General features: G+C 39.3%; 1 protein-coding gene and 3 non-coding genes across 4 annotated transcripts; 3 read left to right on the forward strand and 1 right to left on the reverse strand.

Annotated features, from left to right (window-relative positions):
* Positions 1–16,058: 16,058 nt before the first annotated feature.
* Positions 16,059–22,594, forward strand: LOC130965816 (uncharacterized). Its single transcript, XM_057890574.1, has 3 exons — positions 16,059–16,611; positions 18,339–18,590; positions 22,554–22,594. The coding sequence occupies exons 1-3, from the start codon at positions 16,059–16,061 to the stop codon at positions 22,592–22,594; spliced, it is 846 nt and encodes a 281-aa protein (XP_057746557.1).
* A 13,257-nt stretch (positions 22,595–35,851) lies between these two features.
* On the forward strand, positions 35,852–35,955 carry LOC130971364 (small nucleolar RNA R71). The gene has a single exon (XR_009082587.1). It is a non-coding gene; the product is annotated as a small nucleolar RNA R71 (small nucleolar RNA).
* A 10,793-nt stretch (positions 35,956–46,748) lies between these two features.
* Positions 46,749–46,856, forward strand: LOC130971386 (small nucleolar RNA R71). Its single transcript, XR_009082608.1, has one exon. It is a non-coding gene; the product is annotated as a small nucleolar RNA R71 (small nucleolar RNA).
* A 7,053-nt stretch (positions 46,857–53,909) lies between these two features.
* Positions 53,910–54,017, reverse strand: LOC130972516 (small nucleolar RNA R71). Its single transcript, XR_009083678.1, has one exon. It is a non-coding gene; the product is annotated as a small nucleolar RNA R71 (small nucleolar RNA).
* Positions 54,018–72,089: the final 18,072 nt, after the last annotated feature.

Raw genomic sequence — 72,089 nt, forward strand, 5'->3', positions numbered from 1 at the left:
TTCTATTTGGATGACTTGATTGAAATGAATTAAAGAAAAACTCAATTTATATGTGAGTCTCTTCAATATGAACCATCCGTCAATTAGAGGTATGCCCCTAAAAACTACACTTTGCGTATGGCATCGCCACTCCCTTTTGCAGCATCCACTAATTCGGAACTTAATTTGAAAGCCATATTTCGACCCGGACGTTTTCGGGATGCCCCTAATAACCAAAGAATGGCAAGTGCTTTTCCTTGTGTGGATCCTATTTCAATGGGAACTTGATGAGTAGATCCGCCTACGACGAAACGGTGAAGTAGGACTAAAACTCCTGGTAAATCCCTGTGAAAATGAGTTAGTTTACTACTGACAAGTGCGAATAAGATTAAGATTATGTATTAAATTATTTAGAGTTGGACGCTAAGGCTTTCTTTTACTTCTAAAAAAATACAAGAATAGCATGAATAGATAAGGGCATTGTAAACCTGTATAGAGGATTATTACAAGCGGGGCTGTCTATCTTATGTTCTCAAGTAGATAGAAGAGGAAGGGTTCAGTCGTGTGTATGAGAGCTTAGATCGAGCTCTGTTTAAGATAGAATGTCATTTTTCGCCCGCCCCGGAGACTCTTCTTTACAGGCAAGTTATTTCCTCTGACCGGACTTGAATCTACTCGACCTACGAAGTCATTTCCTATACCTATTCTACCTATACATAGGAATACAAGGGAACCCTTTCCAATGTGGTAGCGGGCGCGGATTATCTGGTTCCATTGAGCTTCCAATTCCTGTAGGAGTATCCAATTGCAATTGACATAGCCATAGAAAGCCTATTCACGTCATGCATACCCATAAGAGCCCCCCTGAGACTTGCTTCTTTTAAACGTCTCCCAGTTTACAAGGTGCAATCGCTTGCTTACTCTGGTCTGTGGATCTCCATTTCCTATCTATTTCTTGAATAAGTGATAATCCAGCAGTTCTTACTCAGGGAATTTTTGGACATTAAAGGTTTTTTGAATCATTGTGGTTCTGGTATGAATCTGAGGTTTTGTTTAATTGTTCATAGGGTCTTAACAAGAGAATTCTTATCAATACTAATAATAAAGAAGACGGCACTAAAAAAGTCGCATTCTACAAAAAAATCAAAGAAAAAATGAAGTAAATAGAATATTCAAGAGGCCTGTAAAGATCAAGATAAAGACGAGTGCGCCAACTTGAGATTTTGGCATTATAACCCTGCACAGATCAATTTAAGGATTTATATATTTTTCTTATCTTCAAATAAGATTTGGAATAATAGGATTAAATTAAGAAGTTTAAAACTTTTTATTATTTAAATTTAACATATCCGTTTCCGTTACAACCAGTATTGATACGACATGCGGCTTTTTCCATTCATTCCTTTCTGGATCAGTCGTGGTCTTACAAACCCTACCGAGGTTATGGACGAAACAATTGCTTCATAAAAATGTGTAAAAAATGGAGTCGCACTTAAAAGCCGAGTACTCTACCATTGAGTTAGCAACCCCCTCCCCCCTTCAAAAAAAAAAAAAAATAGGAAAAATAGGATGCGTAAATAAAAAAAAAGATGGACCAACCTTTTCTTTGTCAAGAGTGGTATCCTTTATTCAAATTAAATTAATTCTTTTATTAATTTCTTCGGACAGAAGAAGATTATGTAAACACTTACTCGAAATCTCACTTATCAGATTCCATTGTGTCTTCCACAATGGAATTTGAAGAATTCGCCATGATATATCTGATCCATGCATAATATCATGAAAAATGGATACAAATTTTTGGCTGCTACTTAGTATCGGCAATAGGTCTGAAAAAGTATCTCGCCAATTATGAGTTGGGCGCTTTAACCATTCAGCCATGGATGCTTAGCGGGGATCCTCGTACATGGTGAATAACCAAATTCCAATTGAAGTGAAATCTTTCGGATAAATCAATGCAATTTAGGAGGATTCGATGAAAGGACATCAATTCAAATCCTGGATTTTCGAATTGAGAGAGATATTGAGAGAGATCAAGAATTCTCGCTATTTCTTAGATTCATGGACCCAATTCAATTCAGCGGGATCTTTCATTCACATTTTTTTCCATCAAGAGAGTTTTATCAACACTTCCTTCTTCTACTACTTCCTGAACAAAGTGATATTGTACTCCAATGTATTTTGTTCTTAAATGAAAGGCAGGATTCCTTGCAATATGCAAGGCACTCTAACTGTCAGAATACACAAAAATCTTTTGTTGTTTGTGTCCGAGTTCCTCCATCAACCTTTGAATCCAAATAGCTTTCTTGCATGCTTCTGTAGCTGCTATATATTCAGTTTCTGTAGTAGATAAAGCTACAACAGTCTGTAATTTAGATAGCCAGCTCACAACTCCTCTTGCAAGTATAAACACATATCCTATAGTAGATTTTCATTTATCAAGATCATCTGCAAAGTCTGAATCGACATAGCCATTGACAAAGAATTCCGATCTTCCAAAACATAATACAACATTCGAGGTCCCTTTGATGTATCTCAAGATCCTCTTAATAGCATTCCAATGCTCTTTATCCAGATCTGCCATAAATCGACTTACCACCGCAATTGCTTGAGAAATATTTGGCCTTGTACAGATCATGGCATACATAAGGCTTCCCACCGCTGATGCATACGGTACTCGAGACACTTTCATCTTCTCTGCTTCACTACTAGGGCACATACTTGAGGATAATTTGAAATTCATAGGAAGTGGGGTTGAAATTGGCTTACATTCTTGCATATTGAAGCGTTGTAAGATCTTCTTCAAATAATTTTTTGGCGATAGCCAAATCTTCCTATCCCTTTTGTCTCGGTGGATTTGAATCCCTAAAATCTTGTTTGCTGGTCCCAAGTCTTTCATATCAAACTCCCTAGCTAACTGTGCCTTCAATTATTGGATTTGATCTTTGTTGGGACTTACCACCAATATGTCATCCACATACAACAGTAGAATGATGAAATCATTATCACCAGACCTCTTGTAATAGGTACAATAATTTGAACTAAGTCTGTTGTATCCAAGGCTAATAATGAAAGAATCAAATCTCTTGTACCAACATATTGACGCCTGCTTTAGACCGTACAAAGATTTAGTTAACCTGCAAACCAAGTTTTCTTTTTCTTGTTCTTCAAAACCTTCTGGTTGGAGCATATATATCTCTTCTTCAAGTTCTCCATGAAGAAAAGCTGTCCTTACATCTAATTTCTCTAGATGTAAATCAAATACAGCACACATAGCCAAAACTACTCTAATAGTAGTTAGTCTCACCACTAGAGAAAATATTTTCTTGAAGTGACACCTTCTTTCTGAGCATATCCCTTGATAACCAATCTTGCACGATATCGTTCCACCTGATCATTACTATCTTGTTTGATCTTGTAAACCCATTTGTTACCAATGGCTTTCAACCTGCTGGAAGTTCAACAAGTTTCCAGGTATGGTTCCTATGTAATGCATCAATTTCTTCTTGTATTGCTATCATCCACATAGAAGCATCTGGATTGCGCATAGCCTCCATAAAAGTTGTTGGCTCTTCATCTTCTGTCAAAAGACAATATGCATCATGGTTTGTCAAAACATAATTTGAGTGCCATGATGCTGTTCTTCTTTGTCGAGTGGATCAACGAACTTCTATATCATTGGCCTCTACTTCTTGTTTTTCATGCTATGGTTCTGCTTCAGAAAGATCACCTTCTCTGCATTTTTCATCTATTTGAACAGTGGTTATCTCTTTAACAGTGCTGTCATTTTCTTGTTCTTTTTGCAATTCATCTTCTGCAAATATCACATCTCTACTGACAACTACCTTGCGGGCAGTGGGATCCCACAGGCGATACCCCTTAACTCCGTCAGCATGACCCAAGAATATACATTTTCTAGACTTTGGTTCCAGCTTTATTCTTTCCTGGGAATTGTACATCACGTACACAGGACAACCAAATATATGTAAAGAAGAATAATTAGGTGGCCACATCTCCATTGGTGTCTTCAACCCAATTGCAGTTTGTTGAGTTTGAAAAACTTCAAATTATTGTGATGATCAAACATTATTAAATAGAAATTATTAATTTAATTTTTACTGCAATATTGTTTATTTAATAATTTCTACTTTGCATGCAGATTTTTGGTCATTGGGTATAAAGCAATTTAAAGCCCAAATATGTTAAGAAAATATATTCAGCCTTGCACAAAAATTCTATATGACATATAGCTGAATTATTCATATGTTGATTGGGCCAGGAAATTATTGAGCAAGCCCAATTAATATTTGTTACAAGACCAACAAGGCTTGGTCCGAAATTAGAAGAAGAAAGAAAGTAATGGTGCATGCTTTCCATGGATACCCACTCCCCTCTTCAATGGAATTCAAATTCATTTAACTTGGTTTAATTACATTGGTAACATGAAAGAGAAAGTTAAAATTAATTTGATTGCTTTTATTGTCTCACACGTTACTATGCATAGGGGATGGGTAATGGATTTTAATTGATTTTAATATCACTCATTACTTCCAAAGTTTTCTCTTTCTCTTCTCTCTCTTGTTTTCATATTGTCACTTCCATCATGAAAAGAAAATGGAAGAAGTTATTAGAGGTAGAAGTAGAGAAGCTAGGAAGAAGCAATGGCCAAGGTGATGATGACCCTTGCAAAAAGAAGATCTACAGTATGTTGTGGCTAGGATTTCTGCCCCCAAAGGCAAGATGTGGAGAAGAAGCTTCAGGCTCTCCATATCTAAAAATGATAGCAATCTAATTCGGTCAGAGAAGAAGATCTCTGAAGTGAAGCTCGTTTCTACTTTTTGTTCCTCCATCACAGAAGGTAGCTACTGTAGCTACGTGAAGGAAGAAGCAAAAAAGAAACAAAAGGAGCTGTCAATGATCAAGTATTCATCAAGGGTCAGAAATCCTTCTTGGGGACCAAGTCAAGATGGAAGACTCAGATTGATGAAGCTTGATGAGAAGGGATGAGAGAGAGGTACATGCATATTGGTTTTGGTTTCGGTTTCCCTCTCTCCTCTCACTGTCCGAACCAGTTTTGGTGTTGAAGAAGAAGAAGTTGGCTCGGTTGAACCGTTTCAACCTTGGAAGCTTCTCCTTCTATAATAAGGGTGAACAGCCAAGGCTTAAGACAAGGAGAGAAAGCACAGAGTTCTCATAGCTACCCAAGCTAACAGAAGTTCTTCTCCTTCAATGTGTTCTATTTTGTATTTTCTTTAGTTTTGTCTGTCTGAGTCTCATGGTGAAAAAGGCAAACAGCGTGAGGTTTGTAAGAAAAAGGCAGTGAGAGGAAAAAGGTAGAGTGTATAAAATTAAAGAAAAAGCCATAGGTGTCTTAGAGGTCTTTTGTACATCTATGTGTTGTGTATCATGATTCTGTGAGAATCCCCTTGCAAGTTGGGTTAGCACTTAGCAGTTGAAAGCTTGGTAGGTGACTAAGTCAAGTTCAGGATTGGGGATAGATTCTAGACTTGTCCCGGATAGGAAGGGTAGTTCCTAGGGAAGAATTGGTGTCTGCAATCAGGTTTGATTATAGTGAAATTCCATCACTGTTGTGATGGAGACTGGACGTAGGCTGCATTGCACTTAGCAGCTGAACCATGATACATCTTGGCATGATTATTTCTTTCTCTTCTACTCCATTACTGTTTCTGTTGCATAGGAGACAAAATTGAAAAATATCTCTTCACCAGTCACGAGATAAAAAGAAAATGTCTCTTAACCAGTGACGAGACAAAAAGCAAAAATATCTCCTAAAGCTTTCTTAAAAGAGTAGAAAGTGTTCTCAGCAAAAAGGGGCTAAGATTCAACCCCTTTTCTCTTAGCCACTGATAACCATCAAAGTTGATGGTGACCGATTTATCACATAACAGGTGGTTTTAACAGCTTCTGCCCAAAAAAACTTGGCTAAACCTGCAGTTTGCAACATAGCTGGTGCTCTTTCTAGGAGAGTCCTATTCATTCGCTCTGCTACACCATTTTGCTGAGGCGTATATGCAACTGTGAATTGCCGTTAAATATCTGCTTGCTTGCAAAATATTAGAAAATCACCGTCGACATATTTTCCCCCATTATCTGTCCTTAAACACTTGACCTTCTTTTCGGATTCAAGTTTTAACTTTGCTTTGAACTCTTTAAACATCGCAAACATGTCTGACTTCTTCTTGATTGGGTACAACCATAGCCTCCTAGAGTAATCATCAATAAGTGATACAAGATATTTTGCTCTTCCTAGGGACATCTGTGGTGATTTCCATACATCAGAATGAATCAACTCTAATATGTGTTTTCTCCAAGCAGTTGATCTACCAAACTTCAATCTATGTTGCCTGCTTGTAATGCAGTGCTTACAAAATGGTAAGTTTACCGATTTGAGCCCGAAAATGAGATTATGTTCTACAAGAATCTTCAAGCCTCGTTCTGACATGTGGCCCAGTTTGCAATGCCATATCATCGTCATTTCTTCTTGGTTTGCTGAAGCAACTGATGCCTCTGCCTCTTGCAAAGTATCTCGCACAAGCATGTATAGATTTGTTGTAATCTTTTCTACTTTTATTACCACAAGAGCTCCTTTAACAAATTTCAAGATCCCATCTTCAATATGGGTCTTGCAACCAAGTTCATCCAATTACCCAATCGACAACAAATTCTTCTTCAAACCTTTCACGTGTTTTACCCCTTGAAGTGAATGAATAGAACCATCAAACATTTTTATTTTGACAGTACCCATTCCAACAATTTCTAAGGCATGATCGTTTCCCATAAACATCTATCCTTTCAAGACATGTTCATATGTACAAAACCAATCACGATGAGGAGTCATGTGCCAGGTTGCTTCTGAATCAACAATCCAAACATCAGTGAGCTGTTTGCTGCCTTTAGAACCAATTGTTGCTTCGCCATACAGGATTTTTCCATCATCAAAGGTGCTCGCAACACATCCTTAAGAACTTGATCCTTCTGGAACCTCCTCTATACTCTTCTTATTCCAACAATTTTTCTTGAAGTGCCCTCTCTTACCACAATTGTATCATTTGACCTGCTTCTTACTTTGTGACTTTGGTCTACTTTGACTCCCACTGGAACCACGCTCCATTGATCTCCCTCTTGTCATCAACAAAGCCTCTGCTTGTTTTGAGTTCTCTAATCTATCTTCCTTATTCTTACGCCTAGATTCTTCTTCGAGAACCGCAGCAGCCATGCCATCAAAAGAAAGATAATCAGTCAAAATATTATTAGTTAAGTTAATGATAAGCTGATCATATGAATATGCTAGAATTTGAAGTAAGAGCTCTGCATGTTCATTTTCTGCTATGGTATATTCCAATGATAAAATTTGGGAAAATAACGTATTTAGATTGTTGATGTGATCTGTTGCCGATGTGGACTCACTCATTTGAAGAGTATAAAGTCTTCTCTTCAAGAATATCTTGTTGTGAAGTGACTTGACTTCATATAATTTGGAGAGAGCATTCCAAATTTCTTTTGCTGTCTTTTTCTCTGCTACACTTGATAAAATTGAGTCAGTTAGTGCCAAGTGTAAGTTTGCAACAACATTGTTGTCCATCTCTTTTCATTTTTCATCGGTAATTCCGGTGGGTCTACCTCCAATTGCTGTCACGCAATTGCCTTTTCTCATAATGGCTTTTATTTTCAATTTCCATACGAAAAAATTACTCCACTGAATTTTAGAATTTCACACTTTACTGCCATTTTTTTAGACGGTAACTCACAGCAAAAAAATATATTAATCAGTAACCTTTGGCTCTGATACCACTGTTAGGCACCAGACAAATGACATAGCAAAATATAAAGATAAAAAAAATTTGTATAAAATATGAAAACAATTGAATAACTTTATTTGAGAATTACAACCTCTCTCTATCACAAGGAGACTACAATAACACTCTCTCTTGACAAAAGGAGAACACACTTCTCTCTATATATATAGGAGAAAAATACTCAAAGAAATATTATGTTATTCTATCTGGATGACTTGATTGAAATGAATTAAAGAAAAACTCAATTTATAGCTGACTCTTTTCAATATGAACCATTCGTTAATTAGAGGTATATAATTCTTCTCTTTTTCAACCATTAAAATTCTAAGGTTATAAACTAGGATTGTTTATTACCTTTCATTTTATTTAATTATTATTTATTTATTTATTTTCTAAAATTAGCTTTACTAATTTTCACAAAAACAAAAAATAGATAAAGATAAACATATCACAATTTGGCAAAACTCAGAAATCAGATAGATACACAATTTATATAGAAATTCTTATAAGTCATTTTACATTCCTTTTTCATTAGAAACTTATCAGAAAATACACATTCAAAACCACTTGAAACTCATTAAAAATTCAATAGTGACAAATTACTCCATTTCATTGGCATATGGAGAATGAAGTCATGAACTAAAATGGATTGATGCTAAATATTCTTTTGTACAAAATCATTCAAATAATTTCCACCAGCAGCAAAAAATTGAAGAAAAAATTTTGAATTAACAGATGCATCTAATAGGTAAAAAAGTTTATTTATAAATAATAAAAAAATTTCATCAGCTTGATTTCAAATTTTAATGAAAAATAAACAAACAAAATGTTATCCATATTCTGGATTTCCAAGTTCTCCGAGTTTATCAATTGATGCAACAACTATTACTTTTTAATTGCAAGCGGAGTTGAGATATTGTCTTTTGGGTGTTGTTATATATATGTATATATACGTATAGACTTCTCCTTTTATATGTTTCACTTTTGTCCCTCTTAGAGGCTTTTTGGAGAAATAGGAGTTTACTTTATGTATTTTGGATTATCTGGGTTGTATATATATGTATATGAGATTCTTCGGCCGGCCTTAACTTTGCAGGTTGAGCCCGAAGTTCGATATTCTGTATCTTTGACACTCCGATCTTACTATATGTATATGTCCTTACTTTTCTTCGTACGTAAGTTTCTGTTACATGAGTGTTGCACTTTTAATTTTCATGATTTTGTTTAAACTTTCCTTCAAGGTTCCTCGACTATTAAATTCCTACAACTACTATTTTATATATAATTTTATTTTAGGGGTTGTAATACCACACCACCTCTATTTTACAACTTAAGCGTAAAGTTCTGTGTAGTAGGGTGTTACATTCCTCATCGTGTTTTCTTGAAATGATAATGAAAGAGCTTGCTTTAGTGTTTTATATGCTAGTCCATGGTTCCGATCCAGCCGGTTCGGCCCGTTTGGCCTAATTTTGGGCAAAAACCTTTAAAATTAGTGTCAAAATTTATCTTTTAATTATTTCTACTCCATTAAACTATAAAATTTAATTTCTTAATTTTTTAATAATAATTAATTTATTGGATAATTATTTATTAACTATTCGGGATTTACAGAATGACCTTCTCCTTTTTTTAACATGAAAAACTTACATACAAACAAGACTTCTTAACCTAACTATTTACATTCTAAAACAAACTAAACTCCAAAATTAACAAGATTTTTAACTTCTAAAAGCTATTTTAACTATTCAAAATAAAAATCTACCAAATCTTGCTAACAACTAAGGGAAATATTTACAAGAATGATAAAAAGAGGTGAAGTTTGGAAGGTTTTTCCAAGGTGGGGTATCTTCCACCTAACACTTTTATTTAAGGTCCTTAAGTTGGACATTTTGGTAAGCTCTTTGTCAAGGAGACTTATGTTTGAACTTATCCTTTATCCTCCACCAATGCTTGGACCTCCAATGATCTTCAAGATTTCCAAGTAAATGCACCAAGCTTTGATGAAAGTTAAACCAAGCTTCGAGCTCCCAAAATTGATCCACATGATGTATACTGGGATCCCAAACCTTGTTTGTACACCAGTTTTCTTGTTGATTCATGTGATTCCATCCGGGTGGCAAGCATTTAGAACTCTCACTAAAGAACCCAAACATCCTCCTAGATCCACTGAATTTGGCATTTCGCCAACCATGGAAACCGAACCTTGGGGGTTTAACCTTAATGAGCCTTGCATTATGCTTCCAATCACTACCTAACTCCCTCTTACTCTCCAATCCAAAAAGAGTCCTAAGTTGACTATCCATTTCAAGCAAACCATATTCAAGTGGGATAATAAAGCTTAAGAAATGTGAGTTCTACTCCCTTTTTCTCCTCTTGTATGATCTCCACCTCTAGACAAGCTTTCTCAAGCTCATTTCCTTGTTCAACTTCTTCTAACTCCTCAACCACTTCTTTCGATTCCTTGATCTCAACTTCCTCGACTTGTTGTAACTTATGCTTTAACTCTTCTTCTTTCGGTTGAGGTTCCAAGCTTTTTTCCACTCCACGTGCTTCAATTAAAGTTGGTTCTTCACTTTTATCTGTGGAAGATTTTAAATTGTTGGAAGAGTGTATTGAGGCTAAGTGCGATAGAGCTTCAGCCAAGGTAGCCATGATGTTTTCTTGCCTCTTTTGATACTCTTCTTGCTCTTGAAGGAACAATTGGAGTGCTTTCTCCTTTGGGGGTTGTGGGAAAAAAAAGGGCTCATCAATTGGGAGAAGATCTTCATATGTAGAAGGTAGTTGATATTGGTAAGAATATTGCAGTGGTGTGTATGGAAGTATGTGTTCAAGAGGGGTTTGATAGTATTGGTGTTGGAAAGGTGGTGGTTCTAAATGTGGCTCATATGGTTGTTCATGATGCACATAGGGTTTGTGGCATGGTAGATATGGAATTGGATTATATGAAGGTGTTTGGTGGTAGAATGGGGCTTGAAAATTTTGTGGTTGAGGCCTTGAGGGCTCTATTGAGGGTATGGTTCATAGGCATATGGTGGTGAGGGTTCATAACAATGAGGATCACCATATCTATTGAATTGGTGCGTACCATAGGGAGGATTGTGCTCATAGTAAAGTGGAGGAGGTTGTTGTCATGAAGGTTGTGCATAAGCATGCAGCTCCTCCCTCAATTAATTTTCTGTCCCATAGTGTGAATCGACATTGAAGTTACCATTCCCTACAACATAGTAATAACCAAACTCCAAGCCAAAATGGTGAGAATTCATAGAAAAGAGAGAAAATAAAAATAAAAGATATCAAGAAACAAAAGAAAACCAACTCCTAACTACTAACAAAAACAAGCAAACAATCAAAAAGCAAGCTATTTACATATTAACATATTTACAATAGCCAATAACAAGCACACAATTGCAACTCCCCGGCAAAGTTACCAAAAACTTGATGGAAGGGCCAAATGTCGGTCTAGAATTCTCTAAAAAAGAATTGCTTCGTCGATAGTATAGTTCCAAACCAAAAAAGACCCTCGATCAAAGTTTAATTTATTTTTCACAACACAAACTAATAAAAACCGAGAGTATTAAACCTCGGCTCGTTTCTCAAAAGAATTGCAGTGAGGTATGCATACCATTAGCTATGAGGGAAAAGTGGGTTGTGATAGCAATTGACTTATAATTAAATGGCAAGAAAGTAAATGACAATTAACTAATAAAGTAAAGGAAATTCAAATGATGAAAAGGGTTTTAGCAAGGGTTGAGAGTCAAGGTTTCCTATTCTAGTCATTGACCACAAACATGGTAATTGTGAAGAGTTAATCCCACTTTAGTCAACCCTAACATCAAGGATAAGTCAAATAGACATAATTGATCTTAATTCACAAATCCTAACCAACTCATTAATTAGCTTAGTAAAAGACTAGCGTTAGTGAAAATAAAATCAACTAACAACTCTAAATCACCAATCAATATGAGACATCAATGACTCAAGGTCACCTAAGTCCTCAATCCTAAGTCAAGAGTGTGAAAAACTACCCTAAAACTAAAAGAGGCATTTTATCAAACACTTGGCATGTATAAAAGAAAAAAATATGGTAAATTGCATGAATAATAAAATCTATAACTACCAATTGCAGGAAAACAATAATAACAACTCAATTAAGCAACAATAAATATAAAAACACCAAAATGCATTAAAAGGAATCAAAATTAACAAGGGTTCATAAACATGAAAGTAACAAACTAGAGAAATAAACAAGTAATAAAAAGAGAATTAAGATACTAGACTAAGAAATTGTAAATAAAACTAAATCAAAGTAAGATCAAAACTTAAATTTAGGGAGAAAACTAAATCTAAAACCCTAAATTCTAGAGAGAAGAGAAAGCTTCTCTCTCTAGAAATCTAATCTAAAACATCACAAAAGCCTATCCTAATTGCTCTCCCCTTCATCCTCCTTGAGTTTGGCTTGAAATACTTTAGAAATGAGTTAGATTGAATCCAACAAAGCCCTGAAATTGTGACCCACGTGTTCACTTAAGTGAAATCATGTGCTGGTAGACATGCATAGCATGAATTCGCAAATTTCCAAAATATGCGTACGCACAACTTGATATTCATGAGTACGCATGAAGTGTGTGTACGCATGACCCTGAAATGCTCCAAAACTTCATTTCTTCATAATTCTCCACTTTGCATGCTTTTTCTTCACTTGTTCAAGTCATCCTTGCCTTCTAAGCCTGAATCACTTCAAAAAACACATCAATATATCGAATGAGATTAAAGTGAATTAAATTAGTAATTTAAGGGCCTAAAAAGCATGTTTTTAATCTTAAACACATTTTAGGAGGAGTTCACAAAACTATGCTATTTCAGTGAATAAGTGCAGGATAAGTTGCTAAAATCTACTCATTTCAATACAAAATAAATCATCAAATTATGTTTATCAATGATAAGTTATTCCAAAGACTCTTCACTTGTAACTATCAAAAAATCTATCATAAACCTATCGATAACATTTGTCATTAAATCCGACGGTATTAAACACATTTTTTGTAGTGGTTGGGTTTGATCTGAATTCAGTTGATTTGTGTAAAAAGTAGTACATATATAAAAGAGTCGAGTAGATGTGGATTGACCAATGAAATTCTTAGAAAATTGAATGCATGAACCAAAATGATGATTAATCATTTCCCTTTTACATGTTTTCATATGCACTATCTTGTTTTGTTCCTTTTTTTTTTCAAAGATAAGATCATATTTTACTCTTTAGGGCTTTTAGTTATGCGTAATGCATTTAAATCTTTCTGCTATTAGCTAATTAGATTTTCTTTTCCTTTTCATTACTGATAGTATGTTCTATGGACTGGCTTTTTATGCCCTTTATCAATTTATCTTGGGTTGATAAGAACTAAAGATTATGAGCTAAGAATAGATGTTGGCGAGGTGATGAGAAACCTAGAACGAAGGATGGCGAGGCACACGAATGGTGACAGAACCATGGTGACAACATCCAAACTGCAGAACCAGCGGGGGAAAGAGAGGAGGAAAGCAACAAAAACAGGACAAACGCGAGGGAGAGTGTTGAGCAATCTCTAACGAGTAGTCTATGGTAGTGGTTAGAGAAGGAGGAGTGGCCGAGTGGAGTGATTGGTGGGTATGTGTGGGTGAGAGAAGGATAGTGCCAAAAATAATAATGGGTGAAATTAGGATTCACTTAAACACTGAAATTAACACACATATTTATTATTTATTTATTTAATTATTAATGTGTAAATTTACGAATCTATGGATCGTTTCGCAAATATAGACAAGATATTTGTGATTCGATCTTTTAAGTGTGTGGATCGAATCCTATTCAATCCGATCATTTTGCAAATTGGATATTCACAATTTGTGGATCAGATGCAAATAAATACTGAGGATCTACAGACACAATCCAATCCATGAACTACTGGTGGAACATCTAAATATGCGTTAATGGTAGGACATCCAAAAATTCAGAGTAGAATTTTATTTATAAGTAATTCTAAAAACTAAAAATTATAATTACATCCCAGTAGAAGTTATTTTCTTCTAAACTAAATATATCTATCTAATTATTTGTTGAATCAAATGTTTTGGTAGACATTCTTGAACATTTATATCTTCAATATAAGAGCACGTATCGCTTCCAATTTCTTTCAATTGTTGTGTATGTGCTGACCATGTAAAGCACATGGTAATAGTTTTTTGCACTTAAAACTTGACCAATGGAAGTCCAAATAACTTACCTTCCTTTTTATTTGTCAAAATCCAAATCATCAACGAGTTTATTTTCATCAAACATATTTATGCTTCGACAGAGTATTGCATTTCATTAAAAACAATAACAACTTACCAAAAATAATATTTTTAATATAACAAATATCTTAAAGTATTTATGTTGTTTTATTAAATATAATATTATTAAGTACTTTTTATGAACTTAGATTCAACAATTTTTTTTCTTTTATTTTTCAATTTGTCAAACCCATTTAACAAGTTGACACAAATCGAAAAGTTCTTGATCCACCAATTTTGGTAATGTACCGTAAGGTTCTGCGTGAGGATAATGGGAATCCTGTGGTTCAAAGAGATCAAAGAGACTAACGCACAATACACATGCGGCTATTACGATCATCGCCAGACTGGTTGACCAAATGGTTACCCGGTTAGGGCATTACAATGTGAAGATGTAGTAACACACAACACCAATGAAACAATACCATATATGCATATATCCTCTTCTTTGGTTTTTAGGGATGCAAGATTGGGTTATCATTTTGTATTTCATTTCTATGTAATACTTATATATTGTATTATTAAAATATTATCAACGCCTAATGTGAGGGTGTCAGCCACGTGTTGTCATGAGCTACTAATGGATGTTGTATGTAGGGATGAAAGTGAGTCGAGCTGAGTTGAGTTAGACCAAGCTCAAGCTTGGCTCACAAAAATTAAGCATGGCTCATGACTCAACTTATTAACAATCAAGCCTATTTTTTAAGCTCAAGCTCGGCTCACCGAATGCTCCTGGGCCGACTCGAGCTCATGGGCTGGCTTAAATAGTAGAAACATAATCTATAATTATATATCAATAAATTATAACTTATATATTAAAAAATATTAATTTTATATATCGTGTATCTATTAATTATGATTTTTTATTTATGTCATACATCAAAATCATATAATAAATAATTATAAATTTTAAGTAAGAATATTAATATATATAAAATTTGTTACGGCTTGGCCCAAACACCACGCGGGCCGACCCGACCCGTAGGCCACCCGACCTGAACGGTCGGGTGCGAGGCGCTCAACCACCAACCCGGACACGCGTCCTTAACAGCTTTCTACTACAGCTGTATGGGGAAGTTTCGAGGAAGGTGGGTCTACCCTTGTGGGACCCACTTTTGACACGGTATATAAAGGGAGGGTCCTACTCCTCCCCCAAGGTACGTCACACATATCACTCTACCCCCATTTCTCGCCTGCATCACGACTGACTAGAGCGTCAGAGTGTCTTTGCAGGTGACAGCCCCTCTCTACGCGAAGAACTCAGGATGTCGGCTACTCCATATCTGGCCCCGCAACCCGGAACCAGGCCATACTCCTACCCATCAACCCGAAGACCCATCCGAATCGTCTGGTACCCGACAAACCGAACATTGGCGCCGTCTGTGGGGACCGAATGTAAATGGATGTCGTAGCAAGTGCTGTGGACCAGGGCGACAGGGCCAATCTGAGGGTGCAGCCTCCGTGGCTTCCTCCCGGGGATGCACGAGATCCCCTCTTCGACGACCCGAGCTACCTTCACGAGCCCAAGAAAGATTCCCCTTCGAGGAAACTGGTAGTGTTAGCGCTAGGATAATGCAGGAACTGCGCCATAGGGTACAGAACCTGGAGTGCCAGCTGGCAGATCAGGAGCACCGTCAACAAACTTCTGATCCCAACTATTTCCCGTCTCCCGAGAACCGGGGAAGAACTTCTCAAAGAAGCCGCTCCCAGCACACTCCCACCACCCCAAGATCGGGATCTGAAAGTAGCCGGGAAGACCAAGAACACCCGAGAAGACAGCATGACCCCTTCATCTACGCCCGATTTAGAGGGACTTGCGCCGCTGGGTGAGATCGTGAAGACGACGGAGAAAGAACGAGAAGAACGCGACGACCTGTGATCACGGGAGCAACCTCTTTCCACCATTCCATCCTCGAGGTTCGGCTACCAAAGCACTTTGATAAGCCAACGGACATGAGGTACGATGGAACTCAAGACCCACAGGAGCATCTAACGGCCTTCGAGGCCAGAATGAATTTGGAGGGGGTAGGTGACGAGGTCAGGTGTCGCGCTTTCCCAGTCACCCTGGTGGGACCCGCAATACGGTGGTTTAATAGGCTCCCGCAAGGTTCTATTGCTAGGTTCTCAGACATCAACCGCACCTTCTTGGCCCAATTCACTACCCAAATCGCGAAGGCAAAACACCCGATCAACTTACTCGGGGTGACACAAAGGCCCGTCGAGCCGACCAGAAAATACTTGGACCGGTTCAACGATGAGTGTTTGGAGATCGACGGCCTAACCGACTCGGTGGCTAGTTTGTGTTTGACGAATGGACTTTTAAATGAGGATTTCAGGAAGCATCTCACCTTGAAGCCGGTTTGGACGATGCAGGAGATCCAAAGCGTAGCCAAGGAATATATCAACGATGAAGAAGTCAGTCAAGTCGTGGCTGCCAAGAAGCGGCAGCCCTCCTACCATCAACCTCGACAGCACGGTGGCAGAGAAAGGAAGAAGGAGCGCACTGGTGCACGAAATTGTGATCATCAATGGCTCCATCAACATGGTACGCTCAATTGCAATCTCAACTCTTTATCACAACTTCGCACAACTAACCAGCAAGTGCACTGGGTCGTCCAAGTAATAAACCTTACGCGAGTAAGGGTCGATCCCACGGAGATTGTTGGTATGAAGCAAGCTATGGTCACCTTGTAAATCTCAATCAGGCAGATTCAAATGGTCATGAATGATATATGAATAAAGCATAAAGATAGAGATACTTATGTAATTCATTGGTGAGAATTTCAGATAAGCGTATGGAGATGCTTTGTCCCTTCCGTCTTTCTGCTTTCCTACTGTCTTCATCCAATCCTTCTTACTCCTTTCTATGGCAAGCTGTATGTTGGGCATCACCGTTGTCAGTGGCTACAGTCCCGTCCTCTCAGTGAAAATGTTCAACGTGCTCTGTCATAGCACGGCTAATCATCTGTCGGTTCTCAATCAGGTTGGAATAGAATCCATTGATTCTTTTGCGTCTGTCAGTAACGCCCAGCCTTCAGGAGTTTGAAGCTCGTCACAGTCATTCAATCATTGAATCCTACTCAGAATACCACAGACAAGGTTTAGACCTTCCGGATTCTCTTGAATTCCGCCATCAATCCTAGCTTATACCATGAAGATTCCGATTAAGGAATCCAAGAGATAAACATTCAAGCCTTATTTGCTTGTAGAACGGAAGTGGTTGTCAGGCATGCGTTCATAAGTGAGAATGATGATGAGCATCACATAATCATCACATTCATCATGTTCTTGAGTGCAAATGAATATCTTAGAACAAGAATAGGATGAATTGAATAGAAGAACAATAGTAATTGCATTAATACTCGAGGTACAGCAGAGCTCCACACCTTAATCTATGGTGTGTAGAAACTCCACCGTTGAAAATACATAAGAACAAGGTCTAGGCATGGCCGAATGGCCAGCCCCCATGATCTAAGAACTAGACGTCCAAAGATGATCCTAAGATCTAAAATGATCAAAAGATGAAAATACAATAGCAAAAGGTCCTATTTGTAGAGAACTAGTAGCCTATGGTTTACAGAAATGAGTAAATGACATAAAAATCCACTTCCGGGCCTACTTGGTGTGTGCTTGGGCTGAGCATTGAAGCTTTCATGTGTAGAGACTTTTCTTGGAGTTAAACGCCAGCTTTTATGCCAGTTTGGGCGTTTAACTCCCATTCTTGTGCCAGTTCCGGCGTTTAATGCCGGGCAGTTTTGAGCTAATTTGGAACGCCGGTTTGGGCCATCAAATCTTGGGCAAAGTATGGACTATTATACATTGCTGGAAAGCCCAGGATGTCTAGTTTCCAACGCAGTTAAGAGCGCACCATTTGGGTTTCTGTAGCTCCAAAAAATCCACTTCGAGTGCAGGGAGGTCAGAATCCAACAGTATCTGCAGTCCTTTTTAGCCTCTGAATCAGATTTTTGCTCAGGTCCCTTAATTTCAGCCAGAAAATACCTGAAATCACAGAAAAACACACAAACTCATAGTAAAGTCCAGAAAAATGAATTTTAACTAAAAACTAATAAAAATATAATAAAAACTAACTAAAAATACTAAAAACAATGCCAAAAAGCGTATAAATTATCTGCTCATCACGCACCAGGGATGGCGGTCTAGGCAAGATATCCAGGCCGTTTACTCGAGTCGGAAAGTTCACCAATTACACCCCTCTCACTATCCCCATTGTAGAAGTTTATCAGCAGATAGCCGAGAAGGGAATCTTGTCGAAGCCCCGACCTCTAAAGGACCGAACCGGGGGGAACAAGAGCCTCTATTGTGATTATTATAAGGGCTATGGACATAAGACACAGGATTGCTTCGACCTGAAGGACGCGCTAGAGCAGGCGAGCCGGGACGGAAAGCTAGCCGAGTTCTCCCACCTTATCAAAGAGCCGAGGAGACGTAAACGAGACCGAGATGGGGGAGGACAAAAGCCGCACGGTAAAGCGACTGGTGGACGAAATTGTGATCCATGTTCTAATTATTTTGAGATGAAGGCTTCTAAGTGGCAACAGCTGAATTCACAACTCCGTTCAACTAACCAGCAAGTGTACTGGGTCGTCCAAGTAATAAACCTTACGTGAGTAAGGGTCGAATCGACAGAGATTGTAGGTATGAAGCAAGCTATGGTCACCTTGTAAATCTCAGTCAGGCAGATTAAAATTGTATATGGGTTCGAAAATTAATGATAAGAAGAAATAATAAAAGGGATAGAATACTTATGTAGATTCATTGGTAGGAATTTCAGTTAAGTATATGAAGATGCTGTATGGCTCAAGGACGCCTGCCCTCCTACTGCTTCTACTCAATCCTTCTTAATCCTTTCCATGGCAAGCTGTGTATAGGGGTTCACCATCAGCGGTGGCTACTTTCAATCCTCTCGGGAAAATGGTCCTCTGCGGCTGTCACTCGCATGGCTAATCGTCTGGAGGCATCACCCATGGTTGATGGCTACATCCCATCCTCGCAGTGAAAACTACGCTCACGCACTCTGTCACAGCACGGCTAATCACTGGTTGGTTCCTGCGCCTACTGGAATAGAATCCCTTGATTCTTTTGCGTTTGTCACTAACGCCCAGCACTTGCAAGTCTGAAGCACGTCACAGTCATTCATTACCGGAATCCTACTCGGAATACCACAGACAAGGTTAGACTTTCCGGATTCCCAGGATCCTACTCGGAATACCACAGACAAGGTGAGACTTTCCGGATCCTCATAAATGCCGCCATCTATCTAGCTTATACCACGAAGATTCTGTTGGGGAATCTAAGAGATACACATTCAAGCTCGGTTGCATGTAGAACGGAAGTGGTTGTCAATCACGCGCGTTCATAAGTGAGAATGATAATGAGGGTTATTTACTCATCACATTCATCACGTTCTTGGGTGCGAATGAATATCTTGGAATAAGAATAAGAGAGATTTGAATAAAAGAAAATAGAATTGAATTAATACTTAAGGTACAGCAGAGCTCCACACCCTTAATCTATGGTGTGCAGAAACTCCACCGTTGAAAATACATAAGTAAAAGGTTCAGGCATGGCCGAATGGCCAGCCCCCAAAACGTGATCAATAGCCTCTTAGGATGAAGAATAAAACAAAACTGAGACCAAAGTTGTACGTGGTCAAAAGACATCTAATACAATAGTTAAATGTTCTATTTATAATAAACTAGCTCCTAGGGTTTACATGAGTAAGTAATTGATGCATAAATCCACTTCCGGGGCCCACTTGGTGTATGTTTGGGCTGAGCTTGATCAATCCACGAGCTGAGGCTTCTCTTGGAGTTGAACTCCGAGTTATGACGTGTTTTGGGCGTTCAACTCCGGATCATGACGTTTTTCTGGCGTTTAACTCCAGACAGCAGCATGAACTTGGCGTTCAACGCAAAGTTACGTCGTCTATTTCCGAATAAAGTATGGACTATTATATATAGCTGGAAAGCCCTGAATGTCTACTTTCCAACGCCGTTGAGAGCGCGCCAATTGGAGTTCTGTAGCTCCAGAAAATCTATTTCGAGTGCAGGGAGGTCAGATTCCAACAGCATCAGCAGTCCTTTTGTCAGCCTTTTTCAGAGTTTTGCTCAAATCCCTCAATTTCAGTCAGAATTTACCTGAAATCACAGAAAAACACACAAACTCATAGTAAAGTCCAGAAATGTGAATTTAACATAAAAACTAATGAAAACATCCCTAAAAGTAGCCTGAACTTGCTAAAAACTACCTAAAAACAATGCCAAAAAGCGTATAAATTATCCGCTCATCACAACACCTGATGGTTTCAGTGGCTAAGAGAAGGGGGGGGGGGTTGAATCTTAGCCCCCTTTTTTGATGCTAACACTTGCTGATCTTCAGAAGAGACTTTTCTGTTTTTGCTCGTCACTGGACACGAGCAACTCGGTTTTGTCTCGTCCTTTGCTACGAGACTTTTTGTTTTGTCTCGTCACTTGGCACGAGATAATTCTGGCTTTTGCTCGTGTGTGGTAGAAAACAGAAATGGAGTAGAAAGAGAGGAAGATTGCACCCAGATATATCCTGGTTCGGCTGCTAAGTGCAGTGCAGCCTACATCCAGTCTCCATCACAAATATGATGGAATTTCACTATAAACAATCTGTTACAACTTGTAAAGTGCTAACCCAACTTACAAGGGGATTCCCACAGAATCATGATACACAACATAGATGAACAAAGGACCTCTAAGACATCTATGGCTTTTTCTTTTAATTTTGCACTCTCTGCCTTTTTCCGCTCTATGGCTTTTTCATTACAAACCTCACTGTTTGCCTTTTACCATGAGACTCAAGACATGACAAAATTAAACAGAAAAATTACAAAACAGAGAACATTGAAGGAGAAGAGAAAAACTGTTAGCTCAGGTAGCTCTGAGAACTCTATGCCTTGCACTCTCAAATTTTCTCCTTGCTTCAAACAGTGGTTGTTCCCCCTTTTTAAAAAGAGGAAAGCCTCCACACTTGAAGCCAAAACCGAACCAACTTTCTTCCTCCTTCAACAATCACAGAACCGGTTCGGCCATTCAGAGAGAGAAGAGATAACCATGCATTAACCAACATGCAATTACCTCTAGTCCTTTTTTGATCATCACCCTTCATCAATCCGGGCTCTCCATTCTTGGCTTCCTCTCCAAGATGGATTTCTGGCCCTTGATGCCTCATGATGATGATGACTTCATCTGCTTCCATCTCTGCCTTCAACCATCACTTCGCCACTCTAGCTACTCCCTGTGGTGGTTGATCAGAATCGAAGACAAGCCATGCTTCAAGAATCTCTCCTCTTGGCCGAATCTTCTTCTTTCCTTTTTTGAGCATGAAAGGCTCAAGATAGCTTCACCAAATCTAACCACATTTGGTAAGCATCTTAGCCACAGCTCATCTTTCTTTTGGTATGTTTTCTTGCCATCATTAGCTTGATGGTCTTGATGCATGCAACTCTTTCCTTTTCTTCGTTGAAGAGCACGGCGTCCATGGTTTACTGGACAAGGACCAAAGAGAAAAGAAGAAAGAGATGAGAGAGAAATAAAGAATCTGAAGAAAAGCAATGTAGAGTGGTTAAACACATTAATTTGAAATAGCTTGCTTTTACTTCCCTATAGAGTGGCGTGTTTGACATAATAGCCATCAATCACTTCAGCTGAATTTTTTTTTCTCTCTCATGTTCCCCATGCATTAATTAACAATGTAATAGATTTTGAAATCCATCACTTTGTTAGAGCTTGGTTCCGTTGGAAGCACTATGCTTTCATTTTTCTTTTGTTTCGGACCAAGCATGGAACCTATTCTCTTTAGTATAATTTGGGCTTGTGGCAATATGATCAAAGCTGGCCCATTTGATAAGCATTTGCTTTCCTGATATAATTGTGTAGCGGATCAAGCATAGGAAGCAAATAAGAAAGCATTTGGTTGGGCTTGCAACATTAATATTTATTCTGGCCCATAAATATAAAATTTCAGCCTCATTGTATAAAGCATGCAGCAAGGCTGCTTATTGGGCTTAAGTCAGAAACTTATTTCCCGGCCCATCATAAAACCTGCAACAAAATTATTAATCCAAATATGTTAAATGAGAATCAGATTAATAATTTTGTAATTAATTATTTTTAACAATGTTTAGTCATCACAAATATTAATTTAGAGTTTTCCAAACTCATCAATCTCCCCCTTGATGACAAACATTATTAAAATTGAAATGGAAAGAAATTTAAAGATTGAGTAAGGAATACTCCCTTTGATTTTGAATTTCTCCCCCTTTCAAAATGTCACATGGCTCCCCCTTAATATATGCTATTTTACCAAGAGAAGCATAAACCTGTAACATTTAAATCAAGCTTCAAGTAACAATGTTATTTAGCAAATTTTATAATGCTAAATTGCTTGATTTATAAGCAGTTTTAATTGATAATCAAAACTCATTTGATATCATAAACTGATTTACTGCTCAAACCATTTCATACAACACAAAGCTATCCAAATATTTTTCAAATATTTTCCTGTTTACAATATCAGAACATAACAATATGATGAAAGATATTTGAAGAAACAAAACAAGGCAGTTTTGATATTTTACACAATTTTAAAGGAACTGCCAAAAATAAATTTTTCAACCAACAAGTTTATCAATGATGAATCAACAGCCATGGCATCAAAATAAATCAATCATCATTATAAACCAAATGCCAAAATAGACCAATCATGACAAACAAATGCAGTTCAAACAACAATGATCATATGCAATCAACATGCATTCTTTGAACAAGGGTGATCATAAATTTTCAAAAGTGAAAATTTCAGCCCCTGTTTTTCCAGTTTCCAGCCCCCTGTTTCGTTCCAATTTCAATTTTGGAACCTAAATTTCCTCCCCCTTTTGTCATCAAAGGGGCACCTGCACAAATCATGATAAACATAACAAAATAAAATAACAAAAGTATATCACAGCATCCTAAAGATTATCCTAAAGCAGTGAGTATCAAGTCATGCTTATACAAAAAAGATTGAGCTTAATGGAGCCAATATCAAACAGAATAAAGACAAGTGCTAATCATCAGATAAGTTAAAATCTTCTTCCTCAGCGCCTCCTTCACTATCATCTCCCAAATCCTTGTTCAGGTGTTCCAGCATCAGATTAACCCGCTCCTTGCAGTTTTTCCAAGCTTTCTCATTTTCATAAGCTTGCTTCCGGGCTTCTTTATGAGATCGGAACATCATGTCTGCCATGTTTGAAAACTCTCCCAGAATCTGTTGAAATGATCTGATTGTTTTGGAAGATTCTGGCCTTCCTTCATGCTCACTGTCCGATTTTCGCCCTTTGGTTTCCTTGGTTGCTCCTCCTCCTCGGATTGTAGACACCTCGTTCTCTACCTTCTCATTTAACAAATCAACTTTAAAGTACTCAAATATTCTAGTTAAAAACATACCATAAGGCAAGTTAGCCTTTCTGGTGCTTCTAACCGAATCCCACATGTGCCTAATCATGATGTAACCAAAGGAAATAGGGGTAGAGGTAACCAAAGCAAACAATATGAGACAGTCAGAAAATGTTACTCGGTTGTGTGAGCCGCTTTGGGGAGTCAGAATATGAGTGATGATGCGGTGAAGCAAGGAATTGACCGGTCCAAGAGCTTTGTGAGTTGGAGTGGTTCCATGCAACCCGGAAAGGTTTGTGCAAATGTGCTGAAGAACAGTTTTGTGAGAAATGCCGACTTGTGTGTCCCATTTCTCCACCATGTATGCTCGCGGTCCTTCATCCTTGAAGCCCAGGGCCGCTCCAATTGTCTCAGCATCAAGGGCTATTTGAACCCTTTTGACATAGGAATGAAGGGTGCCATCAATGAGTCGCATGTTAGCATAGAATTCTCGAACAAGACCTGGGTACACCGGCTTTTTGATAAGGAGCAGAGGCTTCCAGTTGAGAAGATCAAGCAGAGAGGGAATGTTGGTGCTCTTGAGATTGTCGAGACTAACAAGGTAGGTAGTGCACAGATGACGTTTCTCCATAACCTCTTTGTGAAACTCGAAGGAGGTGCATGAGTTAAACCTGCTTGGATCAAAATGAGAGTGAGTCTTGCCATACTTGTCTCGGAATTCCAAGGATTCCAGGTTTGGTGGTTCAGTGGTGTCATTGAGTGCAAACCCTTGATTCTTTTGTGAGCTTTTTCCGGGAGTAGACTTCTTCGGTGATGAGGGTGGAGGTGAAGGAGTGGGAGAAGTGTGAGACTCTTGTTCTTCTTCTTCGACTACGGGCTTCTTGTTCTTGCCTCTGCCTGAACTTTTGTGAGCAATCACCTTTTTTCTCATGTTGGTTGTTTGTTTGGACGGTGGTGAAAGAGAAGATGATGAGGTTGAATGAATGTGAATGTGAGTGTGGGTTTGAGGTGTTGATGGTTTTTGAGATAAAAGAATTCTTTCACTCTTTCTTGGCGCGGTTTTCTTTTTCATAGTAATGGAGGAATGAGAATATGAAAGGGTGTGGTTGATAACCGAGTGGAGTGGGAGAGAAGCAAGGTGGGTGACGCATTTAATGTGGCGTGGAGAGAGAGAGGAATGGAAATAATGATCATTAGTGGGCGGTTAATGACCATTATGGGCGGTTATTGCCCAAAAAAATGATTTCCTTTTTAACTTTTGAAATCTAAAACTGAAAAGTGGTTGCCTTAAATCAAGGGATTAGATGGAGAGTAGGATTTGATTTGACACTAACTACTTCCAAGAAGATATAGTGACACAAGGAAGAAGATTCTTATTTGTATGGAAAGGAAGTTAACAAAACTGTTACTGTGGGGTCAAGAAATTTGGTGGGGCCCATAAAATTTTGAATTCTGCTTTGCCTCCCCCTAGACCACAGCGTCTTCCATTATGCCATTATCTCGTCCAAACCTACGAGCAAAACTGAACAGAGTCACAAATTCATAGATTTTCAATGAAACTTAAATCAAACATTCCCAAACTTTTTCTCAAGGTACAGAATCTGTCTTCACAGAGGGGTTTTGTAAAAATATCAGCAATTTGGTCTTCAGATTTTACAAATTGAATATCAATAGTACCCTTTTGCACATGTTCCCTAATGAAATGATATTTTATCTCAATGTGCTTAGTTCTTGAGTGCAGAACAGGATTTTTTGAAATGTTTATAGCACTCATATTATCACAAAATAAGGGTATACTATTGATTTTTAATTTGTAATCTTCTAATTGAGTTTTTAACCAAATTAATTGTGAGCAACAAGCAGATGCGGAAACATATTCGGCTTCAGCAGTGGATAGAGCCACTGTGGCTTGTTTCTTGCTTGACCACATGTTGAGTGAGCTTCCAAGGAAGCAACACATGCCGGAGGTGCTCCTCCTATCCACCCGATCTCCCGCATAATCTACATCACAAAACCCTACTGCACAAAAGTCATCAGATTTAGGATACCATAATCCATAATTACAAGTTCCCTTAATGTATCTAATGATGCGTTTAACAGCCGTAAGGTGGGATTCTTTTGGATGAGATTGAAACCTTGAACATACACCCACACTTTGGACTATATCCGGTCTAGAGGAGGTAAGGTACATGAGTGAACCTATCATTCCTCTATACCTTGTTTTGTCCACATCTTGGCCATCATCATCTTTTTCAAGTTTAGTATTGGGATGCATAGGAGTGCCCATTGATTTGGAATTTTCTAGGCCAAACTTTTTGATAAGTTCTTTTGCATACTTTCCTTGATGAATAAAAATACCACTAGGAGTTTGCTTAATTTGGAGGCCAAGAAAGAAGGTAAGCTCTCCCATTAAACTCATCTCAAACTCACTAGTCATTAGTTTTCCAAACTCTTCACACAAGGAAACATTGGCCGAACCAAATACAATGTCATCAACATATACTTGAACAAGAAGGATATCATCATTAGATGTTTTAATGAATAAGGTAGTGTCGGTGGTTCCCCTTTGAAAATGATTTTCCAACAAAAAGGCACTAAGCCTCTCATACTAAGCTCTTGGAGCTTGTCTAAGACCATAAAGAGCCTTAGTTAATTTAAAAACATGATTTGGAAATTCTTTATGTTCAAAGCCGGGGGGTTGAGCCACATACACTTCCCTATCAATAAAACCATTAAGGAAGGCACACTTAACATCCATTTGAAACATTTTGAAACCCTTATGGGCAGCATAGGCAAGAAGCAACCTAATTGCTTCCATTCTAGCTACCGGAGCAAAAGACTCATCAAAATCAATACCCTCTTCTTGATCATAACCTTGGGCCACTAATCTAGCCTTGTTACGAACAACTTGACCATCCTCACCAAGTTTATTTTTAAAAACCCACTTAGTACCCGTTACCTTCTTACCGTCCGGATGAGGTACTAATGTCCAAACCTTATTTTTATCGAATTGAGCCAGCTCCTCTTGCATTGCTTTGACCCATGATGGATCCTCAAGAGCTTGTTTGACATTGTTGGGCTCTATTTGTGACAAGAGGGCAAGATTGCTAGGTTCAGTTGGCCTTTTGGTGGATGATCTTGTTGTTACTCCTTGAGAGGGATCACCAATGATGAAGTTATGAGGATAACCCTTCATAGACTTCCATTCTCTAGGCTTTCGAACAGGTGTTGAGCTTTGATGAACTTCTGGCGGTCTCACTGCTTCAGTTTCTCGTCCCTGCTCAGGAGACAAATCGGGAGTTTCTCCTTCAATCTGATGAGACAGAACTGGACTGGCAGATTCTTCATTCTGGACAGATTTGGGATTTTCTTTGCTTGTTCCAACTCCTTCTCCATCTGAATCATTATCTATCACAGTACTGGGAATTAAGTTAGAATCACAAAAAGTAACATGTATGGATTCCTCTATTGTCCTATGTTCCTTGAGATAAATTCTATAAGCCTTGCTTGTGGTGGAATATCCAACAAACATTCCTTCATAGGATTTTGGATCAAATTTTCCAAGATTTTCTTTATTATTAAGCACAAAGCATTTACATCCAAAAACATGAAAATACTTAAGATTGGGAGGGGTTCCTTTCCATAGCTCATAAGGAGTTTTCTTTAACCCTTTTCTAATGATTGTTCTATTCAAAATATAACATGCTGTGTTCACAGCCTCAGCCCATAAAAATTTGGGAATTTCATTATCACATAGCATGGCCCTAGTCATTTCTTGAAGGCTACGATTCCTTCTTTCAACCACCCCATTTTGTTGGGGGGTTCTAGGACATGAAAAATTGTGAGAAATCCCTAAGTCATCACAGAATTTTTCAAAATCTTGATTTTCAAACTCTCTTCCATGATCACTTCTCAAATGGGCAATTTTCAAATCTTTTTCATTTTGAATTTTCTTACAAAGGGTGGAAAAGGCATAAAATGCATCATTCTTATGAGCAAGGAAAAGTACCCAACCAAATCTAGAGTAATCATCAACCACCACAAGACCATAGTGTTTACCTCCCAAACTTTGAGTTCTAGTAGGACCAAAAAGATCAATATGTAACATTTCCAATGGCCTTTTGGTTGAGATTCCATCTTTTGATTTAAAAGAGGATTTTACTTGTTTGTCTAATTGGCAAGCATCACAAGTAAGGTCCTTATCAAACTTGATGTTTGGAATTCCTCTAACCAAATTCCTTTTGACTAGCTTAGAAATTTGGTACATGCTAGCATGTCCCAACTTTCTATGCCAAAGCCATTTTTCAGATTCAAGAGAGGTGAAGCATGTTACATTTTGTTCCTTTAAATCCTCAAGAGTTAATCCATACACATTATTGCATCTTTTAGCTTCAAATAAAACATCCCCAGTTTTCTCACAAACAACCAAGCAAACAGACTTCTTAAAGATAACATCAAAACCTAAATCGCACAATTGACTAACACTAAGTAAGTTATGTTTCAAACCATTTACAAGAAGCACATCATTTATACAAGAAGAAAAGTTTTTACCAACTTTTCCAACAGCCACTATTTTTCCTTTTGCATCATCACCAAAGGTAACAAGTCCTCCATCATATTCATCAAGCTTTATGAAGAAGGTTGTCTTTCCGGTCATATGCCTAGAGCATCCGCTATCCATGTACCACATGTTTTCCTTTTTCTTGGATGCTAGACAAACCTACAAATTAAACTCAAGTGACCTTAGGTATCCAAATTTTCTTGGATCCTTTCACGTTAAACCATCTCTTATGTCCCAAATCATTGTAATAAAAAACAACTTTGTAAACTTTGTCACCAATCATTCTTTCACCAAAGAAACATTGAACTGGAAAATGACCACTTCGGTTGCACATTCTACAAAATCTTGGAGTTGTAGTTTTGTTAAAGTGAGTTGGATCTTGATATGTTACATTATTTGAAGATGAGGCAGTATTTTCAAAATATGATTTTTCAGATTTATAAAATCCCAACCCAGCTTTATCATAGAGAGGTTTTTGACTAGCCAAGATTTGGTTCAAATTTTCAGAACTTTGGGTGAACTTGGCTAAGTCATCTTTAAGTCTTTCAACCTCTTTGAGCAACTCTTCATTTTGCTTAAAACAGTTCACATATGCAAGAACAGAATGATCACTTTCACAGCTTCTAACTTGGGCTTTTAACAACTTGTTTTCTTCCACAAGATCACAAGCAGTTTCGGCCTCTCTTAGTTTTTCTTTGAGGAAATCATTTTCAGCTTTAAGAATGAAATTTTGCTGTTCAAGATCTTGATTCTCAGTTAGAAAACATCTTATTTTTTCAGAAAGGTGATCTATCATGAGATGAAGGTCTTCAGTGTTAGAGTTTTGAAATGATACCTGATCTATCTCATTTGCCATGAGACAGTGCTGTGATTTAGTCTCAGACTCTTCATCATCATCATCTGAGTCATTTTCCAAATCTTCCCATGTGGCCATCAGTCCCTTCTTCTTCACCTTTTTCGGCTTCTCTTCCCTTTTTAACTTGGGACAATCAGATTTGAAATGACCCATTTCCTTGCAATTGAAACAGGTTACCTTGCTAAGATCTTTCTTTGTCCTCCTTGAGCCGCTGCCTTTGCTTTTGAGCTTTGCCATTTTCCTGAATTTTTTTGCAAACAACACAAACTCATTTTCAGAAGAGTTATCACTGGATTCATCATCCAGAGGGTTAGTCACAGAAGAAAATGCAATTCCTTTCTTTTTTGAATCCCTTTTCAAATAGGAGTTTTCAAAGGCAAGTAAGTTTCCTCTCAAATCATCAAGTGTCATGGAATCTAAGTTACTACTATCAGAAATGATTAAGGCTTTTGTTTCCCACTCTTTTGTGAGACACCTCAACACTCTTCTCACTAGCACAGATTCTGAATGTGTGATTCCAAGAGCATCTAAGCCAATAGTGATAGCATTGAACCGTTCGAACAGTTCATCAATGGACTCTCCTTCCTTCATTGTAAACATTTCATATTCCCTGTTTAACATGTCTGTCCGAGTCTTCTTTACAATGGTAGTTCCTTCATGAGTGATTTGCAACTTGTCCCAGATTTCCTTTGCCGTTGTGCACCGTGATACTCGTCGGTACTCCTCAAAGCTGATAGCACAGTTGAGCAGATTGGTTGCCTTGGCATTCAACTCCACCGTCTTCTTATCTTCCTCGGTCCAGCTTGCTTCAGGTTTACGAGAGACTACTCCTTGAGCACTTGTTGTAGTTGGAAATTTAGGACCTTCCAAGATGATCTTCCAAAGTCTATAATCCACAGCTTGTACAAATATCTTCATCCTTTCCTTCCAATAGGTATAATTTTTCCCATTGAAGAGGGGAGGTCTGTTGCTTGATTGTCCTTCAGCCAGATTGTATGATAACACATTTGTGCCACTGTTTTCTGCCATGAGGATCTTTACTCCAAGCTGCAAAGCTTGATCTCTTTGAGACCAAGCTCTGATACCAATTGATGGTTTCAGTGGCTAAGAGAAGGGGGGTTGAATCTTAGCCCCCTTTTTCGATGCTAACACTTGCTGATCTTCAGAAGAGACTTTTCTGTTTTTGCTCGTCACTGGACACGAGCAACTCGGTTTTGTCTCGTCCTTTGCTACGAGACTTTTTGTTTTGTCTCGTCACTTGGCACGAGATAATTCTGGCTTTTGCTCGTGTGTGGTAGAAAACAGAAATGGAGTAGAAAGAGAGGAAGATTGCACCCAGATATATCCTGGTTCGGCTGCTAAGTGCAGTGCAGCCTACATCCAGTCTCCATCACAAATATGATGGAATTTCACTATAAACAATCTGTTACAACTTGTAAAGTGCTAACCCAACTTACAAGGGGATTCCCACAGAATCATGATACACAACATAGATGAACAAAGGACCTCTAAGACATCTATGGCTTTTTCTTTTAATTTTGCACTCTCTGCCTTTTTCCGCTCTATGGCTTTTTCATTACAAACCTCACTGTTTGCCTTTTACCATGAGACTCAAGACATGACAAAATTAAACAGAAAAATTACAAAACAGAGAACATTGAAGGAGAAGAGAAAAACTGTTAGCTCAGGTAGCTCTGAGAACTCTATGCCTTGCACTCTCAAATTTTCTCCTTGCTTCAAACAGTGGTTGTTCCCCCTTTTTAAAAAGAGGAAAGCCTCCACACTTGAAGCCAAAACCGAACCAACTTTCTTCCTCCTTCAACAATCACAGAACCGGTTCGGCCATTCAGAGAGAGAAGAGATAACCATGCATTAACCAACATGCAATTACCTCTAGTCCTTTTTTGATCATCACCCTTCATCAATCCGGGCTCTCCATTCTTGGCTTCCTCTCCAAGATGGATTTCTGGCCCTTGATGCCTCATGATGATGATGACTTCATCTGCTTCCATCTCTGCCTTCAACCATCACTTCGCCACTCTAGCTACTCCCTGTGGTGGTTGATCAGAATCGAAGACAAGCCATGCTTCAAGAATCTCTCCTCTTGGCCGAATCTTCTTCTTTCCTTTTTTGAGCATGAAAGGCTCAAGATAGCTTCACCAAATCTAACCACATTTGGTAAGCATCTTAGCCACAGCTCATCTTTCTTTTGGTATGTTTTCTTGCCATCATTAGCTTGATGGTCTTGATGCATGCAACTCTTTCCTTTTCTTCGTTGAAGAGCACGGCGTCCATGGTTTACTGGACAAGGACCAAAGAGAAAAGAAGAAAGAGATGAGAGAGAAATAAAGAATCTGAAGAAAAGCAATGTAGAGTGGTTAACACATTAATTTGAAATAGCTTGCTTTTACTTCCCTATAGAGTGGCGTGTTTGACATAATAGCCATCAATCACTTCAGCTGAATTTTTTTTTCTCTCTCATGTTCCCCATGCATTAATTAACAATGTAATAGATTTTGAAATCCATCACTTTGTTAGAGCTTGGTTCCGTTGGAAGCACTATGCTTTCATTTTCTTTTGTTTCGGACCAAGCATGGAACCTATTCTCTTTAGTATAATTTGGGCTTGTGGCAATATGATCAAAGCTGGCCCATTTGATAAGCATTTGCTTTCCTGATATAATTGTGTAGCGGATCAAGCATAGGAAGCAAATAAGAAAGCATTTGGTTGGGCTTGCAACATTAATATTTATTCTGGCCCATAAATATAAAATTTCAGCCTCATTGTATAAAGCATGCAGCAAGGCTGCTTATTGGGCTTAAGTCAGAAACTTATTTCCCAGCCCATCATAAAACCTGCAACAAAATTATTAATCCAAATATGTTAAATGAGAATCAGATTAATAATTTTGTAATTAATTATTTTTAACAATGTTTAGTCATCACAAATATTAATTTAGAGTTTTCCAAACTCATCAACACCAAACTTAAATTGTTGCTTGTCCCCAAGCAACTGAAAATCAAATAGGATAAAAAGAAGAGAATATACTATAAATTCAGAAATATCAATGAATATTAATTATAATTAAATGAGCGGGACTTGTAGCTTTTTGCTTCTGAACAGTTTTGGCATCTCACTTTTTCCTTTGTAGTTTAGAGGGATTGGCGTCTCTGGAGAACTTAGAATTTGGGATAGTGTTATTGACTTTCCTAGTTAAGCATGTTGATTCTTGAACACAGCTACTAATGAGTCTTGGCCGTGGCCCTAAGCACTTTGTTTTCCAGTATTACCACCGGATACATAAATGCCACAGACACATAACTGGGTGAACCTTTTCAGATTGTGACTTAGCTTTGCTAAAGTCCCCAGTTAGTGGTGTCCAGAGCTCTTAAGCACACTCTTTTGCCTTGGATCACGACTTTAACCACTCAGTCTCAAGCTTTTCACTTGGACCTTCATGACACAAGCACATGGTTAGGGACAGCTTGATTTAGCCGCTTAGGCCTGGATTTAATTTCCTTGGGCCCTCCTATCCTTTGATGCTCAAAGCCTTGGATCCTTTTTTACCCTTGCCTTTTGGTTTTAAGGGCTATTGGCTTTTTCTATTGCTCCTTCTTTTTCTATATACTCTTTTTAGCCATTTTTTTTTCACTGCTTTTTCTTGCTTCAAGAATCAATTTCATGAATTTTTCAGATCATCAATAACATTTCTCTTTGTTCATCATTCTTTCAAGAACCAACAATTTTAACACTCATAAACAACAATATCCAAAGACATATGCACTGTTCAATCATTCATTCAGAAAACAAAAAGTATTGTCACCACATCAATATAATTAAACTAAATTCAAGAGCTATTTTCGAAATTTATGTACTTCTTGTTCTTTTGAATTAAAACATTTTTCTTTTAAGAGAGGTGAAGGATTAATGGATTTTATTCATAGCTTTAAGGCATGGTTACATACTAATGATCATGAAATAAAGACACAAAACATAGATAAACACAATATAAAAAACCGAAAAGCAGAAAGAACTAAAGAACAAGGAATGAATCCACCTGAGTGAAGGTGGCGCCTTCTTTGAAGAACCAATGGTGCTCTTTGAGCTCCTCTATGTCTTTTCCTTGTTTCTGTTGAATGATTCCTAGTAATTTTGGTGGTCCTCCCCTTAGTTGCTTCCAATATTTGTGTGGAGGACAACTTATTCCCTGAGGTATCTCAGGGATCTCTTGATTTGCAGCCACATGTTCTACCACTGAGCTATGACGGCTTATATTTTTAGTCTTTCCATCTCCCATGACTCAGAGGTGGAAGCTTTTTGTCTTCCCTTTGAGGTTTCTCTGGCTTTAGGTGCCATTAATGGTAATGGAAAAGCAAAAAAGCTATGCTTTTACCACACCAAACTTAAAATATTGCTCGCCCTCGAGCAAGAGAAGAAAGAAGAGAAGAAGAAGTAGAAGAAGAAAATGGAGGAGAGTGAGGGGAGATGGATTCGGCTATATGGGTGGGATTGGGTGGGAAGGAGAATATGAATTGTGAAGGTAGGTGGGGTGTATGGGGAAGAGTGGATAAATGTAGGTGGTGAATGAAAAACAGAAGGGATGACCATGAATGGAGAGAGAGAGAGGGCGAGGTAGGTGGGGATCCTGTGAGGTTCACAGATCCTGAGGTGATCCTGTGGGGTCCACAGATCCTGAGGTGTCAAGGAATTCCATCCCTGCACTAAATAGGCATGTAAAATGCCTTTGTGCATCATTCTGGCGTTTAAACGCCCATTGGTGCACGTTCTGGGCGTTCAACGCCCATGTAATGCATGTTTCTGGCGTTGAACGCCAGTTTCATGCTTGTTACTGGCGTTCAGCGCCAGTTTTTCCTCTCTGGGCACATTCCTGGCGTTCAGCGCCAGAATGTTGCTTGTTTCTGGCGTTCAGCGCCAGAATGGTGCTCTGTTCTGGCGTTGAACGCTAGCCAGATGCATCTTGCTGGCGTTGAACGCCAGCCCGTGCTTCCTCCAGGGTGCGAATTTTTTCTTCTGCTGTTTTTGATTCTGTTTTTAATTTTTATGATTTTTTCGTGACTCCTCATGATCATGTACCTAATAAAACACAAAATAACAATAAAATAGAATAAAATAAAATTAGATAAATAAAATTGGGTTGCCTCCCAACAAGCGCTTCTTTAATGTCAATAGCTTGACAGTGGCTCTCATGGAGCCACAAGGTGATCAGGTCAATGTTGTATAGTTGTCCACACCAAACTTAGAGTTTGGATATAGGATTTTAACACCAAACTTAGAGCTTGGTTGTGGCCTCACAACACCAAACTTAGAGTTTGACTGTGTGGGCTCTTCTTGACTCTGAACTGAGAGAAGCTCTTCATGCTTACTCTCTTCTGTCACAGAGGGATGGCCATGTGCCTTAAACACAAGGTATTCCCCATTCAATTGAAGGACTAATTCACCTCTGTTGACATCTATCACAGCTCCTGCTGTGGCTAGGAAAGGTCTTCCAAGGATGATGCAATCATCCTCTTCCTTCCTAGTGTCTAAGATTATGAAATCAGCAGGGATGTAAAGGCCTTCAACCTTTACTAGCACGTCCTCTACTAATCCATAAGCTTGTCTCAATGACTTGTCTGCCAGTTGTAATGAGAACAAGGCAGGTTGTACCTCAATGATCCCCAGCTTCTCCATTACAGAGAGTGGCATTAGATTTATCCCTGACCCCAGATCACATAGAGCTTTTTCAAAGATCATGGTGCCTATGGTACAAGGTATTAAGAACTTGCCAGGATCTTGTTTCTTTTGAGGTAGAATTTTCTGAATCCAAGTGTCCAGTTCATTAATGAGCAAGGGAGGTTCACTTTCCCAAGTCTCATTACCAAACAACTTGGCATTCAGCTTCATGATAGCTCCTAAATATTGAGCAACTTGCTCTCCAGTTACATCTTCATCCTCTTCAGAGGATGAATAGTCTTCAGAGCTCATGAATGGCAGAAGGAGATTTAATGGAATCTCTATGGTCTCTGTATGAGCCTCAGATTCCTTTGGATCCTTAATAGGAAACTCCTTCTTGCTTGAGGGACATCCCAGGAGGTCTTTCTCACTAGGATTTTCGTCCTCCTCCTCCCTTGTGCATTCGGCCATATTGACTATGTCAATGGCCTTGCACTCTCCTTTTGGATTCTCTTCTGTATTGCTTGGGAGAATACTGGGAGGAGTTTCAATGACTTTCTTACTCAGCTGGCCCACTTGTGCCTCCAAATTTCTAATGGAGGATCTTGTTTCATTCATGAAACTGAAAGTGGCTTTTGACAGATCAGAGACTACATTGGCTAAATTAGAAGTGTTTTATTCAGAATTCTCTGTCTGTTGCTGAGAAGATGATGGATATGGCTTGCTATTGCCCAGCCTAGTACGTCTACCATTGTTAAAACCTTGTTGAGGTTTTTGTTGATCCTTCCATGAGAAATTTGGATGATTTCTCCATGATGAGTTATAGGTGTTTCTATAAGGTTCACCCATGTAATTAACCTCTGCCATGGCAGGGTTCTCAGGATCATAAGCTTCTTCAGAAGCTGCCTCTCTAGTACTGTTGGATGCATGTTGCAATCCATTCAGATTTTGAGAGATCATGTTGACCTGTTGAGTCAACACTTTGTTCTGAGCCAATATGGCATTCAGAGTATCAATTTCAAGAACTCCTTTCTTCTGAGGTATCCCATTATTCACGGAATTCCTCTCAGAAGTGTACATGAACTGGTTGTTTGCAACCATGTCAATGAGTTCTTGAGCCTCTTCAGGCGTTTTCTTCAGGTGAATAGATCCACCTGCAGAATGGTCCAATGACATTTTCGAAAATTCAGAGAGACCATAATAGAATATATCTAATATGGTCCATTCTGAAAACATGTCAGATGGACATCTTTTGGTCAACTGCTTGTATCTTTCCCAAGCTTCATAGAGGGATTCACCATCTTTTTGTTTGAAGGTTTGAACATCCACTCTCAGCTTGCTCAGCTTTTGAGGAGGAAAGAACTTATCTAAGAATGCAGTGACAAGCTTATCCCATGAGTCCAGGCTATCCTTGGGTTGAGAATCCAACCATACTCTAGCTCTGTCTCTTACAGCAAAAGGGAAAAGCATGAGTCTGTAGACTTCAGGATCAACTCCATTCGTTTTTACAGTCTCACAGATCTGCAAGAACTCAGTTAAAAACTGATAAGGATCTTCAGATGGAAGTCCATAAAACTTGCAGTTTTGTTGCATTAAAGCAACCAGTTGAGGCTTAAGCTCAAAGTTATTGGCTCCAATGGCAGGAATGGAGATGCTTCTTCCATCAAATTTGGACGTTGGTTTTGTGAAGTCACCAAGCATTCTCCTTGCATTATTATTATTTTCGGCCATCTCCTTCTCTTGTTCTAATGTTTCTGAAAGGTTACCTTTAGAATAATTTAATTTAGCTTCTCTTAATTTTCTCTTCAAAGTCCTTTCAGGTTCTGGGTCAATTTCAACAAGAGTGCCTTTATCCTTGTTCCTGCTCATATGAAAGAGAAGAAAACAAGAAAAGAAGAGGAATCCTCTATGTCACAGTATAGAGATTCCTTTATGTTAGTAGAAAAAGAAAGGGGTAGAAGAATGAAGAGGGGGATTCAGATTCTTGGAGGAAGAGAGGTGAAGAGAAGTGTTAAATAATTAAATAATTAAATAGAATAAGAAAAGAGAAGGGAGAATTCGAAAATAATTTTGAAAAAGAGGTTAATGATTTTCGAAAATTAGAAATAAAATGTAATTAAAATTAAAACATGAAACAATTAATTAATTAAAAAGAATTTTTGAAAAAGGGAAGAGATATTTTCGAAAATTAGAGAGGGAAAAGTAGTTAGGTGGTTTTGAAAAAGATAAGGAACAAACAAAAAGTTAGTTAATTGATTGAAAAAAAAGATTTGAAATCAAAATTGAAAAAGATAAGAAGATAGTAAGTTAGATAAGATATTTTTGAAATTAAATTTTGAAAAAGATAAAATTTTTGAAAAAGATCAAATAAAAGATAAAAAAGATTTAATTCAAAAATTTTGAAATTATTTACTTCACTAACAAGAAACTACAGGACAAGATTCTAGAACTTAAAGATTGAACCTTTCTTAACAAGAAAGTAACAAACTTCAAATTTTTGAACCAATCACATTAATTATTAGTGTATTTTCGAAAATTAGATGTAAAGATAAGAAAAAGATTTTGAAAATAATTTGAAAAAGATTTTTGAAATTTTCGAAAAATAGAAAAAAAATGAAAAAGATATGATTTTTGAAAAAGATTTTAAAAAGATAAGATTTTTTTTTTAAAATTGAAATTTTGACATGACTTGTAAGAAACAACTAATTTTAAAAATTTTTGACCAAGTCAACCCAAAATTTCGAAAATTTGGAGGGAAATAAGGAAAAGATATTTTTTTGATTTTTGAATTTTTAATTATGATAGAGAAAAACAACAAAAATACTTAATGCATGAAATTTTTAGATCAAAACCATGAATGCATGCAAGAATGCTATGAATGTCAAGATGAACACCAAGAACACTTTGAAGATTATGATGAACATCAAGAACACAATTTTGAAAAATTTTTGATGCAAAGAAAGCATGCAAGACACCAAACTTAGAAATCTTTAATGCATGGACTCTAACAAACAAAAAATGCATATGAAAAACAACAAACAACACAAAACAAGAAATCATCAAGATCAAACAAGAGGACTTATCAAGAACAACTTGAAGATCATGAAGAACACTATGAATGCATGGGATTTTCGAAAAAAATGCAAGAAAAATTTTTAAAGCATGCAATTGACACCAAACTTAAAAATTGACTCAAGACTCAAACAAGAAACACAAAATATTTTTTATTTTTATTATTTTCTAATTTTTTTTGGATTTTTATTAATTATTTTCGAGAATAATGTTAGGAAAAACGAAAATAAAAGAAAATTTTGAAAAGATTTTTGAAAAGAAAATTACCTAATCTGAGCAACAAGATGAACCGTCAGTTGTCCATACTCGAACAATCCCCGGCAACGGCGCCAAAAACTTGGTGGACGAAATTGTGATCCATGTTCTAATTATTTTGAGATGAAGGCTTCTAAGTGGCAACAGCTGAATTCACAACTCCGTTCAACTAACCAGCAAGTGTACTGGGTCGTCCAAGTAATAAACCTTACGTGAGTAAGGGTCGAATCCACAGAGATTGTAGGTATGAAGCAAGCTATGGTCACCTTGTAAATCTCAGTCAGGCAGATTAAAATTGTATATGGGTTCGAAAATTAATGATAAGAAGAAATAATAAAAGGGATAGAATACTTATGTAGATTCATTGGTAGGAATTTCAGTTAAGTATATGAAGATGCTGTATGGCTCAAGGACGCCTGCCCTCCTACTGCTTCTACTCAATCCTTCTTAATCCTTTCCATGGCAAGCTGTGTATAGGGGTTCACCATCAGCGGTGGCTACTTTCAATCCTCTCGGGAAAATGGTCCTCTGCGGCTGTCACTCGCATGGCTAATCGTCTGGAGGCATCACCCATGGTTGATGGCTACATCCCATCCTCGCAGTGAAAACTACGCTCACGCACTCTGTCACAGCACGGCTAATCACTGGTTGGTTCCTGCGCCTACTGGAATAGAATCCCTTGATTCTTTTGCGTTTGTCACTAACGCCCAGCACTTGCAAGTCTGAAGCACGTCACAGTCATTCATTACCGGAATCCTACTCGGAATACCACAGACAAGGTTAGACTTTCCGGATTCCCAGGATCCTACTCGGAATACCACAGACAAGGTGAGACTTTCTGGATCCTCATAAATGCCGCCATCTATCTAGCTTATACCACGAAGATTCTGTTGGGGAATCTAAGAGATACACATTCAAGCTCGGTTGCATGTAGAACGGAAGTGGTTGTCAATCACGCGCGTTCATAAGTGAGAATGATAATGAGGGTTATTTACTCATCACATTCATCACGTTCTTGGGTGCGAATGAATATATTGGAATAAGAATAAGAGAGATTTGAATAAAAGAAAATAGAATTGAATTAATACTTGAGGTACAGCAGAGCTCCACACCCTTAATCTATGGTGTGCAGAAACTCCACCGTTGAAAATACATAAGTAAAAGGTTCAGGCATGGCCGAATGGCCAGCCCCCAAAACGTGATCAATAGCCTCTTAGGATGAAGAATAAAACAAAACTGAGACCAAAGATGTACGTGGTCAAAAGACATCTAATACAATAGTTAAATGTTCTATTTATAATAAACTAGCTCCTAGGGTTTACATGAGTAAGTAATTGATGCATAAATCTACTTCCGGGGCCCACTTGGTGTATGTTTGGGCTGAGCTTGATCAATCTACGAGCTGAGGCTTCTCTTGGAGTTGAACTCCGAGTTATGACGTGTTTTGGGCGTTCAACTCCGGATCATGACGTTTTTCTGGCGTTTAACTCCAGACAGCAGCATGAACTTGGCGTTCAACGCCAAGTTACGTCATCTATTTCCGAATAAAGTATGGACTATTATATATTGCTGGAAAGCCCTGAATGTCTACTTTCCAACGCCGTTGAGAGCGCGCCAATTGGAGTTCTGTAGCTCCAGAAAATCCATTTCGAGTGCAGGGAGGTCAGATTCCAACAGCATCAGCAGTCCTTTTGTCAGCCTTTTTCAGAGTTTTGCTCAAATCCCTCAATTTCAGTCAGAATTTACCTGAAATCACAGAAAAACACACAAACTCATAGTAAAGTCCAGAAATGTGAATTTAACATAAAAACTAATGAAAACATCCCTAAAAGTAGCCTGAACTTGCTAAAAACTACCTAAAAACAATGCCAAAAAGCGTATAAATTATCCGCTCATCAGCGACGCCAAGAGCCCAAGGACAATGAGCGCGGACTCACCATAGTAAATGTGGTAATCGAAAGAGACGCGGCTTCGAGTCGAAGTCGGCACACAAAAAGGACGCCAAAGTCCTAGCGGTGTCGTCATCTAGCCCCACGCCAAATTCTAAGAGGACCCCACCCATATCATTCGATCCGGACGACCAATGGTTTGATGAAATAATGGAAAACCCTCCAATGGTTATCACGGCCAGGGTGGGAACCGGCTTGGTCAAGAGGATTCTCGTGGACACTAGCGCTGACTCGAATATTATGTTCCGCAACGTGTTCGATGCCCTAGGCCTCTGAGATGCTGATTTAGAGACTCATTAGCACGGTGTAGTAGGCTTTTGCGACCATTTCATCAAGCCTGGTGGAATAATCTCCCTACTAGTGTCCGTAGGGTCGGGACAAGGGAAAAGGTCGGTAATGGCAGAGTTCGTGGTTCTCTGAGACTCGATAGCCTTCAACATCATCCTTGGGAGAAAGACCATCAACGACCTTGGGGCAATGATCAGCACAAAGATGTTGGTAATGAAGTTCATCACGGATAACGGATCTGTGGGAGCTATAAGGGGACTTGGAAACGGCAGTCGCTTGCGACAACACCAGTCTCTCCTTGAGAAAGAAATCCAAAGAAGCGTCGGGAGTCTTCCTCGCCGACCTGGACGTCAGGGTCGAGGACAAGCCTAGACCCGAGCCAAAAGGAGACTTAGAGAAGTTCAGGGTTGGCGACTCCAAGGAGAAGTTCACCTTCGTCAATAGAAACCTTCCGCACCAATTAAAAGAACCTTTAATGGAAATGATCGGGGCTAACGGCGATCTCTTTGCCTGGACTCTAGCCGACATGCTCGGGATAGACCCCCAGATCATGTCTCATCGCTTGGACGTCAAGGAAGAGGCCAAACCAGTAGCCCAAAGGAGAAGGAAAATATCACAAGAAAGAGCAGAGGAGGTGGCCAGGCAGACGGCCAGCCTCCTCGAAGCAGGGTTCATACGAGAGCTTGACTACTCGACCTGGCTGTCGAACGTAGTCCTTGTTAGAAAACACAATAGAAAATGGAGAATGTGTACAGATTACTCTGACCTTAACAAAGCATGCTCCAAGAACTCTTACCCCCTACCCAACATAGATGCGCTCGTCGACGCGGTGGCGGGATATCGATATCTGAGCTTCATGGACGCTTACTCTGGCTACAATCAGATACCGATGCACCGGCCAGACGAGGAAAAACGGTGTTCATAACGCCAGGGGGAACATACTACTACAGGGTAATGCCATTCGGGCTAAAAAATGTGGGGACCACCTACCAAAGGTTGATGAACAAGATCTTCAGCGACCTCATAGGCAAAATGGTGGAGGTATACGTAGACGATATCTTGGTAAAGACCACCCGGCCCGACGACCTCACCAACGACCTAGAAAATGTGTTCGCCTCGCTTCGATGACACGGCATGAGGCTCAACCCACTCAAATGTGCTTTCGGCATGGAAGTAGGGAAATGCTTAGGGTTTATGATAACCCAAAGGGGGGTAGAGGCCAACCCGAAAAAGTGCAAAGCAATACTCCAGATGAAGAGCCCAGGGTGTGTCAAGGATGTTTAGAGGTTGGTAGGAAGGCTCACAACGATGTCCCGCTTCCTCGAGGCGTCGGCTGCTAAGGCGTTACCATTCTTCAATTTGATGAAGAAAGGGGTAGCTTTCGAGTGAACTCTCACCCCCTGTCCTCGGTAAGCCTAAAAACGGCGAACCGTTATACTTGTATCTAGCCATAACAGATGAAGCAATGGCGGCGGTCCTGGTACGGGAGGAAGGAAAGGCCCAACAACCAATTTACTTTGTGAGCAAAGCATTGCAAGGAGCAGAACTTAGGTATAGCAAATTGGAAAAGTTAGCGCTCGCACTTTTAACCTCTTCTCGTAGATTACGACAGTACGTCCAAAGCCATAAAGTGGTCGTTAGGACGTACCAGGCAATTCGCCAGGTCCTCTAAAAGCCCGACTTAGCGGGAAGAATGATGACCTGGGCGGTCGAACTATCCCAGTACGACTTGTAATACGAGCCCAGGCACACGATCAAAGCGCAAGCCATGGCTGACTTGTTGGTGGAAATGATGGGGGACCCAACCGAGACACCGAGCACACGGTGGAAGCTTCACATAGACGGAGCCTCCAACCAGACGTTCGACGGAGCCGGGATAATCTTGGAAAGCCCCACTGGGGTCGTTTACAAGAATCCAACAGCATCTGCAGTCCTTTTGAGTCTCTGGATCAGATTTTTGCTCAGATCCCTCAATTTCAGCCAGAAAATACCTGAAATCACAGAAAAACACACAAACTCATAGTAAAGTCCAGAAAAGTGAATTTTAACTAAAAACTAATAAAAATATAATAAAAACTAACTAAAAGATACTAAAAACATACTAAAAACAATGCCAAAAAGCGTACAAATTATCCGCTCATCACAACACCAAACTTAAATTGTTGCTTGTCCCCAAGCAACTGAAGATCAAATAGGATAAAAAGAAGAGAATATGCAATGAACTCCAAAAACATCTATGAAGATCAGTATTAATTAGATGAGCGGGGCTTTTAGCTTTTTGCCTCTGAATAGTTTTGGCATCTCACTTTATCCTTTGGAACTCAGAATGATTGGCTTCTTTAGGAACTCAGAATCCAGATAGTGTTATTGATTCTCCTAGTTAAGTATGATGATTCTTGAACACAGCTACTTATTGAGTCTTGGCTGTGGCCCAAAGCACTCTGTCTTCCAGTATTACCACCGGATACATACATGCCACAGACACATAATTGGGTGAACCTTTTCAGATTGTGACTCAGCTTTGCTAGAGTCCCCAACTAGAGGTGTCCAGGGTTCTTAAGCACACTCTTTTTGCCTTGGATCACAACTTTATTTATTTCTTTTTCTTTCTTTTTTTTCTTTCCCCTTTTTTTTCGTTTTTTTTTCGCTTGCTTTCTCCCTTTTTTTTTGTATTCACTGCTTTTTCTTGCTTCAAGAATCATTTTTATGATTTTTCAGATCCTCAGTAACATGTCTCCTTTTTCATCATTCTTTCAAGAGCCAACATTCATGAACCACAAATTCAAAAGACATATGCACTTTTCAAGCATACATTCAGAGAACAAAAGTGTTGCCACCACATCAAAGTAATTAAACTGTTATAAAATTCAAAATTCATGCAATTCTTTTTCTTTTTCAATTAAGAACAATTCTTAAGAAAGGTGATAGATTCATAGGACATTCATAACTTTAAGGCATAGACACTAAGACACTAATGATCATAAGACACAAACATGGATAACATAATCATGAAAATTTCGAAAAACAAGAAAATAAAGAACAAGGAGATTAAAGAACGGGTCCACCTTAGTGATGGCGGCTTGTTCTTCCTCTTGAAGGTCTTATGGAGTGCTTGAGCTCCTCAATGTCTCTTCCTTGTCTTTGTTGCTCCTCTCTCATGATTCTTTGATCTTCTCTAATTTCATGGAGGAGGATGGAATGTTCTTGGTGCTCCACCCTTAGTTGTCCCATGTTGGAACTCAATTCTCCTAGGAAGGTGCTTAGTTGCTCCCAATAGTCTTGTGGAGGAAAGTACATCCCTTGAGGCATCTCAGGGATCTCATGATGAGATGGGTCTCTTGTTTGCTCCATCCTTTTCTTGGTGATGGGCTTGTCCTCATCAATGGGGGTGTCTCCTTCTATGTCAACTCCAACTGAATAACAGAGGTGACAAATGAGATGAGGAAAGGCTAGCCTTGCCAAGATGGAAGACTTGTCCGCCACTTTATAGAGTTCTTGGGCTATAACCTCATGAACTTCCACTTCTTCTCCAATCATGATGCTATGAATCATGATGGCCCGGTCTAGAGTAACTTCAGACCGGTTGCTAGTGGGAATGATTGAGCGTTGAATGAACTCCAACCATCCTCTAGCCATGGGCTTGAGGTCATGCCTTCTCAATTGAACCGGCTTCCCTCTTGAATCTCTCTTCCATTGTGCGTCCTCTTCACATATGACTGTGAGGACTTGGTCCAACCTTTGATCAAAGTTGACCCTTCTAGTGTAAGGATGTGCATCTCCTTGCATCATGGGCAAGTTGAATGCTAACCTTACATTTTCCGGACTAAAATCCAAGTATTTCCCCCGAACCATAGTAAGATAATTCCTTGGATCCGAGTTCATACTTTGATCATGGTTCTTGGTGATCCATGCATTGGTATAGAACTCTTGAACCATCAAGATTCTGACTTGTTGAATGGGGTTGGTAAGCACTTCCCAACCTCTTCTTCGGATCTCATGGCGGATCTCCGGATATTCACCCTTTTTGAGTGAAAAGGGAATGTTATGGAAAAACAAAAAGCCAATGCTTTTAACCACACCAACCTTAAAAGGTTTGCTCGTCCTCGCAAAGAAGAAAGAAAGAGTAGAGAAGAGAAATGAGGGAGAAGGAGATGGCTTATGTATTCGGCCAAGGAGGGGGAAGTGGTGTTTAGGTTGTGTGAAAAGGAAGGAGTGAAGAAGGGTATTTATAGGAGAGAGGGGAGATGGGGTTCGGCCATTATGGGTGGGTTTGGGAGGAAAGTGGTTTGATTGAAGGGTGAGGTTGGTGGGTTTTATGAAGGATGGATTGAGTGGCGAAGAGAAAGATGGGATTTGATAGTGAAGGGTTTTGGGGAAGAGGTAATGAGGTGATTGGTGAATGGGTGAAGAAGAGAGAGAGAGTGTGGGGGATCCTGTGGGGTCCACAGATCCTGTGTGTCAAGGAAAGTCATCCCTGCAAATGGCATCAAAAATCACGTTTTGAGCCATTTCTGGCGTTAAACGCCGGGCTGGTGCCCATTCCTGGCATTTAACGCCAGGTTCTTGCCCTTTTCTGGCGTTTAACGCCAGTTTGGTGCCCCTTTCTGGCGTTAAACGCCCAGAATGGTGCCAGACTGGCGTTAAACGCCAACTGCTAGCCTCACTGGCGTTTAAACGCCAGTGAATTCTTCCTCCAGGGTGTGCTGTTTTCTTTCCTGTTTTTCATTCTGTTTTTGCTTTTTCAATGGATTTTGTGACTTCTTATGATCATCAACCTACAAAAAACATAAATAACAAAGAAAATATATAAAATAATCATTGGGTTGCCTCCCAACAAGCGCTTCTTTAATGTCAGTAGCTTGACAAGGGCTCTCATGGAGCCTCACAGGTACTCAGAGCAATGTTGGAACCTCCCAACACCAAACTTAGAGTTTGAATGTGGGGTTCAACACCAAACTTAGAGTTTGGTTGTGGCCTCCCAACACCAACTTAGAGTTTGACTGTGGGGGCTCTGTTTTGACTCTGAATTGAGAGAAGCTCTTCATGCTTCTTTTCCATGAAGACAGAGGGATATCCTTGAGCCTTAAACACATAGGATTTTTCATTTACTTGAATGATCAGTTCCTCCATCAACATCAATCACAGCCTTTTGCTGTGGCTAGGAAGGGTCTGCCAAGGATGATGGATTCATCCATGCACTTCCCAGTCTCTAGGACTATGAAATCAGTAGGGATGTAATGGTCTTCAACTTTTACCAGAACATTTCTCAAGTCCTTGAGCTTGTTTTCTTGAGTTGTCTGCCATCTCTAGTGAGATTCTTGCAGCTTGTACCTCAAAGATCCCTAGCTTCTCCATTACAGAAAGAGGCATGAGGTTCACACTTGACCCTAAGTCACACAGGGCCTTCTTGAAGGTCATGGTGCCTATGGTACAAGGTATGGAAAACTTCCCAGGATCTTGTCTCTTTTGAGGTAATTTCTACCTAGACAAGTCATCCAGTTCTTTGGTGTGCAAAGGAGGTTCAGTCTCCCAAGTCTCATTTCCAAATAACTTGTCATTTAGCTTCATGATTGCTCCAAGGTATTTAGCAACTTGCTCTTCAGTGACATACTCATCCTCTTCAGAGGAGGAATACTCATCAGAGCTCATGAAAGGCAGAAGTAAGTCCAATGGAATCTCTATGGTCTCATTTTGAGCCTCAGATTCCCATGGTTCCTCATTGGGGAACGCATTGGAGGTCAGTGCACGCCCATTGAGGCCTTCCTCAGTGGCGTTCACTTCCTCTCCCTCCTCTCCAAATTCGGCCATGTTGATGGCCTTGCACTCTCCTTTTGGATTTTCTTCTGTATTACTTGGGAGAGTACTAGGAGGGAGTTCAGTAATTTTCTTACTCAGCTGTCCCACTTGTGCCTCCAAATTCCTAATGGAGGACCTTGTTTCAATCATGAAACTTTGAGTGGTTTTGATTAGATCAGAGACCATGGTTGCTAAGTCAGAGGGGTTCTGCTTAGAATTCTCTGTCTGTTGCTGAGAAGATGATGGAAAAGGCTTGCCATTGCTAAACATGTTTCTTCCACCATTATTGTTGTTGAAACCTTGTTGAGGTCTCTCTTGATTCTTCCATGAGAAATTTGGGTGATTTCTCCATGAAGAATTATAGGTGTTTCCATAGGGTTCTCCTAGGTAATTCACCTCTTCCATTGAAGGATTCTCAGGATCATAAGCTTCTTCTTCAGATGAAGCATCCTTAGTACTGCTTGGTGCATTTTGCATTCCAGACAGATTTTGAGAAATCAAATTGACTTGTTGAGTCAATATCTTATTCTGAGCCAATATGGCATTCAGAGTGTCAATCTCAAGAACTCCTTTCTTCTGACTAGTCCCATTGTTCACAGGATTCCTTTCAGAAGTGTACATGAATTGGTTATTTGCAACCATTTCAATTAGCTCTTGAGCTTCTGTAGGCGTCTTCTTCAGATGAAGAGATCCTCCAGCAGAGCTATCCAAAGACATCTTGGATAGTTCAGAGAGACCATCATAGAAAATACCTATGATGTTCCATTCAGAAAGCATGTCTGAGGGACACTTTCTGATTAATTGTTTGTATCTTTCCCAAGCTTCATAGAGGGATTCTCCATCCTTCTGTCTGAAGGTTTGGACTTCCATTCTAAGCTTACTCAATTTTTGAGGTGGAAAGAACTTTGCCAAGAAGGCATTGACTAGCTTTTCCCAAGAGTCCAGGCTATCTTTAGGTTGTGAGTCCAACCATATTCTAGCTTTGTCTCTTACAGCAAAAGGGAATAGCATCAGTCTGTAGACCTCAGGGTCAACCCCATTAGTCTTGACTGTGTCACAGATTTGCAAGAACTCAGCTAAAAACTGATGAGGATCTTCCATTGGAAGTCCATGGAACTTGCAATTCTGTTGCATTAGAGAAACTAACTGAGGCTTAAGCTCAAAGTTGTTTGCTCCAATGGCAGGGATAGAGATGCTTCTCCCATAGAAATTGGGAGTAGGTGCAGTAAAGTCACCCAGCACCTTCCTTGCATTGTTTGCATTGTTGTTGTTTTCGGCTGCCATGGGTTCTTCTTCTTTGAAGAATTCGGTCAGGTCCTCAACAGAGAGTTGTGCCTTAGCTTCTCTTAGCTTTCGCTTCAAGGTCCTTTCAGGTTCAGGGTCAGCTTCAACAAGAATGCCTTTGTCTCTGCTCCTGCTCATATGAAAGAGAAGAGAACAAGAAAATATGGAATCCTCTATGTCACAGTATAGAGATTCCTTGAGGTGTCAGAGGAAAAGAAAAATGGAAGGCAGAAGTAGAAAATTCGAACTTATCAAAGAAGATGGAGTTCGAATTTTGCATTAAGGAACAGTGTTAGTCCAAAAATAGAAGGATGTGAGAAGAAGGGAAGTAATTTTCGAAAATTAAGTAAAAGATTTTAAAAACATTTTGAAAAACACTACTTGATTTTCGAAAATAAGAGTGGGAAAGAAATCAAGTGATTTTTGAAAAAGATTTTGAAATTAGAAATTAAAAAGATTTGATTGAAAACTTATTTTGAAAAAGATGTGATTAAAAAGATATGATTGGTTTTAAAAAGATGTGATTGTGAAGATATGATTTGAAAAACATTTTAAAAAGATTTGATTTTAAAAATTAATGACTTGCCTAACAAGAAAAGATATGATTCAAACATTAAACCTTTCTCAACAGAAAAGGTAGTATACTTGATATGTTCAATCAAATCATTAATTGTTAGTAAGTATCTTTGAAAAAGGAAAGAAATTGATTTTGAAAACATTTGATTGAAAAGATTTGATTTGAAAAAGATTTGATTTTGAAAAACTTTGAAAACTTGAAAAAAAATTGATTTTGAAAACAAAATCTTCCCCCTTGTGCCATCCTGGCGTTAAACGCCCAGAATGGTGCACATTCTGGTGTTTAACGCCCAAAACTATACCCTTTTGGGCGTTAAACGCCCAACCAGGTACCCTGGCTGGCGTTTAAACGCCAGTTTGTCTTCTTCACTGGGCATTTTTGAATGCTCAGCTTTTTCTGTGTGATTCCTCTGCAGTATGTTCTGAATCTTCAATTCTCTGTATCATTGACTTGAAAAGACACAAATAAAAAATATTTTTGGATTTTTAATAATGAGGAATAATCAAAATGCAACTAAAATCAAATAACAATGCATGCAAGACACCAAACTTAGCAGTTTGCATACTACTGACACTAATGAGAATGCATATGAGACACATAAACACTCAAGTCAAGAGAATTCAAAGATCAAAACAAGGAAATCATCAAGAACAACTTGAAGATTAATGAAGACACATGCATGAATGCAGTAAGAACAGAAACATGCAATTGACACCAAACTTAAAATGAGACACTAGACTCAAGCAAGAAACATCAAATATTTTTGGTTTTTATAATTTTGTGAATTTTTTTGTGCTTTTTTCGAAAATTATGTGAAAATAAAAAATAAAGGTTTCAGAATTCTCAATTTGAATTTCCAGGAATCATTGCAATGCTAGTCTAAGACTTCGGTCCAGGAATTAGACATGGCTTCACAGCCAGCCAAGCTTTCAAAGAAAGCTTCGGTCCAAAAACACTAGACATGGCCAAAGGCCAGCCAAGCCTTAGCAAATCACTGCTCCAAAAGCCAGATTGATGAAAATCAACAAGCTCTTGTGATGAAAAGTTGAAACCTCGGTCCAATGAAATTAGACATGGCTTTACAGCCAGCCAGATTTCAACAAATCATTCATGAAACTCTAGAATTCATCTTCAAGAATTTCGAAAAAAATAAATGCCTAATCTAAGCAACAAGATGAACCGTCAGTTGTCCATACACAAACAATCCCCGGCAACGGCGCCAAAAACTTGGTGCTGTTGCCGGATTTTGGCACTGATGTTACCGGACCAAAAGCTTGCTCAAAACTAGAACAATCCCCCGGCAACGGCGCCAAAAACTTGGTGCACGAAATTGTGATCAATACTTTTCAAAACATAAACAATCCCTAGTAATGGCTCCAAAGACTTGGTGCTCAATACCATGGCATAAACACAACTTCGCACAACTAACCAGCAAGTGCACTGGGTCGTCCAAGTAATACCTTACGTGAGTAAGGGTCGATCCCACGGAGATTGTTGGTATGAAGCAAGCTATGGTCACCTTGTAAATCTTAGTCAGGCAGACTCAAATGGGTATAGATGATGAATGAATAAAACATAAAGATAAAGATAGAGATACTTATGTATATCATTGGTGAGAGCTTCAGATAAGCGTATGAAGATGCCTTCCCTTCCGTCTCTCTGCTTTCCTACTGTCTTCATCCAATCCTTCTTACTCCTTTCCATGGCAAGCTCATGTAGGGTTTCACCGTTGTCAGTGGCTACCTTCCATCCTCTCAGTGAAAATGTTCCCATGCTCTGTCACAGCATATGGCTAATTAGCTGTCGGTTCTCGGTCAGGCCGGAATAAAATCCATCGATCCTTTTACGTCTCTCACTAACGCCCCGCCTGCTAGGAGTTTGAAGCACGTCACAGTCATTCATTCATTGAATCCTACTCAGAATACCACAGACAAGGTTAGACCTTCCGGATTCTCTTGAATGCCGCCATCAGTTCTTGCCTATACCACGAAGACTCTGATCTCACGGAATGGCTGGCTCGTTTGTCAGGCGAGCACTCGGTTGTCAGGCGATCAACCATGCATCGTGTTATCAGGAATCCAAGAGATATTCACTAAGCCTCATATGCTTGTAGAACAAGAGTGGTTGTCAGTCACCTTGTTCATGAGTGAGAATGATGATGAGTGTCACGGATCATCACATTCATTGATGAGCGGATAATTTATACGCTTTTTGGCATTGTTTTTAGTATGATTTTAGTAGTTTTAGTTGAGTTCTTAGTATATTTTTATTAGTTTTTAGTTAAAATTCACTTTTCTGGACTTTACTATGAGTTTGTGTGCTTTTCTGTGATTTCAGGTATTTTCTGGCTGAAATTGAGGGACCTGAGCAAAAATCTGATTCAGAGACTGAAAAGGACTGCAGATGCTGTTGGATTCTGACCTCCCTGCACTCGAAGTGGATTTTCTGGAGCTACAGAAGCCCAATTGGCGCGCTCTCAACGGCGTTGGAAAGTAGACATCCTGGGCTTTCCAGCAATAAATGATAGTCCATACTTTGCCCAAGATTTGATGGCCCAAACCGGCGTTCAAAGTCACCTACAGAAATTCCAGCGTTAAACGCTGGAACTGGCACCTAATTGGGAGTTAAACGCCCAAACTGGCATAAAAGCTGGCGTTTAACTCCAAGAGAAGTCTCTACACGAAAATGCTTCATTGCTCAGCCCAAGCACACACCAAGTGGGCCCGGAAGTGGATTTTTTATGTCATTTACTCATCTTTGTACACCTTAGGCTACTAGTTTTCTATAAGTAGGACCTTTTACTATTGTATTTGACATCTTGGTAGCTATCTTCTAATTTTATGCTATCTTAGATCATTTGGGAGGCTGGCCATTCGGCCATGCCTAGACCTTTCTTATGTATTTTCAACGGTGGAGTTTCTACACACCATAGATTAAGGTGTGGAGCTCTGCTGTACCTCGAGTATTAATGCAATTACTATTGTTCTTCTATTCAACTCCGCTTGTTCTTGTTCCAAGATATCGCTTGTTTTTCAACTTGATGAATGTGATGATCCGTGACACTCATCATCATTCTCACCCATGAACAAGGTGACTGACAACCATTCTTGTTCTACAAGCATCCGAGGCTTGGTGAATATCTCTTGGATTCTTTAATCGGAATCTTCGTGGTATAGGCAGGACCTGATGGCGGCATTCAAGAGAATCCGGAAGGTCTAAACCTTGTCTGTGGTATTCTGAGTAGGATTCAATGATTGAATGACTGTGACGTGCTTCAAACCTGTAACCTACTGGGCGTTAGTGACAGACGCAAAAGAGGGACTCTATTCCGGTAGGGGAGGGAACCAAACCGGTGATTGGCAGTACTGTGACAGAGTGCGTGCATTAGCTTTCACTGCGAGGATGGGAGGTAGCCATTGACAACGGTGAAACCCTACACGAGCTTGCCATGGAAAGGAGTAAGAAGGATTGGATGAAGGCAGTAGGAAAGCAGAGAGACGGAAGGGAAGGCATCTTCATTCGCTTATCTGAAGCTCTCACCAGTGATATACATAAGTATCTCTATCTTTATCTTTTATGTTATTTTCGTTCATCACTATACCCATTTGAGTTTGCCTGACTGAGATTTACAAGGTGACCATAGCTTGCTTCATAGCAACAATCTCCGTGGGATCGACCCTTACTCGCGTAAGGTTTATTACTTGGACGACCCAGTGCACTTGCTGGTTAGTTGTGCGAAGTTGTGTTTATGCCATGGTATTGAGCACCAAGTCTTTGGAGCCATTACTAGGGATTGTTTATGTTTTGAAAAGTATTGATCACAATTTCGTGCACCAAGTTTTTGGCGCCGTTGCCGGGGGATTGTTCTAGTTTTGAGCAAGCTTTTGGTCCGGTAACATCAGTGCCAAAATCCGGCAACAGCACCAAGTTTTTGGCGCCGTTGCCGGGGATTGTTTGTGTATGGACAACTGACGGTTCATCTTGTTGCTTAGATTAGGCATTTATTTTTTTCGAAATTCTTGAAGATGAATTCTAGAGTTTCATGAATGATTTGTTGAAATCTGGCTGGCTGTAAAGCCATGTCTAATTTCATTGGACCGAGGTTTCAACTTTTCATCACAAGAGCTTGTTGATTTTCATCAATCTGGCTTTTGGAGCAGTGATTTGCTAAGGCTTGGCTGGCCTTTGGCCATGTCTAGTGTTTTGGACCGAAGCTTTCTTTGAAAGCTTGGCTGGCTGTGAAGCCATGTCTAATTCCTGGACCAGAGTCTTAGACTAGCATTGCACTGATTCCTGGAATTCTCATTAAGAATTTTGATGTTTTCACTTAATTTTCAAAAAAGCACAAAAAAAATTACAAAATCATAAAAAACCAAAAATATTTGATGTTTCTTGCTTGAGTCTAGTGTCTCATCTTAAGTTTGGTGTCAATTGCATGCATTCATTCATGTGTCTTAAGGATCTTCAAGTAATTCTTGATGATTTCTTACTCTGATCTTTGAATTCTTTTGACTTGAGTGTTTATGTGTCTCATATAGTGTCAGTAGTATACAAACTGCTAAGTTTGGTGTCTTGCATACATTGTTATTTGATTCTTGTAGCATTTTGATTATTAAAAATCCAAAAATATTTTTTTTATTTGTGTCTTTTCAAGTCAATAATACAGAGAATTGAAGATTCAGAACATACTGCAGAGGAATTATACAGAAAAAGCTGGGCATTCAAAAATGCCCAGTGAAGAAGGCAGACTGGCGTTTAAACGCCAGCCAGGGTACCTGGTTGGGCGTTTAACGCCCAAAAAGGGTGCATTTTGGGCGTTAAACGCCAGAATGGATACCATTCTGGGCGTTTAACGCCAGGATGGTGCTAGGGGGAAGATTTTGTTTTTCAAATCAAATTTTTTTCAAGTTTTCAAAGTTTTTCAAAATCAAATCTTTTTCAAATCATATCTTTTCAATCAAATGTTTTCAAAATTAATTTCTTTCCTTTTTCAAAGATACTTACTAACAATTAATGATTTGATTCAAAATTTCAAGATTGTTGCCTTTTCTGTTGAGAAAGGTTTAATGTTTTGAATCACATCTTTTCTTGTTAGGCAAGTCATTTATTTTCAAATCAAATCTTTTTAAAATTGTTTTCAAATCATATCTTCTCAATCACATCTTTTTAAAAGCATAACTTTTCAATCATATCTTCTCAATCAAATCTTTTTAACTTCTAATTTCAAATCTTTTTTCAAAAATCACTTGATTTCTTTTCCACTTTTATTTTCGAAAATCAATTAATGTTTTTCAAAAATGTTTTCAATATATTTTAAATAATTTTCGAAAAAATTACTTCCCTCCTTCTCACATCCTTCTATTTATGGAGTACCACTCCTTCTCAATGCACAATTCGAACCTTATCTAAGTAAAGTTCGAATTCTTCTTCTCCTTCTTCTTTCTATTTCTCTTTTTCTCTGACACCTCAAGGAATCTCTATACTGTGACATAGAGGATTCCACACTTTCTTGTTCTCTTCTCTTTCATATGAGCAGGAGCAAAGACAAAGGCATTCTTGTTGAAGCTGACCCTGAACCCGAAAGGACCTTGAAGAGAAAGCTAAGAGAAGCCAAAGCACAACTCTCTTTAGAGGACCTGACCGAATTCTTCAAAGAAGAAGAAGACATGGCAGCCGAAAACAACAATAATGCAAACAATGCAAGGAAGGTGCTGGGTGACTTTACTGCACCTACTCCTGATTTTTATGGGAGAAGCATCTCTATCCCTGCCATTGGAGCAAACAACTTTGAGCTTAAGCCTCAATTGGTTTCTCTAATGCAACAGAATTGCAAGTTCCATGGACTTCCAATGGAAGATCCTCATCAGTTTTTAGCTGAATTCTTGCAAATCTGTGACACAGTCAAGACTAATGGGGTTAACCCTGAGGTCTATAGACTGATGCTATTCCCTTTTGCTGTAAGAGACAGAGCTAGGATATGGTTGGACTCTCAACCTAAAGAAAGCCTGGACTCTTGGGAAAAGCTAGTCAATGCCTTCTTGGCAAAGTTCTTTCCACCACAAAGATGGAGTAAGCTTAGAGTGGAAGTCCAAACCTTCAGACAGAAGGATGGAGAATCCCTCTATGAAGCTTGGGAAAGATACAAACAATTAATCAGAAAATGTCCTTCTGACATGCTTTCTGAATGGAGCATCATAGGTATTTTCTATGATGGTCTCTCTGAACTATCCAAGATGTCTTTGGATAGCTCTGCTGGAGGATCTCTTCATCTGAAGAAGACGCCTACAGAGGCTCAAGAGCTAATTGAAATGGTTGCAAATAACCAATTCATGTACACTTCTGAAAGAAATCCTGTGAACAATGGGACTAGTCAGAAGAAAGGAGTTCTTGAGATTGACACTCTGAATGCCATACTAGCTCAGAACAAGATATTGACTCAACAAGTCAATTTGATTTCTCAAAGTCTGTTTGGAATGCAAAATGCACCAAGCAGTACTAAGGAGGCTTCATCTGAGGAAGAAGCTTATGATCCTGAGAACCCCTCAATGGAAGAGGTGAATTACCTAGGAGAACCCTATGGTAACACCTATAATTCTTCATGGAGAAATCACCCAAATTTCTCATGGAAGAATCAAGAGAGACCTCAACAAGGTTTCAATAATAACAATGGTGGAAGAAACAGGTTTAGCAATGGCAAACCTTTTCCATCATCTTCTCAGCAACAGACAGAGAATCCTAAGCAGAACCCCTCTGACTTAGCAACCATGGTCTCTGATATAATTAAAACCACTCAAAGTTTCATGAATGAAACAAGGTCTTCCATTAGGAATTTGGAAGGACAAGTGGGACAGTTGAGCAAGAAAGTTATTGAACTCCCTCCAAGTACTCTCCCAAGCAACACAGAAGAAAATCCAAAAGGAGAGTGCAAGGCCATCAATATGGCCGAATCTGGAGAGGATGGAGAGGCAGTGAACGCCACTGAGGAAGACCTCAATAGGCGTGCACTAGCCTCCAATGAGTTCCCCAATGAGGAACCATGGGAATCTGAGGCTCAAAATGAGACCATAGAGATTCCATTGGACTTACTTCTGCCTTTCATGAGCTCTGATGAGTATTCTTCCTCTGAAGAGGATGAGTATGTCACTGAAGAGCAAGTTGCTAAATACCTTGGAGCAATCATGAAGCTAAATGACAAGTTATTTGGAAATGAGACTTGGGAGGATGGACCTCCTTTGCTCACCAAGGAACTGGATGACTTGTCTAGGCAGAATTTACCTCAAAAGAGACAAGATCCTGGGAAGTTTTCAATACCTTGTACCATAGGCACCATGACCTTCAAGAAGGCTCTGTGTGACTTAGGGTCAAGTGTGAACCTCATGCCTCTCTCAGTAATGGAGAAGCTAAGGATCTTTGAGGTACAAGCTGCCAAAATCTCACTAGAGATGGCAGACAACTCAAGAAAACAAGCTCATGGACTTGTAGAGAATGTTTTGGTAAAGGTTGAAGACCATTACATTCCTACTGATTTCATAGTCCTAGAGACTGGGAAGTGCATGGATGAAACCATCATCCTTGGCAGACCCTTCCTAGCCACAGCAAAGGCTGTGATTGATGTTGACAGAGGTGAATTGATCATTCAAGTGAATGGAGAATCCTTTGTGTTTAAGGCTCAAGGATATCCCTCTGTCACCATAGAGATGAAGCATGAAAAGTTTCTCTCAAATCAGAGTCAAGAAGAGCCCCCACATTCAAACTCTAAGTTTGGTGTTGGGAGGCCACAACCAAACTCTAAGTTTGGTGTTGAACCCCCATATTCAAACTCTAAGTTTGGTGTTGGGAGGTTCCAACATTGCTCTGAGTATCTGTGAGGCTCCATGAGAGCCCTCTGTCAAGCTACTGACATTAAAGAAGCGCTTGTTGGGAGGCAACCCAATGATTATAATTTATAGAGTTTCTTTTGTTATTTTATGTTTTTTGTAGGTTGATGATCATAAGAAGTCACAAAATCCATTGAAAAAGCAAAAAACAAAATGAAAAACAGGAAGAAAAACAGCACACCCTGGAGGAAGATGTTGCTGGCGTTTAAACGCCAGTAAACCTAGCAGTTGGGCGTTTAACGCCCAGTCTGGCACCATTCTGGGCGTTTAACGCCAGAAAGAGGCACCAGACTGGCGTTAAACGCCAGAAAAGGGCAAGAACCTGGCGTTAAACGCCAGGAATGGGCACCAGCCCGGCGTTTAACGCCAGAAATGGCTCAAAACGTGATTTTGAGCAACATTTGGTGCAGGGATGACTTTTCCTTGACACCACAGGATCTGTGGACCCCACAGGATCCCCACCAACCCCACCACCACTCTCTCTCTTCTTCCCCCATTCACCAATCACCTCAATACCTCTTCCCCAAAACCCCTTCACCTATCAAATCCCATCTTTCTCTTCACCACTCACATCCATCCTTCATAAAACCCCACCAACCTCACCCTTCAAACTCAAACCACTTTCCCTCCCAAACCCACCCAATATGGCCGAACCCCATCCCCCCTCTCTCCTATATATACCCTTCTTCACTCCTTCATTTTCACACAACCAAAACACCACTTCTCCCCCTCCTTGGCCGAATACACCACCATCTCCCTCTTCCTCATTTCTTCTTCTTCTACTCTCTTCTTTCTTCTTTTGCTCGAGGACGAGCAAACATTTTAAGTTTGGTGTGGTAAAAGCGTTGCTTTTTCGTCTTTCCATAACCATTATGGCATCCAAGGCCGGAGAAACCTCTAGAAAGAGGAAAGGGAAGGCAAAAGCTTCCACCTCCGAGTCATGGGAGATGGATAGGTTCATCTCAAGGGTGCATCAAGACCACTTCTATGAAGTTGTGGCCTTGAAGAAGGTGATCCTCGAGGTCCCCTTTTCACTCAAAAAGGGTGAATATCCGGAGATCCGCCATGAGATCCAAAGAAGAGGTTGGGAAGTACTTACCAACCCCATTCAACAAGTTGGAATCTTGATGGTTCAAGAGTTCTATGCCAATGCATGGATCACCAAGAGCCATGATCAAAGTATGAACCCGGATCCAAAGAATTATCTTACTATGGTTCGGGGGAAATACTTGGATTTTAGTCCGGAAAGTGTGAGGGTGGCGTTCAACTTGCCTATGATGCAAGGAGATGAACATCCTTACACAAGAAGGGTCAACTTTGATCAAAGGTTGGACCAAGTCCTCACAATCATATGTGAAGAGGGCGCACAATGGAAGAGAGATTCAAGAGGCAAGCCGGTTCAATTGAGAAGGCATGACCTCAAACCCGTGGCTAGAGGATGGTTGGAGTTCATCCAACGCTCAATCATTCCCACTAGCAACCGGTCCGAAGTTACTTTAGACCGGGCCATCATGATCCATAGCATCATGATTGGAGAAGAAGTGGAAGTTCATGAGGTTATAGCCCAAGAACTCTACAAGGTGGCGGATAAGTCCTCTACCTTAGCAAGGTTAGCCTTTCCTCACCTCATTTGTCACCTCTGTTATTCAGTTGGAGTTGACATAGAGGGAGACATCACCATTGATGAGGATAAGCCCATTACCAAGAAAAGGATGGAGCACATAAGAGACCCCTCTCATCATGAGATCCCTGAGATGCCTCAAGGGATGCACTTTCCTCCACAAAACTATTGGGAGCAACTAAACACCTCCCTAGGAGAATTGAGTTCCAACATGGGACAACTAAGGGTGGAGCATCAAGAACACTCCATTCTCCTCCATGAAATTAGAGAAGATCAAAGAATCATGAGAGAGGAGCAACAAAGGCAAGGAAGAGACATTGAGGAGCTCAAGCACTCCATAGGACCTTCAAGAGGAAGGAAGAGCCGCCATCACTAAGGTGGACCCGTTCCTTGATTTCCTTGTTCTTTATTCTTCTGTTTTTCGAATTTTAGTGCTTATGTTCATCCATGTTTGTGTCTTATGATCATTAGTGTCTTAGTGTTTATGCCTTAAAGTTATGAATGTCCTATGAATCCATCACCTCTCTTAAATAAAAACGTGCTTAATTGAAAAGAAAAAGAATTGCATGAATTTTGAATTTTATAACAGTTTAATTATTTTGATGTGGTGGCAACACTTTTGTTCTCTGAATGTATGCTTGAACAGTGCATATGTCTTTTGAATTTGTGGTTCATGAATATTGGCTCTTGAAAGAATGATGAAAAAGAAGACATGTTACTGAGGATCTGAAAAATCATAAAAATGATTCTTGAAGCAAGAAAAAGCAGTGAATACAAAAAAAAAAAAAAAGAGAAGAAGAAGCAAACGAAAAAAAAACCGAAAAAAAAAGAAAAGAAAAAGAGTTGTGATCCAAGGCAATAAGAGTGTGCTTAAGAACCCTGGACACCTCTAATTGGGGACTTTAGCAAAGCTGAGTCACAATCTGAAAAGGTTCACCCAATTATGTGTCTGTGGCATGTATGTATCCGGTGGTAATACTAGAAGACAGAGTGCTTTGGGCCACAGCCAAGACTCAATAAATAGCTGTGTTCAAGAATCATCATACTTAACTAAGAGAATCAATAACACTATCTGGATTCTGAGTTCCTAAAGAAGCCAATCATTCTGAGTTTCAAAGGAGAAAGTGAGATGCCAAAACTGTTCAGAGGCAAAAAGCTAAAAGCCCCGCTCATCTAATTAATACTGATCTTCATAGATGTTTTTGGAGTTCATTGCATATTCTCTTCTTTTTATCTTATTTGATCTTTAGTTGCTTGGGGACAAGCAACAAATTAAGTTTGGTGTTGTGATGAGCGGATAATTTGTACGCTTTTTGGCATTGTTTTTAGTATGATTTTAGTAGTTTTAGTTGAGTTCTTAGTATATTTTTATTAGTTTTTAGTTAAAATTCACTTTTCTAGACTTTACTATGAGTTTGTGTGTTTTTCTGTGATTTCAGGTATTTTCTGGCTGAAATTGAGGGACCTGAGCAAAAATCTGATTCAGAGACTAAAAAGGACTGCAGATGCTGTTGGATTCTGACCTCCCTGCACTCGAAGTGGATTTTCTGGAGCTACAGAAGCCCAATTGGCGCGCTCTCAATGGCTTTGGAAAGTAGACATCCTGGGCTTTCCAGCAATATATGATAGTCCATACTTTGCCCAAGATTTGATGGCCCAAACCGGCGTTCAAAGTCACCTACAGAAATTCCAGCGTTAAACGCCGGAACTGGCACCTAATTGGGAGTTAAACGCCCAAACTGGCATAAAAGCTGGCGTTTAACTCCAAGAGAAGTCTCTACACGAAAATGCTTCATTGCTCAGCCCAAGCACACACCAAGTGGGCCCGGAAGTGGATTTTTTATGTCATTTACTCATCTTTGTACACCTTAGGCTACTAGTTTTCTATAAGTAGGACCTTTTACTATTGTATTTGACATCTTGGTAGCTATCTTCTAATTTTATGCTATCTTAGATCATTTGGGAGGCTGGCCATTCGGCCATGCCTAGACCTTGTTCTTATGTATTTTCAACGGTGGAGTTTCTACACACCATAGATTAAGGTGTGGAACTCTGCTGTACCTCGAGTATTAATGCAATTACTATTGTTCTTCTATTCAACTCCGCTTGTTCTTGTTCCAAGATATCGCTTGTTTTTCAACTTGATGAATGTGATGATCCGTGACACTCATCATCATTCTCACCCATGAACAAGGTGACTGACAACCATTCTTGTTCTACAAGCATCCGAGGCTTGGTGAATATCTCTTGGATTCTTTAATCGGAATCTTCGTGGTATAGGCAGGACCTGATGGCGGCATTCAAGAGAATCCGGAAGGTCTAAACCTTGTCTGTGGTATTCTGAGTAGGATTCAATGATTGAATGACTGTGACGTGCTTCAAACCTGTAACCTACTGGGCGTTAGTGACAGACGCAAAAGAGGGACTCTATTCCGGTAGGGGAGGGAACCAAACCGGTGATTGGCAGTACTGTGACAGAGTGCGTGCATTAGCTTTCACTGCGAGGATGGGAGGTAGCCATTGACAACGGTGAAACCCTACACGAGCTTGCCATGGAAAGGAGTAAGAAGGATTGGATGAAGGCAGTAGGAAAGCAGAGAGACGGAAGGGAAGGCATCTTCATTCGCTTATCTGAAGCTCTCACCAGTGATATACATAAGTATCTCTATCTTTATCTTTTATGTTATTTTCGTTCATCACTATACCCATTTGAGTTTGCCTGACTGAGATTTACAAGGTGACCATAGCTTGCTTCATAGCAACAATCTCCGTGGGATCGACCCTTACTCGCGTAAGGTTTATTACTTGGACGACCCAGTGCACTTGCTGGTTAGTTGTGCGAAGTTGTGTTTATGCCATGGTATTGAGCACCAAGTCTTTGGAGCCATTACTAGGGATTGTTTATGTTTTGAAAAGTATTGATCACAATTTCATGCACCATTCATCAAGTTGAAGAACAAGTGATATCTTGGAACAAGAACAAGCGGAATTGAATAGAAGAACAATAGTAATTGCATTAATACTCGAGGTACAGCAGAGCTCCACACCTTAATCTATGGTGTGTAGAAACTCCACCGTTGAAAATACATAAGAACAAGGTCTAGGCATGGCCGTGAGGCCAGCCTCCTAAAATGATCTAAGAACTAGATGTCCGAAGATGATCAAAGGATCTAAAAATAATCCAAAGATGAAAATACAATAGTAAAAGGTCCTACTTATAGAAAACTAGTAGCCTAGGGTGTACAGAGATGAGTAAATGACATAAAAATCCACTTCCGGGCCCACTTGGTGTGTGCTTGGGCTGAGCAATGAAGCATTTTCGTGTAGAGACTCTTCTTGGAGTTAAACGCCAGCTTTTATGCCAGTTTGGGCGTTTAACTCCCATTTAGGTGCCAGTTCCGGCGTTTAACGCTGGAATTTCTTGAGGTGACTTTGAACGCCGGTTTGGGCCATCAAATCTTGGGCAAAGTATGGACTATCATATATTGCTGGAAAGCCCAGGATGTCTACTTTCCAACGTCGTTGAGAGCGCGCCAATTGGGCTTCTGTAGCTCCAGAAAATCCACTTCGAGTGCAGGGAGGTCAGAATCCAACAGCATCTGCAGTCCTTTTTAGTCTCTGAATCAGATTTTTGCTCAGATCCCTCAATTTCAGCCAGAAAATACCTGAAATCACAGAAAAACACACAAACTCATAGTAAAGTCCAGAAAAGTGAATTTTAACTAAAAACTAATAAAAATATAATAAAAACTAACTAAAAGATACTAAAAACATACTAAAAACAATGCCAAAAAGCGTACAAATTATCCGCTCATCAACGACCTGGCTTTGCCAACTACCAACGCAACGGTAAAACGTGCACAATCATATATCCAAGTACCGACAAAATGACCGCTGGATGTCATAAAATAAACACACTTATAAGTCAATAAAGCGGCTAACATTTGTAAGAAATTCAGAGTTTACAAACCAGGATCCAAAAAGATAAAAATTACAAGGCTAAAGAAGTGGAAGCTACAGAGGTCACTTCCTCAGCATGTCGACAATCTTGCCGTCCTTAATAGTCTTGAAAACCCCGATTGCCGACGTGTCAAAGTCAGGAGCCACCACCTTCACTTGGGCCTTAAGAGCCTCTTCAGTCATCAGGATGACGCTCTTTCCCTGCTTCATGACCTCTTTATGTTTCCCCTTCCACTCTTCAGCCTCTGTCCGAGCAGCCTTGGCCAACGAGACAGCCTCGTCGCGCTCCTTCTCTAGCACGACCACCCGACCTTGTGCAGAGTTGACCTGACTTTCCAGAGTCATCTTTCGCTCGGTCAATCGGAAAACGGCCGCATCGGAAGCCTCCAATTTCTTTTTAGCCACCGTGGCCCTCTCTTTGACAGCCTTGAGCTTCTTGATCTCCTGGGACAGCTGCTCCCAAAGTATTTCAGCTTCAACCTTAAATTCATTGTTGGCCTTTGCAGCAGACTCAAGCTTCCTCTACACTGACTGTATCCCCGACAGCTCAAATTCGGCCTTTCTGGCAATAACGGCGCTGCAGAGGAGAGAACGGTACATCCACCTCGCCTGCCCGGGGAGGTCTGCGCCATGGAAATAGTCCTCCGTGCCGGGAAGTAACTGGGAATCTATAAAGTTTCCAGCATCGAAGTTCCACTCCATCACGGTGAGGAACCCCCCAAGGCTGGAAGACGACCACTTCCTCTTAGGGGTGCTAATGATTTGCACATCATCCTCCTCAAATTGTGGGCTAGAGGATGAGTTCTCACCAGCACCGATGGCCTCTTCCCGGAGGGGAGAGACCGAGGCTTGAGCTCCCTCAGCGCCCTGGATCGGCACTTTGTTAGCATTAGAGGGGGGCACGACTTCGCTCCCGCTGTGTTTGGGAGGAGCTTCTTGGTTCTCATTGGCCTGCTCCCCATCACTATCACCGCCAAGGAAAGTATTGAATAGGCTTTCAAGGCCGGTCACCTCGGCAGACATCCCCACTACAAATAAAATGATGAAACCGGTTAGTCGTAAAATCTGCATAAAAAATCAAAAGCAATAATAGCACAACAAATGCAAGTTAAAGCTACTCACAAACATAATTTTTATCGACCTCCCGATCACCCATAAGGAGATGGAGGTTCACATGATTCTTTCCGAAAATAGCCAACAACACATCGGCAATCATTTTGTCCACAGAGAACATTCCCTTGTATGTTACTTTTATGAAAGTATTGGACCTCACCCCGAAACTCTAATACGTCGGGATGAGCCGTTCCCCCTCCAGCGATAGCCAGGGATGGCGACCTTTGACTGGGCACACTTTGAAATACTTGTCTTTGAACCCATGGTAGGAGTCCTCAAACAAGCCAAAAATCCTCCAATCCTGGGCAGATCGGAAGGACATGAACCCCTTCTTCGCTTTTCCTTCTTTGGAAGGATTCGTAAGGGTGAAGAGAAAAAGGAAAACATCGACAGACACCAGCAGTTCTAGGTATTCACACACCATCTCGAAACAACGGATGGAAGCCCAACTGTTCGGATGCAGCTGAGATGGCGCCACGGAGACTCGGTTAAGAAGCGCCATTTAGAAAGCGGAGAAGGGGATGCGAACTCCCAATTGGGTAAACATTACCTTGTAGAACCAAATCCAGTCGGCAACTCGAGGGGCGTGGAGGTTGAGTTCGTATAACCGTTCGTGGGGGCAGAAACGAAAACATCATAATTGGACTCCTCGTCAGTCCCGCTGCACAAGTACTCGGCTTGACAAAACTCAGTCAACTCCTCCTCACCTATTTGATTTGGGGAATCCTTCACGTCAGAGGTCACCCAAGCGTACCGGTCATAACCCACGCCTGAGGTGGAAGCCCGTGAGACGATACGAGGCATACCTACAGTGGGGGGAACCACTCGGTTAGTCTATAAGGTCGGGAGTTCGAAAAAGGCCCAGAAACTACTTTTAGCCTATTCAATAACTGAAACCAAGCATGGCCAAAGAAAATCCTGAGTAAAGCCTAAAACTAAAGCCCTGGAATGGTAACCCCCTTAATGCACCTATCTAACACTAATGTCACCTAACATATGAGTGAAATCAGAAAAATAGCATGCACACAGAACACAGACAGTAGAGGTAAAACAAGTATGGGGCAAAAAGAGGAAGATGAGTGCTTACCAAGATAGCTGTAGAAATTTGGAAGGAAGCAAGAAGGGGCGAACGCGCAAGGACGCAGGAATGGCAGTGGGAAATTCAGAGAGAAGAAGACAGAGATAGCAAGAACAAGTGAATGAAGTGAAAGCAAAATGAAAAACTGATTGGGGATTAAAAAATTGACTCAAGGAGCACGAAAGGCAAGGACAAAAGAGTTTTTACTCGCAGGGTTTGAAACAACCCATTATGAGCATTAAATGCCCAACGTGAATAACGAGGCGAAAAACGGTTATTCCTAGCAACAAACAGACACGCGCGCAAGAGGCACATCCTCTCCACGAGCGGCCGACCTGACGACAACACACAAGAGGGGATATAACATGCCACCAATGGCCCTCACGATCATTGCTGACGCATTGGGGGCATTGTTACGGGCTGGCCCAAACACCACGCGGGCCGACCCGACCCGTAGGCCACCCGACCCGAACGGTCGGGTGCGAGGCGCTCAACCACCGACCCAGACACGCATCCTTGACAGCTTTCTACTACAGCTGTATGGGGAAGTTTCGAGGAAGGTGGGTCTATCCTTGTGGGACCCACTTCTGACACGGTATATAAGGAGAGGGTCCTACCCCTCCTCCAAGGTACGTCACACATATCACTCTACCCCCATTTTTCGCCTGCATCACGACTGACTAGAGCGTCAAAGCGTCGGGATGTCGGCTACTCCATATCTAGCCCCGTAACCCGGAACTAGGCCATACTCCTACCCATCAACTCGAAGACCCCTCTGAACCGTCTGGTACCCGACAAACCGAACAAAATTATATATCACTATCTTATAAATATATGATATTAAAAGTATAAACTAAATGTATATAGGATTTGTGTATATTTCCCAGTTGTCTATAGCCTGATTGATATCTTCAAAGCATGCTTCTTCTTCAAAGATGTTATGTTTTGGAGAGAGTTCCTCAGGACGAGTAACTTTCTCAGAAGGTACGCTAGATTTTGGGAGATGAAGAAGGACTGTGTGCAAAACGACGAGAGAGGCTGCGGAAAAAAGACATTTTTGAAACTATCTGATATCATTGCCCTCCTCTGGTTTCGTAGGAATATGCCGATTAACAATAAACTACCACTCAGCCAATGAATACTGGATTTTAACTCTTTTTTTTTTTTGAAAAACTGAAAATGTAATTTTTCAGATCCATAGCCACCAGGAATTCTTAGTGTTTTATTCTTATCATTTACAGGAAACTAACCAAAATAGCCTTACTGCCCCAACAACAGGTCTTACTGCTACTACCTTATAAATGATAAGAAGAAACAACCTGTACTTCCAGATCTGGGAATTAGCTTTAAATATTTACAAAGAAAAATTTTAAATATATACCAGTATTCGTGTGGATCAGAGTTAGCCTATTGTTAATAAGAATATTCCTACTTCTCCATCAGGCTCTGGTACCAGAGATGCCCGAAGTGGATCTAGGAGGGAAAAGAAGAAAAGGAGATTATAATATTAATGTTGTTTAGTTATATGAATGCAGATGCAGAGACAAGGAAGTAAATATGAAGTTAGATGCGGTGGTAGTCTGCACGCATATGTAAGTTAGTATGAAGTTAGATGTAGCGGTAGTCCACACACATATGCAGATGCAAAAAGCTTAAAATGAAAAATACGAAATTGAAGAACTGAAAAATCTTTATTGGATTAGATTGAAGAAAACTTTAAGAAAGAAGGAGTAAAAGGCTTACAAAGGATTCTCAGAGCCTCTCTCTCTCTAACTTTTCTCTCTAATATTGTGATTCTAAAAGCCTCTGCCTCAGAATGGTGCTGAGGTTTCCTTTTATAGACCTAGATTCTACTGTTTCTACAGTACAGGTTATGTTAACCGGTACTGTTTCTACAGTACAAGTTGATACAATTTTGGATTTTGGAATTACATAAATTTTGAAATGTTTTTCTAATCTTCTGCTAGATTGATCCCGAAGCAATCGTCTTCGTTTTAATTATAATCACTTGAGGATTCTGTTGAAGAACTAGGGTTTTCTTTGTGTTCTTTATCTTCTTCGATCATCTGCATGATTTGCTGGAGGTGTTTTGCTAGTGTTTCTTTTGATTAGACTCCTGCTAGGGCTGAAGCAATTTGGGCTTTCTGATTGAGGAATATTGACTCTTTATGATCAAATGGCTTGACAGACTTAGGGTGTTCGCTGAACTATTTTCGAACTTTGTCCGGGTGAGCCATGATTGCATCGAACTGAGACCACCATTTAACATAGGCATTTCTTTGAAGAATTGGTGGTGCCTTTGGGTGCTCCTATTTGCCATACCTGTATTGCCATGAGAATACCCAGGCTAGTGAAAATGTAGAAAAAAATTTAAGATCTGCAGGGATGCTTGTTTTCTATTGGTCAAATTTTTTGGTGAAAATTTTGAACCCCTCTTCGACAGGTGGGGGCAAGATTGCTGGTAATGGTTCAAAATAATCCCACCATTGGGTAAACCAATTTGAAAATTAATAATTGGTATTTTTCTTGAAGTAGATGAGCCAGGAATGTCTATTCTAGTTATTTTGTAACGAAAATACTCTTGTCCAGACGTCCACGTAATCCCAATAAGAATATCCTATTGGGTCAAAAGGTTGGAAAAATTTCTTGGTATTATTTGGGTTTTTTCCAAATTGGGTAGGGGTTAGTACTTTTAATATTTGAATGGTTGAATGGGTTATGTTGGTGGCGTCTTTGGGGTCTTTGTAGTGTTTTACCGAGATTGAATCTGAATCCACTAGTATGAATTCATAAAACTGGCTGGTTTTATTTATAGTTGTTGGTTTAAAATGGAATCCTTGTGGGAAGACTTTGGGGATTATCTTAAAAGGTAATTTTCCCAGAATTCGGGTTCCATTAAGAGGACAGATGAGAATTTGTTTTTTTGAAATGTATGTGGATTGTGGTTTTGGTTAGATATTTAAGGGCTGGGTCTGAATTGATTGGGGTAATTTTGTTTGGGTAATTGTTTTACCTTTTGGGTCATTACATATGGTCTTTTGGGCTGCAACTTGTGACAAAAATTTGGTTAGGTCGATTTCATCATCATCTGAGCTGTCACATATATCAGCCCAGGATTTTTTGTGAAGTTTTGAGAGACCTACATCTTGTAAGGCCAACAAAGTTTGGATTGGGAGAGTGACAATGCCCAAAAGCATAGGTTCGGATTTCTAAACTAAAATTAGAGATTGTTCGTTGCAAGTATAGTCCAAACCCAACAATTGAACATCAATTAAATATTAAATTCAAATCAAAATAAACGAGAGTATTTAAATCTCGGATCGTCTTTCCTAGGAGTTGCAATAAAATGTACAATTATTGGCTATGGAGGAAATAGAGGCTTGGGAATGCAAAAGAGAGGCAAAAAATGTAAATAACAAGAAATTAAATAAGCATGCAAGAAATTAAAGGAAAGCAATTAAAAGCAATGAAAATGGAAATTAAGTGCTAAAAAGGAGTCTTGGTGATAATTGGGGAATTAAGGATTTCTATCCTAGTTGTGGACCACAAACATGGTAATTGTGTGGAATTTATCCCAATTACTCAATCCTACTTGAGAATTAGTCAAAAGGGCATAATTGATTCCAATTCCTAAGTCCTAAGTCAACACTAGTGGGTCACTTAGAGTCAAGGAAAACCAAACCAATTAACAATCCTCACAAAAAGCGGAATGGACATCCACAACTCAATTTCACCCAAACACCCAATTTTTCAACCAAGAGTGTGAAAACTAAACATGCAAGAAATTAAACATCCAAAGCAATAAAAGTCAACGCAAGGAAAATTAAAATGCAAGAAACCTCTTGGCAAGTAATTGAAAGCTAAGATTACCTATCCTAGTTGTTGACCACAAACACATGATGATTATGAAGAGTTAATCCTACTTAGTCAACCTTACATCGAAGATAAGTCAAGTAGGCATAGTCAATTTCAATCTATAAGTCCTATGTCAACACTTAGGGTCACATAGAGTCAATGGAGACCCAATCAACTAACTACTCTAATGTATCAACAAGAATGGATATCAATGACTCAAGGGTCACCAAAGTCATCAATTTCAAGCCAAGAGTGGAGAAAAACTAAGTAAAAACTAAGCCAAGTATTTTATCAAACATTTGGTGAGCATGAAAATAAAATAACAGTAAATTGCATTAAAAATAAAATCTAACTACCAAAAGCAAGAAAATGATAATAACAACTAAAGAAAGCAATAATGACATGGAAACATAAATTGTGTTAATTGAAATTAAAAGTAACAAAGTGTCATAAACATAAAAGAACAAAGGAAACGAAATAGCAAATAGAAAGAAAGAACAAGATGCAATAATAATAAATGACAAGGAAAAGTAAATGGAAACAAGAATTAAAAGTAGAAATTACAAGAAATTAAACTAAAAAATCCTAATTCTAGAGAGAGAGGGGAGCTTCTCTCTCTAGAAACTAAGAGAAAAACATCTAAAAGCTAAACCTAATTGCCCCCCTTCATTCCTCTTCACTTTGGCCTTAAATAGCTTCCGAAAATGAGTTGGACTAGATTTTGGAGGTCTAGAATTCGTCCCCAGCGATTTGCAATTTATGATTTACGTGCATGCAGTCGTGCGTACGCACGACCTACAGTGCGTACGCACAGTTGCACAAAATTCCCATCGTGCGTATGCACGACATTTGATGTGTACGCATCCTTGCACGAAGTCACCGTTGTGCGTACGCACGCATCACTGTGCGTACACACCTTTGCAGTAGCTTCCAAACTCCATTTTCTTCATGATTTCTCCCCTTTTAGATGCTCTTTCTTCACTTCTTCAATCCAAACTTGCCTTGAAAACTTGAAATCATTTAACAAATACATCAAGGCACCAAATGTGATTAAAGTGAATAAAAATTGACTAAATTAAGCACAAAAGAGCATGTTTTCATTTTCAAGCACAATTTAGGAAGAAATCTCAAAAGCATGCTATTTAGATGAATAAATGTGGGTTTATATGATGAAATCCACTCAAATCAATCCAAAATATATCGTCAAATATGGATTCATCAGAGAGCATAGTCTGCCTTTGTTTGTTTTGCCGTTTGGCTACTTGGAGGTTGAGAAGATGACTCAACTAAATTTTTTGTGATATGAGTAGATGACTCAGTTGGTTCTTGGGTTATTGGGGTCAGTTGTTGGGTGGATGACCCAGTTGGGGGTGCTTGATCCTGGTTTTTTATTTGGCCCTGGTAGGGCTAGGCGGATGCCTCTGCCTCTTATAGAGGCTAATGTTGCCCTTTTAGGTATGTGGCGGCTTTCCTTGCAAATCTTCACGGGTAAGGTAATCAGAGGAGAGTTTGAGATTCCTTGAATGTATTCAGTTTCGAAATAAAAAATGCTTAAGATTGCTTGCTAGCGAGCAAAAATGTGTTTGGATGCAAGATTTTTTTACATCTTTTTGTAAAATGTCTTTGGCAGACTTACAATCTACTCTGACAAGAAATTTTTGGTTTAATAAATCAGATTGAATTTTTGAAATACATAAAGCAATTGCTAAAACCTCTTTTTTTTTATGGTCAAATAATTTTGTTGGGAGGTATTCTAATGCTTAGATGTAAATGCAATGATACATTCTTTATTATTAAGTTTTTGTTTTAGGATGCCACCATAACCCAAATCTAAAGCATCCGTCTCAATAATTTTAAAAGCCTGTGGAACAGGGAGGTAAAGACAAGGGAGTTTCTTGACACTGAGTTTAAGTTGTTTGACAATCCTTGTATGTGTATCTATCCAAGGAGAAGGTTTTTTTTTTAGATGCTCATGGAGAGATTTGATAAGGGTGCTTAGATTTGGAATAAAATCTTATGCATCCAAGGAACCTTTGGAGTTGATTCTTTTTCAAAATGTGATCAGAAAATTTATCCACAAATTGGATAGCTCTATCAATGGGTGTAATTATTCCCTGGTAAATTATGTGACCAAGGAAACATATTTTAGTTTGGAATAAACTAATTTTTGATTTAGAAACTGCTAGACCATTATGCTTGATAGTGTGCATAAAAGTTCACATGTTTAAAATGATCATGCAAAGACTAGGAAAAAATTAGCATGTCGTCTATATAGATGATGGAAAAGCCAGAAAAAGGATTGAAAATGTCATTCATGATTTTTTGGAATTCGGATGGGGAACTTTTTAGGCCAAAAGACATCACATTCCATTTGTACTGGCCGAAAGATACTGTGAAGGCCGTTTTGTATCAATCAGCCTCGCTAATCTGGATTTGCTAATACCCAGATTTCATGTCAAATTTTGAAGAAATGCTTGCTGAGTTTAGTCTATTTAACAAATCTTTTTTTTGGGATAGGATACCTAATCCACTAGAGAGCTTGGTTTAGAGGCTTATAATTAATAACCAACCTCGGGGTGCCTCTTTCCAATTCGGCTTGTTTGTTGACATAAAAAGCTGAACAAGACCATGGTCTTTTACTGGGCCTAATAAGCTTTTTGTGCAAGAGGTCTGTAATTTTTTTGGCAATATTGGAGAAGTTGTTCATTTATTTGTATGGGTCTGGCCTTTGTTGGAATCTGACTTTCTTTAAAATTCTTTTCATAAGGAAGATCCACAATATGTTGTTTTCTATTCCAAAATACGTGAGGCAAATCTGAACATATTGTTTCTTGCATTTGTTGAAGAAGGGATTTAACCTTTTGTTGGATTTGAGACTTTTGTAACTGGATTTCAAGGGTTTTGAGGAGATTTCTTCTTTCAAGAAGTTAATTTAGTTAGTTTTGAATTGGAGTAGGTTAAGGGTCCTATGAGCTGGGGTTGAAACAAATTGGAAGGTTGTTGGGGTTCTGCCTATATAGGTAGTGATACCGTCGTATGACATCATTAATGGGAAAAGAGCTCTAATAAAGGGTGACCCCAAAATGACCTGATTTCTTAAATCTTGGACAAGGAGGAAGGGTTTTTTATTCGTAAAAGACCATTTTGATGATAGCCTCAGAAGGCTTGTACTTAATTTGTAAATGGTCGCCGTTAGCTGTACTAAGGCGCTCTGCAGTTTTTTCAAAATATTTTGTTGGGATTAATCCTTCCAAAATACAATTTTTATCTGCACCTGTATCGAACAAGGCTACTGTTTCCAAAACAAAGTCCTAGATGACAATTCGAATATTGATATAGAATTTCATAATGGTTAATTGACTGACTAACCACAATTTCTGCTATCTCATCTTCTTGATCATCCTTTGAGAGTTGGACAATTTGGTCATCCTCTTCATTTTGAAGAATTTGGTTTTGAAGATTTTGTTCATTCTGAGGCTCTTCCTCAATGTTATCAGTATCTTCGTCTAAAATATGAGACAAGCAATTATGGTGTTGTTGTTGTTGTTGTTTGATGAGATGAATCTCTTTCTTGAGAATATTAATCTCATTTTGAAGGTCCTGAATAGTAACAGGCTTAGAAACTTGTTTTTCGAGTTTTTTAAAATAGGTTTGACATCATACTTGTTTTTTATAACCAAGGTTTTGGATTTATTTTTGGTCTCTAAGGTTTGTTTGAGCTTTTAAAGGAAGTATTTTCTCTGTTCAGGGTTTGAGATAGCGTTTATGGCATCGAAAAGAAGATATTGTTCTTGTGTGATGACATTGAGCTCGAAATATTCATCAGATGATGAAGATATATCATCATCATGCTGAATATTGCTTAAGTCCTCTGAAAATTCATGTTCTGATTCTTCTTCGGAGCTTTCAAGGAGGAGGTTATTAATTTGCTCCTCAATCTGAGGGTTAAGGTTGAGGTTGTTGATCTTCTTCTTGAGCCTATAGTAAATTACTGATATGACCCTGTTTTTTGTAATTAGAGCAGATAATTTGTTTTTTTGTGAGGTTCCTTATCTTTGTCTTTCCTTTGTCTAGGAGGAGACTTGTAATGCTTTCTGGGTTTCCATTGCTGTGGGTTTTGATCGGGCCATCGATTTTTTTGGTTAGACTGTTTTGTTTTCTTCTTACTACAGAAGGGTAGGCCAAACTGTTCACAGAAGGAACCTAGATCTTTTTTGTTTTGGGCCTTTTCGCGGGCTAGTTGCCTTTAAATTTTGTCATCTTGACAAATTTTTAAGGCCACTTTTTGGACATAAGAAATTAATTGGCTATAACTTAAAGAATTGTATGGAATAATTCCATCTGGAGTTAAGCTTCTGATTTTGTCCCTAACTTTATCTCCCAGGGATTTTGAGAGTTCGGCTAAGAACTTTTCTTTTCAGAACGACTGTTGGCTATCTTCTCTAGTGAAGACTCTAGTTAATAAGGTATCTTTATACCACTTGAAATCAGTCAGGGATTTGCATTTGAGATTGGACAGAAGTTCAGCAGACCGATCTTTCCATAAAGATGAATCGCCTATGAAATGGTTTGCTATAGTAAAGATCAGAGTGCTAACAGCATCAGGGATTCCCATTCTCATTAAGAATAGGTTTGCCATTATCATTGGTTTTTTGTGCTGAAAGGATGGCATCTTTTTCATTATTTGTGAGATAATTATCCCACCATCCTTTAAGCTGTCCTAAAAATCCTAACACAATAACATTTG

This window comes from Arachis stenosperma, chromosome 3 (genome assembly GCF_014773155.1).
Source record: "Arachis stenosperma cultivar V10309 chromosome 3, arast.V10309.gnm1.PFL2, whole genome shotgun sequence".
In the NCBI taxonomy this organism is placed as follows: Eukaryota; Viridiplantae; Streptophyta; class Magnoliopsida; order Fabales; family Fabaceae; genus Arachis; species Arachis stenosperma.

Coding starts and splice junctions, on each gene's coding strand:
- LOC130965816 (XM_057890574.1), top strand. CDS start 16,059: ATGAGGTACGATGGAACTCAAGACCCACAGGAGCATCTAACGGCCTTC. Junction 16,612..18,338: donor AAGGAAGAAGGAGCGCACTG/GTGCACGAAATT, acceptor TCCCCATTGTAG/AAGTTTATCAGCAGATAGCC. Junction 18,591..22,553: donor GGGAGGACAAAAGCCGCACG/GTAAAGCGACTG, acceptor ATTTATAAGCAG/TTTTAATTGATAATCAAAAC.